This window comes from Sinohyriopsis cumingii, chromosome 6 (genome assembly GCF_028554795.1).
Source record: "Sinohyriopsis cumingii isolate HCF-2022 chromosome 6, ASM2855479v2, whole genome shotgun sequence".
Taxonomy (NCBI): Eukaryota; Metazoa; Mollusca; class Bivalvia; order Unionida; family Unionidae; genus Sinohyriopsis; species Sinohyriopsis cumingii.
In genome coordinates this window covers 122,269,590-122,341,678 of record NC_142966.1, presented here as the reverse complement: position 1 = coordinate 122,341,678, position 72,089 = coordinate 122,269,590, and the positions used below count along the sequence as shown (strand labels likewise).

Sequence of the window (72,089 nt, the reverse complement as noted above, 5' to 3'; positions counted from 1 at the left end):
ATTCTGTACATTGAAATGACTTTACATGCCAATTTATAGGAATATAATCAAACTTGTTTCTTATGATACATTTTGTGGTTTTGTACATGATCAGCTTTTCTGACTTCGATGTTTTTTGAGAGCCTTGATATTTTATAATCTAAAATGTTCTTTAATTCCATTCAGTAATGGTCATATGTGAACCTTGAAAAAAGTAATTTCATCCTGGAAAACCCCAGGAAATGACCTGGAAATTTATCTTTAAAAAAGCATGGGAACCATGTGTATATATTGTACAAAACAGATAAAAGGCCTCAAGGTAGATTAGTTCTGTTCTATAACTAATTGAGTTACTGTCTCTAAATAAAGTCATTATTAATATTATTATTATTAACTCCCATATCTCTTGCCTTGGATGTCATATAATTACACCATCTGTATATTTGTTTTCATGCACACTTACTATCACCTTGGTTAATAAAGTCCTGTTTAATTCATATCCATTATTAATTTGAAACCTTCTGAAATGTCTGAAAAACTACTGAAACTTCAGTAAAATACTATATAATGATCAAAATTTTAGTGAAATCTCACAAAAGTTTTAGTCGAATTTTTTGTGAAACCTCACAAATATTTCAGTGAATGTTTTGGTTGAAATAATTGTGAAATCTCACCAAACCTTTCAGTGAAATGAAAAAGACTTAAGTGATGCCATCATGGATTAGGTTTTATATGCAAGAAAGAAAATGAGGACAAGAAAAACCTAAATCATGTTTGATATTGTCTGTCAAAATAAAATTTATGATCCATTTTAAAATTATTGTGAATATTTATCACTGATTCCCAATAATGTCTAAGAATCATTAGGCAGTTTAATAGAAATCTGAAGCAGATTTTTTATGGTTTAGGAAGAAAGTGCTTAAAAAACCCATCTGAAATCCGCCTTAAGTATGCCTGGAAAATTTTGTATGGGATGGACAATTACCAAATTCCATATGAACTATTTACAAATTCCATATGGACCATTTACAAATTCCATATGGTAAATTTCCCAATTCCATATGGACCATTTACAAATACCATATGGTAAATTTCCCAATTCCATATGGACCATTTACAAATTCCATATGGTACACTTCCCAATTCCATTTGGACTATTCACAAATTCCATATAGACTATTGCCAAATTCCATATGGATTATTCACAACTTCCACATGAATTATTGCCAAATTCCATATGGAATTTTAATTTTATTCCTTATGGACAACCTACAGATCTCATGGACTAATTTGCATATTCCATGGGATTTTCCATATGGATTACATAAGGAATCCATAACATTTCCATATGGATACACTGAAATCCATAAAAGTGGTTCAGCTATAGAATAAAATTGTCCACATGGATATTTCTGTAAAAGTGCATATGGATTCCATATCCAATCCATATGTAAAATTTTGTATGGGTGAACCAACCTGCATGGTGGTCTTTTTTATCTTTTCAATGGAGTATGTTTATTGACTGTTTCTATTGAAAAGATCACTGTATCTGAAACAACATGAATATTGTCAATGATTTAAACTATTCCATTCAATCTGTTTCAGATATCTTAGGAACTGAGAGTCACCAAAGTGTGTGAAAAATCTATGGAGTTTTGGACATTTTTCTTTTAATTGCTATTGACTTTTTGTAAAATGTTACAAAGCGGTCACTTAAGCATTTTGTAGGAAAACTTAACATCCTAACATTTCTTGTACTTTAATATAAATATCATCTACATGTGTTTTAGTGGTAGATGTTACTTTAATGGGTCCATTTATTTGTTGCTCCACAACTAAAGAAGGAATAAATACCTGTTCAGTTCTTTCTTCTTTGGTAATTGAGATGGTTTCTGTTTGTATCACCTACAATGTAAAATTCTTTCTTCACTTGAAATTTTATCTTTTCCAAAGTATTTGCACCAAATGAGTATTTGATGATGGAAATGTATTTAAAAAACTTTGTCAGGTTTAAAGTTTTCTGAAGTAATCTTTAGCTTAATGCATAGATGTGACAGAACCAGGATTTCATACCAGTAAATTTTAAAATTTTGATCAGTAAATATAAACCAGTAGATATGTTTTATCCACATTTTACATGTTTTAAGAGGGATGAAAATGAAACAGGTGCATTTATTTGCCATAATATATATTATGTTCATACTATAATAAAATAACAAGTTTTGAATATGAATTCAATTTTGATTCTGATAGAAAAGTTTCTAAAAAGAATATATTAACTTTAATTATAATAATGAACCTGTGTACAAGTTTGGGATGATTTCCCATTAGATTGTTCAGTCTGGTGGTTTCTGTTGTGACATTGGGTATTGTGACAAATGTTATGTAGGAAGTATTGGGATAAGAAAAAACACATCACAAATGCCGATAATTCTGTGCAACTAGTATCGCACTTACTGTATGCTTCTTCAGGCACAAAATGTTCTTAAAGAAATGGATGATGTCTTTATATTTTAAAATAACAATTATGTCATTTACCTAATGTCATAAATAATATGCATCATCATAACAATTTTATATGTATAAGAGGACAAAAAAGATACACAAGTCTCTAATGGAACCTGAATCAGTAAAATAATAGAATAGAGACAAACAGTCATACATACAATTATATTTTTATAAAGGATATACAACATATCAATTTTTAATTATTAATATATAAAATTGTATAAAACGTTAATTAAAAGATTGATATGTTGTATATCCTTTGTAAAAATATAATTGTGTATATAACTGTTTGTCTCTATTTTATTATTTTACTGATGTAGGAATTAGTACAACATAAGAACCTTAATACTGCCATAATATTTATATAAGAAGAGAGAGTTGATCAATTGATTCATTCTTGTTTACTGTTGTCATGTTTACCCTGACCCAGAGTAGCCCAGTTTGAAACATGTATAATCAAGGTAATTCTGACGGGTCATTGTTTGATGTCGAACATTGCCGAAGGCTAGCACTAATCCATTACGTAAGATTGTTGTGGATAGAATAGAAGAACCGGACATCGGAGTTGCGAGGTGCCCGATAGCAAATTATCACCTAGGTGTCGAAATGTTTCCAAGATCAAAAGAAATTGCCTGAAGAAGTGGGAGTGTCCTAACTTCTTTCCCCTGCAAACAGACAGACAGGTTGAACTGGCCGCTAAGACGATTGGACAGGGGCACAGCGCCACCCAATCAGAATCGAGATGGGGGGAGACCTTGATTTGGGTAGAATGATATCCCTGCGTTTTCCGGCAAAAGTTAGTTCGCTGAGAGAAATTACCCAGAGAAGAGGTTAGCATAACTCTGAATAGCCATTCGTTATTGGCGGGAAAAACATAGAGCGGGAAATTCTAAGTACAGAAAACTTCAAAAGGTCAGTAGATATTTGTTCGGTCTTTGTGGAATGCGACTGCATTTTAATTGTAGGTCGTATGTATACTTTATTAGTACTAAAATCGTAGTACGAAGAATTACTTTGTTTTGTTAATATGTTTGCATATTTTGAAGAAATGAGTTGATATTTGTAAAGAATTATATAGCTTGCCAGCCGTCGTAAGAGTTAATATTGTAATTTACTATGTGGGTATTTTATAGTAGACTAACACATATGTTCATATGATTATAGATTTTGCCATTGTTGAATATTTGTAATGTACAGACATGCGTCTGATTTTGTCAGATTGTAGTACAATGAGATTAAATATATATGTGTATATACTGACGTGACGCAATGTATTGATGTCTGTATAACAATTCGCTGATACTGTGTTATTACGCCAACGTTTACCCTGCAAGAAGTGTGTGGGAATTTCGATGTGTATGCATGCGTGGCCGAAACAGTGACAGCTATCTGATGGTTAATTGTCGTTATAGTGTGAGGTGAGGTTCGATAAAACATTTGTTAACGCCTTGTGGTTTTTCACAGGAAGCTTTGAGGGACAGACCAGTTAAAGTTTGGTCCCGTTGTCTTGGATAGAGAGACAGAGGAATGGAGGGAAGAAGAGGGTGGAGTTGAAGTCTGGGAGCGGAATTGGAGGAGGAGATAATAGAGAGGGAAAGGAGAAGAAAGGAGAAGTTGAAGTCTGGAGCGAAGCTGGAGGAGATAGTAGAGAGGAAACAGAGACAAAGAAGGAGTTAGAGGAACGGAAAGAAGGAAGAATCAGCGGGAAGAAATAGATGAGTAGATGCAAGGACAGGGGGAAAATCGAACTCACACTGTAAATCACGGGATGAATTAGGCTGTCACTTGGTCGAGGGAAAGACGAATGATTGGAAGTTATCGTTTTTAAATTATCACATTTATTAAATTGTTATTGATTGAATTTCATCTTCGTGTTCTCTATAATTTAACCGTCGGCATTGCTGACTGGGGGCTCAGAGCTGTAAATCTACATCATCACTAATTTAACTTTCTAACCTAACGAGCCAGGGTGGAACTTTCAATTTAATTTAATTAAATTATATTGGGAGAACCCCACCCCAATACGACAGAACGCCACAGTGGGCGCTTCGTCCGGGATTTGAATTAGACATAAATATTATTTTACGACCTAAAGTTTATTTGTTAGGAAGTATTAGTGAACAGTGTGAGATATTTTCCATCCTATGTATTTTGAATTTTTATGATTTTCTCATCTTGTGTTTGTTATATTTGATATTTGCATGTTTGGTAGATCTTTAATTACTTGCAGTAATTGTGAAGCAAATATCGAGCAAATATCTTACCTGAACGAAATTAGTTGTTGTCGACAGGTAAGTATTTGGCTGGGAACTTGTAATATCTGTCCATTGTTAGTAAGGTCGAGACAAGGTATCACTTCCTATTAGTATAACAATATGGCTACAGAAAGGCAAATGATCAAGGAGTACCGTGCCATGGGTTCGGAAGATCTCGGCTACGAGGGAGATCGCCTGGCAGCATTTATTGAAGAAAGAATCAAGGAATGGAAGGCAGAAAAAGCAGCGGAGAAGGAGCTGGCCAAGATAGCAGCGGACCGAGAGCTGGCCAAGATAGCAGCGGACAGAGAGCTGGAGTTGGCCAAGATATCCGCGGACAGAGAAACCCAGAAAGAGCTGGAGCTGGCCCGGATAGCCGCCGAAAGAGAAACACAGAAAGAGTTGGTGCTGGCCAGGATATCAGCGGCCACAAAAGAACGAGAGCTTGCTCACACTCTCGAAATGGAGAAGGTCAGGTTAGCCGCTAGGGACATAGATCGGGACGACGCTAGCACAAGTTCTGGAGGGACTGGACGACCTTTCATCGACCACCGAATGGTCCAGATAAGCATGCCTCGGTTCAGCGATAAGGAGGAATCTATCGACGATTTTCTTGTTCAGTTTGAGAAACTCGCTCACGCTCATAAAATTCCTGAACAACATTGGGCGATTAATGTCTCAGCTTTTTTGCAAGGTGCAGCTCGTGAAGTCTACCACGGCTTAGCTGCAGACGATGCTGATGACTAGAATGCGCTCAAAAAGGCCCTTCTCTGCCATTATCGGCTGACCGCCGAAACATATCGTAAACTTTTTCGGGACTCGGCGAGAAAGGCAACGGAGACCCACTCTCAATTCCACACCCGTGTTCGAGGGTTATTTGAGAAGTGGATGAAGATGGCCGAAGTCGAACGATCGTACGACGGGCTACGCGAGGTTATACTCAAGGAACACGTCCTGAGTACTTACCGTCGCGAGTTGACAGTCTTTCTAGCAGAGAGAGAGCACCGGACGCTCGAAGAGATCGCTAGCATGGCGGAGCGATACGAGCAGGCACACTCGAAAAGTGGAGGTTCCGGGGGTGCGGACCGACCCCGACCCACTGAGTCGCGCCGTGTGGTTGAGGTAGAGCCGGCTGTCCGTAACCGTCAGGGCGACGAGAGGGTCGGAGGGGGATCTACAGGTAGGGATGCCAACCATAGACCTGGACAGGCCTCACCCACGAAAGCGGGACTTGCAGGTCGGCGAGGGCCGCCGACGTGTTACAACTGCAAGCGCCCGGGGCATATTGCCAGGGACTGTCCCAAGGGCAGGCAGACCCAGGTGAATGCCGTCGCTAGGAAGGAGCGCGAGCCGGAGGCAAGTTGTAACCCAGCCAATCTCGCGTCTGCTACTGTCAACGGAGAAGGTGCCACCATCTTGTATGACACTGGGTGTAGCGTCCCAGCCCTTGTCGACAAGAAGTACGTTAAGCCCGAGGATTACACAGGGGAGGTAATCGAAGTTCAGTACGCGAACAGCACGCGTGACTCATTGCCAGTGGCTGTCATTGACCTCGATTCACCGTACGTGAAGGGGGGAAATTGAAGCTGCATGCTTGGATGGTTTGTCGCATGACGTCATACTGGGATGTCGTTATGTGTTGCCACAACCGAACCCCGAAACCTGCACACCGATACCGGTGAGTGCTGTGGAAACCAGGTCCAAGAGTCGACAGACGAAAGCGAAGCCGATGGAAGTTACATCGACACCGGTGAGTAACATTCTTCCGGCCGAGCTGAGGAAGCTGCAACAGGAAGACGCAACTCTGGCGCAGTTGTACCAACACGCTGCAGCAGGGACGGAGAGAGAAACTCCGAATGGCGGGATGAAGTTCGCATACAAGAAGGGGATCTTGTATCGCTACGCCAGGAATGGTCACGAACACTTTAAGCAAGTCGTCGTACCAAAAGAGAAGCGAGGGGAAGTGTTGAAACTCGCGCACGAGAGTCTCATGGGTGGACACATGGGAATTGCCAAGACGCGTGACCGTCTTGTCAAAGGATTCTACTGGCCAGGGGTCCAGGGAGACGTCAAACGGTTCTGTCTCTCCTGTGACAAGTGTCAGAGAATGGCACCGAAAACGGATCATCGACCCGTCTCCTTGGGGAGTACACCCCTTATCGATGAACCGTTTAGACGCGTCGCGATGGACTTGATCGGACCGATAAAACCCGCGTCGTCGCACGGAAATCGGTATATCTTAACGGTCGTAGATTACGCTACACGCTATCCGGAGGCCGTTGCGCTGCGTAATATTGATTCGGAAACTGTCGCGGAAGCGCTGTTTGGGATTTGGTCAAGAGTTGGAGTGCCCGACGAGATCCTGACCGACCAAGGGACACAATTCATGAGTCGCGTGATGGCAGAGGTAAACCGACTGATGTCAATTAAGCACCTCACGACTACACCGTATCACCCTCAATGTAACGGACTGGTTGAACGGTTTAACGGGACCCTAAAGAACACGCTCAAGAAGCTGTGCGAAGGCCGCCCCAAGGATTGGGATCGGTATATTCCTGCCATGCATTTCGCCTACCGGGAAGTACCTCAAGCGAGTCTAGGGTTCTCTCCCTTTGAACTCCTGTACGGGAGGACCGTACGCGGCCCAATCGCCATACTGAGACAACTGTGGACGGACGATCACGCTGTGGAGGAGGTACGCACCACCTACCAATCCGTTGCGGACTTTCGCAACAAACTGGAGGAAGTTTGTTCCCTCGCACAGGAGAACCTCAAGCGAGCGAAGGCGCGTCAGGCGAAGAATTACAACAAGCGCGCAAAACCACGCCAGTTTGAAGTAGGGGACAAGGTGTTGTTACTGCTGCCCAAAGAACACAACAAGTTGCAAGTTTCCTGGAGGGGTCCATACGTTGTCACCGAGAAGGTCGGAGGTCAAACATATCGGATACGGCTACCAACGAAGGAGAAATTGTACCATGCCAATCTCCTTAAGAGATACCGGGAAAGAGAGACCGTCAGCGATTTTGTTATCGCCACGATGGTCACCGTGGACGCCGAAGGCGATACGGAAGGTGCCAACACTGTTCCGAGCTGTCCGTTAACGAGGGCTGAGACACCCTCGGACGTGGAGTGCGACCCCATGTTGACTGCGGTACAGCGGGGAGAGATTGATACGTTGCTGGCCGGGTATTCCGATGTGCTTACGGAAATACCTGGGAGAGCGTCGCTTGTCGAGTTCGGGTTAAAGCTGGTGGATAACCGGCCAGTCCAGCGTAAACCCTACCCCTTGCCCCACGCAAAACGACAAGTCGTAAGGGAGGAGATCGAGCAGATGATTGCTTTGGGAGTGATCGAACCCGCCGACTCTCCATACAGCTCTCCGGTAGTCCTAGTGCAGAAGAAGGACGGCACCCATCGGTTTTGTGTCGACTACCGGAAGCTAAATCAGGTGACAGAATTTCAAGTCGAAATGCTACCTGACCCGGAACATATTTTCGCTTCTGTCTCGAAAGCGAAATATTTCTCCAAGCTGGATTTGTCCAAGGGCTATTGGCAAATTCCGGTAAGGGAGGAGGATAGGGCAAAGCTAGCTTTTGCTACTCCCGACGGGACCTACCAATGGTTGGTCATGCCGTTCGGGGTACAGAACGCGCCCAGCGTCTTTACTAGGATGATGCGGAAGTTGTTGCAACCGTTGCGCGATAGGGGAGTCCACAACTTCATGGATGATCTCTTGTTAGCCACAGAGACGTGGGGTGAACACCTCACTCTGTTAGCTGACGTTTTGGAGCAGCTACGTCAGGCGGGATTGACAGCTCGCCCTTCCAAATGCCACCTAGGGTTCCGGACATTGGACTATTTGGGACATACCCTGAGCCAAGGTAGGCTGTCCCCAGAGAAGTCGAAGGTGGAGCAGCTGAGAAACGCCGCACGGCCCACCATGAAAACTGAGGTGAGGTTCATTTCTGGGATTGGCCGGGTATTATCGGAGGTATGTGGCCAATTTCAGCGCGATTGCGGGACCGTTGTCTGACCTAACCAAGAAACGTGCCCCGACTAAGGTTATTTGGACAGATGCGTGTGAGCATGCATTCCAAACGCTGAAGGATAGACTTACATCCGACGCAGTTGTCCGTCTACCGGATCTGGCAAAAGACTTCGTTCTTCGCACCGACGCATGTGACACGGGACTGGGAGCAGTACTACTACAGGAATACGATGAGACGCTTTTTCCTGTCGCGTACGGCAGTCGGAAGTTTCAGCTGCCGAGAAGAACTACTCCGTATCGGAGAGAGAATGCCTCGGAATCGTGTTCGGTATATCACGGTTCGAGCGGTACTTATACGGGCGGAAGTTCATATTGGAGACCGACCACCAACCACTCGCGTATCTCGCGCAGGCGAAATTGTCGAATGGACGATTGATGCGATGGTCGCTGTTCTTACAACAATACCAGATGCAGATCAGGTACGTGAAAGGAACTGAGAACGTAGGCGCCGATTTCATGAGCAGGAGCGCTGGAATGGTATAGATCGCTGTATATATATATATATATATATATATATATATATATATATATATATATATATATATATATATATATATATATATATATATATTCATGTTCGCACTCAGGGTGTAGTGTCGCGATAATTTTGTTCTTTATTTCGTGTATTAATGCCATTGCATTTGAAGTAATTTTAAGGGAATAAAATCCTGATTTTATTCTCAAGCGTGGGGGGGTGTCATGTTTACCCCGACCCAGAGTAGCCCAGTTTGAAACATGTATAATCAAGGTAATTCTGACGGGTCATTGTTTGATGTCGAACATTGCCGAAGGCTAGCACTAATCTGTTACGTAAGATTGTTGTGGCTAGAATAGAAGAACCGGACATCGGAGTTGCGAGGTGCCCGATAGCCAATTATCACCTAGGTGTCAAAATGTTTCCAAGATCAAAAGAAATTGCCTGAAGAAGTGGGAGTGTCCTAACTTCTTTCCCCTGCAAACAGACAGACAGGTTGAACTGGCCGCTAAGATGATTGGACAGGGGCACAGCACCACCCAATCAGAATCGAGATGGGGGAGACCTTGATTTGGGTAGAATGATATCCCTGCGTTTTCCGGCAAAAGTTAGTTCGCTGAGAGAAATTACCCAGAGAAGAGGTTAGCGTAACTCTGAATAGCCATTCGTTATTGGCGGGAAAATCTTAGAGCGGGAAATTCTAAGTACAGAAAACTTCAAAAGGTCAGTAGATATTTGTTCGGTCTTTGTGGAATGCGACTGCATTTTAATTGTAGGTCGTATGTATACTTTATTAGTACTAAAATCGTAGTACGAAGAATTACTTTGTTTTGTTAATATGTTTGCATATTTTGAAGAAATGAGTTGATATTTGTAAAGATTTATATAGCTTGCCAGCCGTCGTAAGAGTTAATATTGTAATTTACTATGTGGGTATTTTATAGTAGACTAACACATATGTTCATATGATTATAGATTTTGCCATTGTTGAATATTTGTAATGTACAGACATGCGTCTGATTTTGTCAGATTGTAGTATGATGAGATTAAATATATATGTGTATATACTGACGTGACGCAATGTATTGATGTCTGTATAACAATTCGCTGATACTGTGTTATTACGCCATTGTTTACCCTGCAAGAAGTGTGTGGGAATTTCGATGTGTATGCATGCGTGGCCGAAACAGTGACAGCTCTCTGATGGTTAATTGTCGTTATAGTGTGAGGTGAGGTTCGATAAAACATTTGTTAACGCCTTGTGGTTTTTCACAGGAAGCTTTGAGGGACAGACCAGTTAAAGTTTGGTCCCGTTGTCTCGGATAGAGAGACGGAGGAAAGGAGGGAAGCAGAGGGTGGAGTTGAAGTCTGGGAGCGGAATTGGAGGAGATAATAGAGAGGGAAAGGAGAAGAAAGGAGAAGTTGAAGTCTGGAGCAAAGCTGGAGGAGATAGTAGAGAGGAAACAGAGACAAAGAAGGAGTTAGAGGAATGGAAAGAAGGAAGAATCAGCGGGAAGAAATAGATGAGTAGATGCAAGGACGGGGGAAAATCGAACTCACACTGTAAATCACAGGATGAATTAGGCTGTCACTTGGTCGAGGGAAAGACGAGTGATTGGAAGTTATCATTTTTAAATTATCACATTTATTAAATTGTTATTGATTGAATTTCATCTTCGTGTTCTCTATAATTTAACCGCCGGCATTGCTGACTGGGGGCTCAGAGCTGTAAATCTACATCATCACTAATTTAACTTTCTAACCTAACGAGCCAGGGTGGAACTTTCAATTTAATTTAATTAAATTATATTGGGAGAACCCCACCCCAATACGACAGAACGTCACAACTGTGTTCTTGTTTTAATATCAGTTGCAGATATGTTTAATCTTGTGCTTAGATATAATTTGAGAGGAAATCAATTGTTTGGATTGTTCAGTGGAATTACAAAGTGCTCTTTGCTTCTCAACTAAAATATTGTTCAGAGATTATTGTGAATTTATTCAAAGGAGTCCTGGACAATGTCATTTTGATACATCAAGACTGTTGGCACTTCAGCATGAGGACCTGAAATTCATTTGGAGCACTCATTTCTTTTGGACTTTAACAACTTTTTAGAACTATTTTGGATTTAATTCATAATACTGTAAGTTCCTCTTCAAAATGTTAATTTAATAACTTAGAGAATTAAATAATATATATTTTACAAAACTTGTTGCTTTTGTCTCTTTCTGTTACCTAGTTTAAGACCATAGAGTGTAAAAAGGGCAGTGACAAGATGATCATGCTTAGCCTGCAGAGAAGTTCTAATTTCAGTTTTTCTGTTGCTGCATTTGTAATGTTGATGATTGCTCTTCAGTACATCTCCACATTATGTTCACCCAGATAAGTTCCTGACCTGTACTTAGAATGAGTTCCTGAGCCCCTCCTTGAGCGTTTTTTCTCTTTGTGTCTTAGATCAGAAATTTCTTGACAAGGTTCTCGACTGTAAATACATAAAAAAGAATAAAGAATAAAGATTGGCTGTTACAATTAAACAAGATAAAATAATCAGAATACTCTAATGTCTGCTGTAATAATTTTTTTATGGTTGATCTTTCCATTTCCCCTCATTCAAAGGTCAGTCGATTTTCATCGAGGGCTCAGAAGACATCATCTACCACCTTTGATTCCTTTATTACCTTAAACACGCTGCACTTGACCTTGAACGCTATGAATTACAATAATAAGGTAATCCATTAACCACTTGCTGACCATAAACATGTTAATGGTTCCTTAAAAATTTGTATTCTATTACACTGTGATGCATCATATGTGCTAGTTGTTGTACTGGTGAGTCATTTTCGGTCCTCAATATACTGATTCAGGCAGGTTTCTCTAATGCAGTGACAGAACATGTCCATTAGCAATACTGTATTTGGGGATTTTTATTACATTTTTCAGGAAAATTCTGTTAATTTTCAAAAGCGATTCCAGCTGTAAAACATTATGTGCAGTTGACAGTTTGAAATAAGTTATTTTTAGAATCACAAAGATGAATTGGATTCTATTTCATATGCTTCTAGGTCCTCTCCTTAAGCAACATGACCATTTTTAACACAGACAAGGAGCCAACCTCCTTTCCTATCTGCATATATGTAAGGGTTTCTCAAAGTCTCTGACATGAGAAATTTTCACACTGGTTATCTGTGAGTATTATTTCAGAGTCCAAATAAATGTATGTTCACAATGAGCAGTATACAATTACCATTACAGCAACTGCATAAACATTAGTTTTTCTTTCATTGCATTTGAATTCTGTTTCATTATGTTAGTTTTATTTCCGAGTCCTCTTATATTAATATGGCATACATGAAGTCCTTTTCCTGTGAAGCCAATAGTAACTGAAGAATTTGCATTTAAATCACTTTGATCCTTACTATGTCTTTGCACTATATAACCATCTTAGTGTGATATCATGGGCCTCAAAGGAGTGAATTTTACCATCTTGTGTGATATCATGGGCCTCAATGGAATACATGAACTTTACCAACTTAGTGTGATATCATGGGCCTCATGGGAGTATGTGAATGTTACCATCTTAGTGTGATATCATGGGCCTCAAAGCAGTGAATTTTACCATCTTTTGTGATATCATGGGCCTCAATGGAATACATGAACTTTACCAACTTAGTGTGATATCATGGACCTTAAGGGAGTATGTGAATGTTACCAGCTTAGTGTGATATCATGGACCTCAAGGGAGTACATGAATTTTATCAGTGTGATATCATGGACCTCAAGGGGGTACATGAATTTTACCAGCTATGTGGGATATCATGGGCCTCTAGGAAGTGCTTGAATTTTACCAGTTTAGTGCGATCTCATGGGCCACAAAGGAGTGCATGTATTTTACCAGCTTGGTGTGATATCTTGGACCTTAAGGGAGTACATGAATTTTGACAGCTTAGTGTGATATCATATGCCACAAAGGAGTACATAAATTTTAACAGCTTAGTGTGATATTGTGGGTCACAAGGGAGGAGTACAAGAATTTTAACAGCTTAATGTGATATGATAGGCATTGAGGGAGTACATAAATTGTTGCAGTTTAGTGTGATATCTTGGGCCTCAAGGGAGTACTTGAATTGTACATTCATGAGTAATTTTGATATTGTCAATTTTCATTCTTTTCACATAAACACTGAAGCTATTGACACATGACATGGGGATTATAACATTTCATTCATGTTAGGGTGGTTGTGGTGCAGTTATAGTAATAGTGGGAGGATTTTAGGAATTCACTGCCCCCTCCCTATTTATTAAATTGGTGCTGATGGCAAGAAAGCAGATTCTGGTATAGCTGCTCAACTGATTAGGAAAAGACCATTTGCTTTGAAGCCACTTATGTTGCTGTGTGAATGCATCTTGCCACTGTGATTATAATATCTGATATTGCAATTACACATGTACATCAATTGTTCCAAATTTAAATGAATGACTTTCTAGCTTTGCAGACTATAAGTATACAAGATTTATTATCCACCCAGGTGTTTCTTTTTGTTTAATGGAATGAACCCAGAACTGAAGATATTACCTCAATGCTTTCTTTAATTTTATTAAATGAGCCTTATTCTTATACATTAAAAAAGGCATAACTTTTAACAGATGATGAATTTAATATTGACCCACAAATGTGATTCAATAATTAAATATGAAGACAAAATTAAAAATTATAATTAACATATTTTTGAAACAAATGAAAACAAATTGTTGAGGACAAAAGTGGGTTTTTCACTGCAAAAAGAAAAACATTTAGAATAGAAAATATAATTGCAACAATACAAAAGGCTGTGAACTACATAAACAAAGTATCTGTGTTTGGAAACTATTTAAAAAGGTCCTTCATTTTATCTACATTACTTGGTTTGCATCTAAATGTGGCCACACATATTTGTTGTGGACCAGTTTTTCAGCTTACAACCTCTCATATTTGGCCTTTCTCAGAATGTTAGTAGTATTGAAGTTTTCATGCAATAGCTTGAAAATAAATGTAGTGGAGTTATGCTTTAAGTTCCCAACCTTTTTGTGGCCATCAAAGACTGCTACTGCATCTTGTTTGTATGGACTTAAAGGCTCCAGCTCCAGTCTGTATGCAGCACCAACTGCCAGCTGTTTAGTGAGCATGCCTACAACTGTCAAGTTTCTTATCACCTGTTGGAGATAGTCCTAATTTGTTACTAATCTGAAATCATTATGTATGAATTGATACTAAAATATAAAACAAATCCTGATTTACCAATTATGAAGATTATCATACAATGAAATTTAACATTATTTTCAGTTTTGTTTTAAGTACATTTGAAGTAAACCATTTGCTTTAATTTTCATAAACTTGATACAAAAGTTCATGACCTTATGTGTTCTATTCATGAAAATTATCATGGTAACATCTCACTCTTGCATGCAGATAATGTGCACTGTCTCAGCTGTCATCCTTTGTTGAGAGAGATATATTAACAATCCTTTTCTGACTTGGCAAGACTGAAACTGTTTTGAGTGCTTTTTTTCTGCTCTGTGCAAGTTTGATTGCATAATAAATGTTTTACTTGTTTGTTTTACACAGGTACATTAATACATACAGAGAACACAGATTGTGCATTCAAATGACGTAGGACAGTTGAAAGGCTTGTCCATCTCAAATGAGAACCCAACTGGTAAACATTCCTCATGCATCCACTTCTGGCAGACCTTACAGCAGACCCTCACCTGCTTGATTTCCTCAGCATCCTCCTCACTGAATACATTCAAGCAGCGAGGGCATTCAACATCATATTCATTACTTTTTTCCAATATCACATAATTTCGTCATTTGGGAATTGTCTTATCTTTGAATGATCTCTTGGTGTTTTTCTGAAATGTTTTTTCATCATTTCCTTTTTCTTTCATCTCACAATTCTTTCTTTTTTACTTCTTTTTGTCTTGTACAGACAGCTTTACAATTTTAGGTGGCTTATGATCCAAAGGCATACCTGTTTCATCGACATTAAAGATACGCTCTGGGGCATGTGTTAGCAAGTATTTAGCAAGAATATATGACAGAGGATTTAAGTCGTTCTTGACCACTGTTGGATTCAAACATATTGCCCTATACCTTAGTAATGACTGGGGGCTGCTCATCTGCACTTTTTGCCATCTTTTAGTAAATCCCAACCACCAGTCATCACCAGGTCTACCATTTATAAATATATTTGGAATATATCCTTTCTCAACTATATCACTGACTAAACTTGTGATCTATTGTTTGCTTCTTACAAACCCATTTTGGGTTGTACCCCTGATAAATTCTACCATTTTCCTTTCTTCCTGCAAAGGCAGCATTGTTTTGGGACCTGGCCTTATAGATGTTACAGAGGCTAAATGGCCAATTATCTTATCACCCAATGTCGTTTGGGGACAATAATATGTTCTGCCACCTTCCTAACAGATATATGAATGTCTTTTGCCATTTCTAAGTTGTAGAATTTGATGCCCTCCTGGACATCATCCCATCAACTCACTTTTTCTTTTGTTGTTTTACCCATTTTTTCACAGAAACATTTATTCAAGTATAGCAGATAACAAGCTGTAGAATATAACTTATAAATTTACTTGAAAAGCAAGTCAAAATATTAGGATGTTGCAAGTTGGAAAATGTCTCTCGTGATTGTTATTGTCTGTATAAAAATTGCATCATGGGGTTTGAAAAATGTGTAAATGACCACTTTAACAAAAAGGTTCACAGTTATATTGCAGATATCAGTACTGCCAGAAAGGTAACTACTCTTTGCTTTCCAAAACACAAGTGCAAGAAAAAATATTATTCATTTAAGTTTTAAGACAAGATAATCTTTTTTCTAAAAATAACTAGTCCATGATATCAAGCCTGGAATTGTTTTTAACTATTCAGTACTTCATAATGATGTGTATTACTGTTATCTAAACAGTACTGATGAAATGATGAAAGCTAATGATGAGACAGCTGAAACATTTTTACATAAAGTATTCAGATAGTAGTAATAATAATAATAATAATGAACAAACAAACAAGATGGTGAGCATTAATGTAGAGTATACCCAAACCAAAATCGCAAGCTTTCTTTTAAGGTTGCGGCAAGCTTGCTGAAAGCTTGTTGTGTAAGTTTGTGGCAAGCTTAGATTTGAAACCATGGCAAGCTTGCCCAATTGCAAGCTTGTGTAAGCTTCCCTATTACTACCTTGCACAAGGTAGTAATAGGGAAGCTTGTGCAAGCTTGTAATTGGCAAGGTTTCATTTGGCAAGCTTGCGCGAGCTTGTTATGTAATCTTGCAGCAAGCTCAGATTTGAAACCGTGCAAACTTTTACCAAAATTACAGGCTTGTGCAAGCTTACCAATTACAGGCTTGCACAAGCTTAATAATTACAAGCTTGCAAACAAAGTTGACCTAGCTCGCTGCATCAGAAGAACTGGTATGGCATCAATTAAATTATTGTATACATGGTCAGGGGCCATCCATTTAGTATGTATGCAAAATTCTGGCAAAGCTTGACCCCTCCCCATACACGTGCATACTTTTTATACCCCCCCCCCCGCAAATGTATGCTTGCCCCCCACCCCCGATTCTATAGAACATCCTATATTTAATCCATGCAGAAATGATCAAGGATTAATAATTCTAACATGTTTAATAAAACAGATAGTCCACCAACGTTGAATGTCTGGCTGCATCAAAGAAATAAGCTGCATAACTTTAAAAAGTTTGTCTAGTGTCCGCTAAAAATTCAAACTCCAGCTGAACCCAGTCAAACAGGTTACATATTGGACAAATTATTATTGAGGTTTCATTCCCCTAATTTCCTATGCATATGTACGTTATCGGTAACCTCCCCCCACCAATGTATGAATTTGGGTTACCCCCCCTTCATGCGTACATACTAGATGGGCGGCCGCTTACATACCTCAATTTTTTTCTAGTTCTCGATGTGTGAAAAGTATGTGATATCAAATATTAAAATGAAAATGTTAATTGATGAACATTAATTAGCATGATATCTTACAGTCACAACGAAAGAAAGAATGAAGTCATCAAAACATTAAAAAATATTTAATCAGATAAAAATAAGAATGAGATCTGTGTGAGGAAACTCTTTATAATTTTGTTCTGTATGGCTTTGGAAATGTTCTACTTATATACTTCCATGTAGAAATCCATTTGGGGAAGGATGGTGTCAAACGGTTAGGTTCCCTCTCTCATCTGTCAAAATGATAAACTCTTAGGTGAAAACAAGAATGTTTGCCATTTGAATTACACTGATCCACCTCTTTTAAGCAAAATCATCTACATAAAATTCTGCATCCTCCTCTGCTTCTGGTTTTGATTCAGGTATCATCCACTGAAATGGATTACAGCAACATGTACTATGCAACCAGGAAAAAAACAACAGTATTTGCCTCTTTGGCAAAAGCATTTTCATTTTTAGTTCAACATTCCAAAATCACTTATCAAGTCAAAGAAATATCAGTAAGTGTAATTCAAGATCATCCTTTAACACATTAACCCCTGGAGGTTTTTGTCATTTTGATCTGAATTTTGAGTAGGAAACACATTTTGATAGCTATTTCTGAATACATCCTTAAACACCAACTTCTAGGTGATCTTTCAATAACATACTGCCTTGTTGTGTTAGAAACATCGTTTTTCATTGGCTATTTGGCTCGCGTATGAGCAGAAGGGTAAAAGTTCGATTTAAAATTTTTTTTTTTGCTTAACTCATTCAGCCCCAGACCCGTTATCAGTATCACTGCTGCTATGCCCCAGCAGCGGTAAGCTGTGTCTAGCTGCGTGTGCCCCAGAGTTTTTACCTGTTTGAAAAATTTTGTAAACATCGTACACATGCATTCACTCTTACCTTAATTTCTCTGCTTATATCCAATTAAAATCCAAGAAAGTTTCACCATTTATTGCAAATGAATTTGTCTACACAGTGATGTATTATTTTTCCCTATTTGTCCAAGTCTTTCACGACTTATTTATACAGAATTTTCAAAATTATGTGCAACATTTATCCGCAAGAACTCGATCATCATCGCTGTCAGCATCCTCATCTTCGGACGATTCAGTCTCAGAAACTTCTATGTCCGAATCGAAATCTCACAAAATATCCAACTGCCGAACATATCTTTCATCAGCTTGCTCAGTATTTTCAAAATCAAACCCGAGAAACTCCTCATTTTTGCTCTCATCAAAAATCACTCTTACGTCCGCCATCATTTACGATTTTTCATGACCACAACACGTGTAGTTAAACCGCTTTCAAAACAGGAGCCCTTAGCTTCTGAACAATTCAAATTTCCGCAAATGAAAGTAAAATCATTTCTGATTGGTTTAATAGTTGTTAGTTCTTGGAATAAACCCATTTCTAACCAATCAGAGACGTTGAATCTAACACACATTCATCACGCTTGGAGACGGGATCGGCCATTGAATGCAGTAAAAAAATCACGACTACAGGCGGGATCGGCCATTGAATGCAGAAACCGGATCACGCCTACAGACGGGATCGGGGCTTAAAGGGTTAATGGAACCATTATTTTCATATCAAGACCACTCTTTATTCAAATTCCCATCTTATCCTACTTTTTGCAAAGGTTCATCTGTCTGTTTGCAGTTCATACCAGTCTGCCTTAGATCTGAGACCAAAAAGTCTAAAATCTGGACACAAAATCAGATTCCGACCACAGGCGAATTTTGGGTAGAAAAAAAAATGAGGTTTTTCCCTCTGTATTTTGTAGTACAACTAGAAATGTCCAGATTATTTGGTATCATTGTATAGCTACATCTACCTTTCTATAATACCACCCACTTTAGTGTATCGTACATGACCTTGACACTAAGGGGCTCAGCAGCAGGCTACTACCTCCTGCCACTTAAACTCATCACCAGGGGTTAATGTGTTAATGAGTTCCTAAAATTTAGTTTTACCATCCATTTTGAAAGGGCTATAACACATGCCAAACTTCAGAGCTTTAAACAAACAGAAGATCTGATGAAAGTGACTAGGTACCTTAAGACATTTTGAAATAAAATAACTGCCATCTTCTTGGGGGATGAAAAGGATTAAATGTAACAACCTCTGAACAATTGTTGAATTTGATATGTGAGAAGAAACAATAGACCCTATGAATAATGGAAATGAGATTCACAAGCATGTGTTTAATTGTATAATCTCTTAGTTTGGCAAGCGCAGCAATAAATAATAATGATCTGCAAACTTTTTATGTAAATCATTGGGTGAAGCAACATTACAAAGTCATCTTTTGACGTATTTAAATCACAAAAGTGAAACAGAACACTACCGCCAATCTAGTCTTGAAAACTGGCAAAATACAACACACTCTTGAGTTTACTCATCAACATGATAACTCCATGATTTCAAATTTTCTCTTGGGCTATAGGATTGGCTACTGCACATATATCGGTTCTGCGGGCAACGAAATTTTTCTGAATTAATGAGCTAAATTGTGACAGTTCAACCTTGAAAATTGTTCCTAATTTTTTAGTGTGAGGCTATAATGGTTGTTTGATGCTCTTGCAACTCAAAATATGTTGTGTGTATATTTAGCATTCATAAACCAGTCTGCTGACCTTAAACAGGGGGAAAGTAACTGCCTTTAATGACTTGATACCGAATTAAGTCTCTGTTGCAGAAAACCACATTTCATCTTGCATGCTTTTATTTGATTTCTTTTTAAACAAGCAAAATTCACAAAGCTCAATTCTTTATAGAATGTTGGCAGAATGCATCTATCTCTCAAAGAAAAACAAAACTTGTATATATTTTTACATTTTTATTTAGTATGTAAATAACTGACATTTATTTTTTTCTCCTGGTAGCAGATTGTCATTGAAACAAATATATGACAATTCTTTCAAAAACTTAATGCCAGAAGTTAATATTACAAGATTTACTGAAACTATATTTGATGATGCATACATTGTCGGTAAATAGCATTTACAAGTACTTGACATCAGATATCTTGCTGTATTAAGTTATTCTTCTGTAAATAACATTGCAATCAGCAATTACTATTTATTTTACATGATTTTACTAAATGGAATTCTTTATCCAGTCTTTCATTCCCTGACAAAATGACTGCATAGCTAATTGAGTGTACAATCACTTAAAGAATTTCCTTGGTGCAAAAAAACTCAATTGTTTCTCTAACATGTATAATATTTGTAAAAATTTGAAAATGAGAAAAAAGACATTTGTAGAAAAAGTAGTATTTCATACTTTGCCTTGGTCAAGAAATAATTCAGTTTATTTTGAAATATATTAATAATTTTCATAGCTAATTTAAACATAGAGAAATGTTGGAATAATATATTTTATTTATGTATCAACTAAGTACAAGTAATTCAAGTTCTTAGCATTTTACAATGGTGAAAATGTATATTATTTAACTCAAGTGCATTATCACATGCTATAAATAAAAACTAGATTACTGGTAACATCTTTCAATTTAACAGTGTACTTTCTTAAAGCTTGTTTTAATCTTGCTGTTTTGATGAAATTTTGGGAAGTATAAACTGAGCTGCTTCAGTGAATACCATATATTGATTAAATTTTTCAATAGGTATTCATCTGTAATAATCAATTAAATGACCTGATGTTGTGACTACAGCATACACAGCAAATGTTACAAATGGTAGACATGCTGTTGCATTAAACAGATGAGCATAGACTGAACTGCATAGCTGCTTTAATCCTGCAATTAAATTAATGATATGCTTCTAGATTCATTCGCTTAGTTGTTAAAGTAATAGTTACAGATGTGAAGAATTTATAGATCCAATGCTTAGAGATTATGTTCTGGTGACCTTTGAATTAGCCAATAAAAATATAGCTTTCAGAAATCTGAAAGTGAATCAAATTGTTCAGCACACATTGATGCTCTTCAGCCATACCACTCAGTCTCCCAAATGTGAAGATATATGACTTCATCTCATTGGCTGATAAAATTAGCGATTATGGTACAAACAAAGGTCACCAAAACATGACCCCTAAGCAGTCGCTGTCAAATATTCATGTAGGAACATGGAGATATCATTTTAATCAGATTGCGCGTGAACTGTGCTTCAGTACACATATATACAGGTCTGTAGCATGAATAGTTAAACATGCATATCATTTGAGGGGCCCTGAGTGGCCGAGTGGTCTAAAGTGTTCTCCGTTATGGATCACTGCCATCTCACCTCTGTCTGTGTGGGTTCGAGTCTCGGATTCAGCCAATGTGGGTATGTGAGAAAGCTTGCCAGTAGCTTCTCATGGGTCAGTGGTTCTTTCCGGGATTTTCCCTGGTTCTTCCTCCACCATTAATACTGGCCGCCATGTATAGCCTATTGTGTGCTGAAAAACGGCGTTAAACAACAACAACAACAACAGCATATCATTTGTTATCCTTTTGGCATAATCATTGTTTCAGGTGTTGGTTTGGTTTGCTGCTTTGCAGTAAAGCAACACAAGTTGGTTGTTTTGTGCCAAGGCAGTTGGATTAACATGGCTTGTACAATGATACGCTACAGTATCTAAACCAGGCTGGTCCATTGGTATGTTTTGAATCTGCACCCATTCTGTCAAGAGTTCAAAACAAGCTAAAACTAACAAAAGTAACTCCCATACACAAAAATGGAGATTTTTCTGATATGAATAACACTATAGACCTATATCAGTTTTCTCATCACTTTCAAAGATATTAGAAAGACATGTTTGTGATGAATTTAGAAATTACCAGGAATCATTGAATTTACTACATTCACAACAATCAAGCTTCCATGAAGGACACTCATGCCAGACTACACTAGCTAAAATGGTGGATGATCAGTCAACAGCAATAATCTAAGGTAACCTTGTAGGCACATTGTTTCTTGACCTTACCGAAGCTTGACCTTGTAAATCACAAGATCCTGAGGGAAAAGCTCAGCATATATTAAGTTAACAATGAAATTTGTTTGAAACCTATCTTGAAAGCAGAAATCAACAAGATTCTATTTTAAATAAACTTTCAGATGAGAGTCTGGTAAATTCAGGTGTTCCACAAGGATCAGTTCTTAGATTATTACTCTTTCTTATGTACATCAATGATTTACCATATCACATTGAACTATCCACCATGAACATTTTAGTAGATGACAACATCGTTCAACATTAGATCAACAGGCCATGAGATTTGCAGGAAATAAAAATTAGATAAAAATAAATAACTAACATGAAGGTAAATGCAGCCAAATACAAGCCATGATCATAAAATTATTTCAAAGTAGTGATAAAAGAAATGGGTATACAACAGTCTGAAACAAACAAACTACTTGGTAACATGACAGACAAAATCTTGTGCTTGAAAATGCAGGTTCATAAGGTAGTTAAAAAAGCTAACTCTCTGCTTTATTTCTTGTACAGAATAAAATCTTATCTCCCTCAGGAACAGAGAAAGATATTCTACAATGCATATATCATGCACACCTAGAATACTGTTGTTCTATCTATGTTAACAGTGGTACAGAAAATAAGGAAAGATTACTGAAATTTTAAAAAGAGCATCTAAAGTTATTCTTGATGCTGATTTAGATACAGCATCAACAAATATTTCTAAAAAAAACAGAAATGGCTTCCATTTCAGCTGAGAACTCAGTTTTAAACAGGGGTACTAGTCTGTTAACCTTAACTGGCATGGCTACTGATTATCTTAAATGTAACTTAAATTTGTTGACAATGTACATATATATGAACTAAGATCCATCTCAAGCAACAATAGTAGTATAGTGGGGCTGTATAGCAACACTGGAAATCCTAGTCAAAAAGGTTGTGGGGCTGTATGGCGACAACATTGATAGCAACAAGGGAAAATCCAGTCAAAAAGGTTGCAGGGCTGTATGGCGACAAGGGGAATTGAACATGGGGAATATTGGGTCTATATAGTGACATGGGAAAGTGGGGTTGTTGTATAGGGACAATAGGAATGGAACAGGTGAAGTGATGTCACAGTACTGAAGATTGGTAACAATGTAGCAAGGGGCTGGCCTCAATCAGGACCAAAGAGCAGGAAAAAAAAACCTAGAAAATTTGGCAGGATATAGATTTGTATAACTCATACAACATACAAACATAAATACTATACAACTGACTAAAAAAAATTTTAGGCAAGAAAGTCAATCTTTTCGAGGCATATGAGTGGCCCTGAAAAGAGCCTTTGGCATCTTCTATTTTCTCCAGTTCTTCCACCATTTCCTCACTTTCTCAATAATTCCTATCTTCTCTTCCTTCTCTGGCATCCAGTCAGGATGTCCCATAGATCTAAATTTCACTGGCACCCTCAGCCAGTTAATAATTATTCAGTCTTTCAAACTCCTATTTTTTCTTTCTGTTGTCTTTTTCCTTTCTCTCTTTTGCCCAGTTATCTTTAATCTTTTTCACCTCCTCTTTCATTACCTTTCTCATCATTTCTTCAGCTTTCTTTAGTTGGTCTAGACCCGACTTTACAAATGACCACTCTGTCAAATTCAATATTTCTTGTAAAAGGCACCTGAATTTGATGACATTATCAAGTGCCTCCTTCAAGGTTCCCACTCTCACTTACGGAGGTTGAATGAAGCCACTTAATTTCTCCACTTCCTTGTCTATCATGCCATGTACCAGATCCCTGGCTACTTTCAGACTGGTCACAAAGGCTAGGCTACCTTGAAACTTCTGGGGGCCCCAAGTGGCTGAGTGGTCTAAAGCGCTCTTCGTTATGGATCACTGCCATCTCACCTCTGTCTGCGTGTGTTCAAGTCTCAGATTCGGCTAATGTGGATATGTGAGAAAGCTTGCCAGTAGCTTCCTGTGGGTCAGTGGTTCTTTTTGGGGTTTTCCTGGGTTCTTCCTCCACCATTAATACTGGCCGCCATGTATAGCCTATCATGTGCTGAAAAATGGCATTAAACCCTACAACAACAACAACAACCTTGAAACTTCCATTCATCTGCAAGCCTTTCCACCATGTAGGCTCCATCCATCATCCAGTACCAACTGTCTTTCAAGTTGTTAAATAAATTCATTGCCATCTTTGTTTATTCAATGTTGAATGGTGCGAACAATGAATGCTTTGACTTTATATGTGTCAAGCACAGATGTGAAGGAAGACATCGCTTACAATAACTTCACATATTATCTACTATCCACATAGAAGGGAAAGTTTAAAAACCACAATATCTACTATCCACACATGGGAAGAAGACGAAAAATCTATTATATACTATCCACAGATCCCAAAATATACTATCCACTCACGGGAAGGAGAAAAAAACAAACCCAAATATACTATCCACACACAGGAAGAAGAAAAAACAAACCCAAATATACTATCCACACACGGGAAGAAGAAAAAACAAATCTATATATTCTATCCACATATGAGAAGAAGAAAAAACAATCACAAATATACTATCCACACACAGGAAAGAGAAAAAAAACAAACCCCATACTATCAAAAACCTAATATCCTCTATCTGCACACGGGAAGGAGAAAAAAAATCCAAATATATTATCCACACATGGGAAGAAGAATAAACAATCACAAATATGCTATCCACACATGAGAAGGAGAAAAATCCCCAACCTAAATATACTATCAACACACAGGAAGAAGAAAAAACAATCATAAATAAACTATCCACACACAGGAAGGAGAAAAAAAAATAACCCAAAATATACTGTAAAAAACCTAATATCTACTATCCACACATGAAAAGGAGAAAAAGCTCACAAGATCTACTATCCACACAAACGTATGCGAATGCTTATAAGCCCCAAAATCTACTATCCACACAAACTTACACGAGCTCACACACACACATTCTTGTATTTGGTGGATATTGAGGACTCACGTATGGAACTGCATACTGAGGACATTTGTTCTGGCGATGTTAGAGCGAGAACAAATACAGTTTGAAGAAGCAGCAAATTAATAGCAAATGGTGTTGTATCAAGGAGGGAACTGTATTATCACTTCTAAGGAATATGAAATTTAGCAATGCAAGCAAGGACACACATATTTACACAAACAGTCTGTATAATGCATGCAAACTAAGGATGCACACTATTTGACAAAATAATGGAGACTGTGGACATTGGTTCATTTTGACCAACAAGGACATGTTTGCTCAGGTGGCCCAGTGGCTAGAGCGTCTGCCTCAGAAGCCAGAGGTTGAGGGTTCAAACCAAGGCCGAGTCATAATAAAGATATGAAATTGGTACTAACATCTGCCTTGCTAGGCGCTCAGCATTTAGAGGTTAGTGTTGGGACTATAGTTGGCCTGGTGTCAGAATAATGTGACTGTGTGGGACATCATGCTACATGTCTGCGGTATAATGCCCAAATGCTCAGCATCACTATAAACTGCCACACTGCAGACATCGTAGTAATATGACTGAACGATTGGTAAAACTATGTTAAAATCAAATCCAAATCACATACTAGTATCAAGTAACTGTAACCTCAATAAGGGTTTTGTCTATAACTGTTCGTTAAGGCAATTACATTATTATTTGACTATATATCTTGTTGTTATTGACTGACTGATGAATTTATTGATTGACTGATTGTCCTGCAATTATACTTTTGAATAACATAACACACTTCGGACTAATCAACCGCTCTGGAGATCATATTGTAATAAATTTGGAGTATGCACATTTCGTTATAGCACCATGTTTTAAGGAATACTTAGATTTGTGTGATTACTTGTTTGATTAATGGAACTTAGTGCAAGGAAAATATTCCTTAGCCCAAAATAATTAGCCAGTTAGTAGGAGCAAACGTAACGGTATGAAGTGTTAGTGAGTTTCCATGATGCCATGTTTGACTTTTAGTGAATTCAGGTCAAAACCGCATTAGTGTCCCTGGAGTAATATAGTCCATATTAAAACCTAAAGGTGTACATTGGTGGTCTGACTGCAATGGCAGTATTTACGGTAGGAGACCAGTAAAATGCACAAAGGAATAAACAAGAAGGGACTCGGCAGATACCGTTTATGTCGCCATGGTGGTGAATGTGATGCAGCTGTACTGGTGAAACATGCCTTGAAACCATGAATTGACTGGTTGGCACAGTAAAAATAGTTCCCTGTGTTAGGGAATAGTTGTATAGTTTCTACAGCATGAATTGCTGATGGTACAGAAAGTTGATGAAGAGAAACAATGCAGAAGTGAATTGTATAGATATTTGGTAAGTTTTGAGATCTGCAGATCTTGCATTGATTAGAGAAAAATTTATGTATAGAATGGACCCGTTGGGCTTTCTAATTTACAACTGAAGTTGTACAGAAGTCATTGGAAATTTGGGGTAAACTTATGACTTCTACCGGAATCGTGCCAGGGTTTGACACCTTTCAGTCAAGCAAATACCCCTGGCTTGTAACAATACTATTTGGCTGGATTTTAGCATTTATGTCAGGAAACTCGCCTTATCAGCAATGACCATTCACTTTTTGACAAAATAGTTGTATAGTTTCTTTGACAAAATATTTGTATAGTTTCTTCTCTCTCTCTCTCTCTCTCTCTCTCTCTCTCTCTCTCTCTCTCTCTTGGGCATGTACAGATGTAATGTTGAAAATAAGAACAAAATTTTTGTTGGGTCCTTTGATTTTGTTTCGTCAGGCACTGAATCTCACATTGTGGTTGTGTTCTTTATTGTAATCAAATCGGTATCATCAAACTTGCCTGCCGTGTCAGGTTTCTATACCATGCAAGCATCCAGATGGTTGTTCTTGGCATTTTTTCCATATGTTAAGATATTTTCCCAGTATGCTTGGTAAGGGTTAGTGTCCATGCTGCTATTGACCAGTTTGTTATTCAAGTACAAATCCACTCCACTGAACAAGGAATGCATGAAATTGTTGAGGGGGGCTACTTTATTTTCGTCCTTTATATCGGGACCGTCCATTGATGTGTAGATCACTTTCACTTTCAAGTACAAGTAACTGCTATTCAGATCAATGTAATCTTCCGGCTGTCCTTTGATTTCAAACTAGATGGGAGCTGATCCTGAGTCCTTGACAGAGGAGATGGATGAAATTCAATCCATTAGGATTCTTGCATCATCATCATGGTGGGTGGCATGGCAAACAGATCTAGTTCCGACTTGGAACAGGTGCAAGACTTTTGGTACATCATTTATTCTCTCTGTAATTTTTTAATAATCACAAATGTCTATGTCTCAAGCAGTTCTTCTTTTCTTAGTCTTTCTAGCTTTATGAGTGTGAAGTCCTCTAGAAGGGTGTCTTCAACGTCTCTTTCTGTCTTGTCCTTGTTGTGGAATCAGCAAAGCGGGAATGCCTGAGTCAGCAGCATCCAGGGCATTTATAGGAGTCTCTTGCTGACCCAGACTGTCTTTGTCTGTTTGAAGCAAGACATTTTTGCCTGTTCTCAGGAAAGCTTCTTTGTAGTTTTGTTTATTTTGGAGAAATTCTTTGCCGTGCATCAATGCAACATCTTTCAAAGCATGCAATCCCATGTCACCATTGGTTTCAACAGTGGGGCCACTGAACAAAAGGCCAATTTCAAGATATCTCCTAAATGATGTCCTTGCTGTCAAGCAACTCCTTGGTACACTGGATACATGACTTACAACTTGTTAGAGAATTGTTTCACCATGACTTTTCCTTTGGAGAATGGAATATTTTGTCCCAGATCTCCTTTTATATTAACGTTGACAGTGTCAAAATATGACTTAGTGACTTACTGATGGGTAAATAGTGAGGATGTACAAATTCGCAGTGAATATGATAGGTAATTCCACCTTCCTAGTCATTGGCCATGGTAGAATCTACTTTGAAAGGAATGAAGGTACGGAGCTGTGTCCCACCAGGTTGTACTCCACCACATCAGAGTATACAAAGATCAAACTGAGTCCTTCATTCAGTTCTACAGGGGATCCAGAAGCCCTGTAAAAAATCCATATTACTTTTGATCGTTGGGCTCAGATTCTGTGCTTCCATCTGTTGATGTCCACCCAAAATTTCAAACAAACTACCATTAAACCTGATGGACAATTAAACATGTCAGTATCCTGAAATTTTATCTCTAGGCGATGAGCCACTTTATGGTACTCAATCTTAACACTTTTTTTGGCTCTGTTCAGGGCTTTGCCAAATGCTACCTCGAACCTATCAGCAATTGTGTCCACCAAATGTTCACTGCTAAAATAATATACTGACAGAATTTTTGACGTGTAGATGTTGAATGATGGATTGCTTGCTGACTTTGTGTCACCTGACACCTGATTTTATTCATCTCTTCTCACAATTGGATGTTAAGGATTTCGACCTGGACAGTGTTTTGCTTTTCAGTGATGTTTTTGATTTGTGTAGGGTAAATAATTTCCACCAAAGCCATTTCACAATGGGCTTCATGATGTAATTAGATGGCCTGAGGTAATTTGGCCATGTAACAACACAAAGTGTTATTGGGAAACACCTTCATGGAACTGTCACTTAAGTAAAATTGGTTGTTGTTGTTCATAATTCCAGACTTCTGCTGCTGTCCAAGGGGTCACTGAAAGTCATAGGTGTGTCTAAAAGAGGATTGCTTTGGTGGTTGTTATTGGAGTGGTGATTGACACTAGATGCAAGATTCCCATTGTTCCTGTTCAAGGAGTATTTCAGGGAAGGATTGGAAGGAAGGTAACCAATGCAACTGCTGAATAAAATGGTCCACAATTGTTTGTCTCCTTGTTGCAAACTCAAATTGGCAATGGCTGCACCAGTGACACAATATACTACAAATATTTGGCAGTAAAAGACGATTTGCATTTTAGGTACTCGTTCTCCACGCCACATCCACATGGGTTGCTTTTGTAGATCTTGCAGAGAAGAAGTAGGTAAAGGAGTGGTCACTGCGGTTGAGACTAGAAGGGCAAGATGGTCACTTCATTTTATAGTCATTGACTTTGCAAAGCATCAATCCAATAATCAAAACTGAGAGGATATCCTTTCCAACACACTTTGACTTCTTTGACGCAGTGTTTTCCCACTTTACGGCTTATTCATTCAAGAATGCTTTTGATGTCGTACACATCATCTTCATTTTTGGTCACGTGTTGTAACTTGCACAAGTAAAACGTTCTTTTTAACACTTCCCCCATTCATGTCTTCCAATTTATAGACAGCAGGATGATGGCCATGCACTCGTCCAGTGATAGGAAACAAGTTGCTGGTCCAGTTGGATATGTAACTTTTGTAGAAAGTGCATTTGGTTTTGCCAGTGCGCAACCAATCTCCTGCTGCCAACACTTCACTTTTCTTGGCAACAGCCACCATCGCGGATGTACCAAACAGGCACTCAAAAACTGTTACTTCCTTGTCGGGAGTCACTTCTTGAGGGGGCACGTCTGATGCTTTGATGGTAAGATTTGTTGTACACTTGGACCAGGTGAGGTAAGATGTTTATGTACTTGAGAGTGTGTTGATGCGTAAAATATTTCCACATGCGTTCTTTCAAGGTGAGCTGAAAATGTTCCACGATGCTGACTGTGGTTTTGGGATCCTCATTATTGAAAAAATGAATGTCACGTTTCTTTAATTCTTTTTGGAAAGCTTGGTTCAGAAATTTGTGCCTTTGTCAGTTTGTCATTGAAGAGGGTTACAACCGCTTTGTTTTAACACCAGTTTGAGGGCGCACACTAAATCACTGCTCAATTTGGAAGTCAATGGCATGACGCAGGCAAATTTAGAAAAGACATAGATGACACAAAGCAAAATATTGTAGCCACGATTGTAGGTGGCCAAATTGGCTAAATTGGCTTGCCATTGATGATCGGTGCCCTCCACTTGTATGCGACTTCTGGAAAGGTTTCGTCGAATGGGTTTGTGTAAAGTGTATGTGGAATGGGAGCTGCTGATGGTGCTTGAAAGGCCTCTTGCACCTCTTCTTCCTCAGGCATTTGTGGGGCTGGGGGTAGTGGTGGTGGTGGTGATGGTGATGAACTTTTCATCAAGGTCTTAAAATCTTTCAGAGTGGGTAGAGCTGTCTCATCTAAAGCTTTCTGGTGAAAGAATTGCTGTTGTTACAAGAGTTGACTGTACATTTGCAATTTTTCTGTTTCGGACAAATCATTGCGATCCATCAACAATGGCAATTCCTGTTGTAACTAGGACATCTTGGTCAGATGAAGATTGGGAGGCAAATGTGGGTCCATTGTTCTTGCCAATGATGGTATTCCATCGATCGTTTGTAAGGCACTAAAGCCAGTTTTCGTCCTTCCATCAGATTTCAATGGTCACATCTGAGATTTTTAGACTCCAGAGGTCCCTTTTATCTTCTTGGTCCCTTTTTATCTTGCTCCCATGAGTCCTCCCAGCATTGTTCCCAATACTCCTTTCAGCAAGGGTCCAAACAACAGGAGCAAAATTCCTCCATGTTGTATCAACATCTTCTTTTGATGAATGGGTATTTTCTTTTGAACCATTTGGCAAAGAATGTGACATTGTTTGGCTAAACATTCTTTCTGGTTTTTAGACAAAGATATTGTGCCCTTTAAGACATCCAAATAACATTCGCACACAATAACGATGACATCTTTGGAGGCTGTTTGAATGAGCTTTTGTCCCTTGGGTGGAGAAGCTTTGGATAGGATGGACAACAGGTCCTTATGTTTGACTAAATGAGGAGGTTTCTTAAATGACATGGTAAGCCACTTCAGTGACTAGGGTCCCACTAAAGGCAGGTAGTGACAATCCGGAGACCATCAAGCATGTTCCAGGTAAGCCAAATCTTGTTCTTCCCACTGGTGTAGTGACACAATTAAAGCACTTGACTTTATCCTCTTCACCCATGTAGATAAACCCAACTCAGTCTAATTCTTTGGCGGTAGGTCCTCTCAGATATTTAGGCCATTTTCCTTGGAAGGTTTGGAATCAACTTTCAAAGTTGCAGTATTCAGGCAAACGTACAGGGAACAATTATTTGTCTTTCACAGGTTCATTTTGATGAGGGTAAGGTGAAATCTGCAGGAGTTTGCTCATTTTTGGATGACATCCGAAGGGTGGTAGCTGCATGGTGTCATGTGGAGAATGACATCCACCATGAAAACCAGTAAAGAGTCCATGATAACAGGTGGCATCACTTTTGCATCTGCCAGTATTGACACCAACAGCATCACTTTCAATGGTTGGTATTGTAGTAGTTATAGCAAAATTCCCAGAAGATACAGAAGAACAATATTCACACATGCATTACAAAAAAACAATTATCACACATGGAGTATATCAGAACAACATGCACACGGCATTACAGAAGAACAACATTCACACTTGCATTACAGAAGAACAACATTCACATGGGCATTACAGAAAAACAACATTCACACTTGCAGTACAGAATAACAACGTTCACACATGTGATACAGAAGAACAGCATTCACACATGTGATACAGAAGAACAACATTCACACAGCATTACAGAAGAGCAACATTCATACATGCATTACAGAAGAACAACATTCACACTTGCAGTACAGAATAACAACATTCACACATGTGATACAGAAGAACAACATTCACACATGCTTTACAAAAAAACAATTATCACACATGCAGTAAAGAATAACAACATTCACACATGCAATACAGAATAACAACATTCACACATGCAATACAGAAGAATAACATTCACACATGCAATATAGAATAATATTCACACATGCAGTACAGAAGAATAACATTCACACATGCAGCACAGAAGAACAACATTCACACATGTGATATAGAAAAATAACATTCACACATGCAATACAGAAGAACAATATTCACACATGCATTACAGAAGAACAACATTCACACATGCATTACAGAAGAACAACATTCACACATGTGATACAGAAGAATAACATTCACACTTGTAATACAGAAGAACAACATTCACACATGTGATACTTTAGAACAACATTCACACATGTGATACAGAAGAACAACATTCATACATGTGATACAGAAGAATAACATTCACACTTGCAATACAGAAGAACAACATTCACACTTGTAATACAGAAGAACAACATTCACACATGTGATACAGAAGAATAATATTCACACTTGCAGTAGAGAAGAACAACATTCACACATGTGATACAGAACAACAAGATTCATACATGTGATACAGAAGAATAACATTCACACTTGCAATACAGAAGAACAACATTCATACATGTGATACAGAAGAATAACATTCACACTTGCAACACAGAAGAACAACATTCACACATGTGATACAGAAGAATAACATGCACACATGTAATACAGAAGAACAACATTCACACATGTGATACAGAAGAATGACATTCACACATGCAATACAGAAGAACAAGATTCACACATGCAATACAGAAGAATAACATTCACACTTGCAACACAGAAGAACAACATTCACACATGTGATACAGAAGAATAACATGCACACATGTAATACAGAAGAACAACATTCACACATGTGATACAGAAGAATGACATTCACACATGCAATACAGAAGAACAAGATTCACACATGCAATACAGAAGAACAATATTCACATGTGATACAGAAGAACCACATTCACACTTGCAGTACAGAACAACAACATTCACACATGTGATCCAGAAGAATAACATTCACATGCAATACAGAAGAACAACATTCACACATGTGATACAGAAGAACGACATTCACACATGCAGTACAGAAGAACAATATTCACACATGCAATACAGAAGAACAATATTCACACATGTGATACAGAAGAACAACATTTACACATGTGATACAGTAGAAAAACATTCACACTTTCAGTACAGAAGAACAATATTCACACATGCAATACAGAAGAACAACATTCACACATGCAGTACAGAAGAACAACATTCACACATGCAGTACAGAAGAACAACATTGACACTTGCATTACAGAAGAACAACATTCACGCATGTGGTACAGAAGAACAACATTCACACATGTGATACAGAAGAATGACATTCACACATGCAGTACAGAAGAACAACATTCACACATGTGATACAGAAGAACAACATTTACACATGTGATACAGTAGAAAAACATTCACACTTTCAGTACAGAAGAACAATATTCACACATGCAATACAGAAGAACAACATTCACACATGCAGTACAGAAGAACAACATTCACACATGCAGTACAGAAGAACAACATTGACACTTGCATTACAGAAGAACAACATTCATGCATGTGATACAGAAGAACAACATTCACACATGTGATACAGAAGAACAACATTCACACATGCAATACAGAAGAACAATACTCACACATGCAATACAGAAGAACAACATTCACACATGCAGTACAGAAGAACAACATTCACACTTGCGTTACAGAAGAACAACATTCACACATGCAGTACAGAAGAACAACATTCACACATGTGATACAGAAGAACAACATTCACACATGCAGTACAGAAGAACAACATTCACACATGCAGTACAGAAGAACAACATTCACACTTGCATTACAGAAGAACAACATTCACACTTGCATTACAGAAGAACAACATTCACACATGTGATTCAGAAGAACAACATTCACACATGTGATACAGAAGAATGACATTCACACATGCAGTACAGAAGAACAACATTCACACATGTGATACAGAAGAACAACATTCACACATGTGATACAGAAGAATGACATTCAGACATGCAGTACAGAAGAACAATATTCACACATGCAATACAGAAGAACAATATTCACACATGCAATACAGAAGAACAATATTCACACATGTGATACAGAAGAACAACATTTACACATGTGATACAGTAGAAAAACATTCACACTTTCAGTACAGAAGAACAATATTCACACATGCAATACAGAAGAACAACATTCACACATGCAGTACAGAAGAACAACATTCACACATGCAGTACAGAAGAACAACATTGACACTTGCATTACAGAAGAACAACATTCACGCATGTGATACAGAAGAACAACATTCACACATGTGATACAGAAGAACAACATTCACACATGCAATACAGAAGAACAATATTCACACATGCAATACAGAAGAACAACATTCACACATGCAGTATAGAAGAACAACATTCACACTTGCGTTACAGAAGAACAACATTCACACATGCAGTACAGAAGAACAACAATCACACATGTGATACAGAAGAACAACATTCACATGCAGTACAGAAGAACAACATTTACTCATGCAGTACAGAAGAACAACATTCACACTTGCATTACAGAAGAACAACATTCACACATGCAGTACAGAAGAACAACATTCACACATGTGATACAGAAGAACAACATTCACACATGCAGTACAGAAGAACAATATTCATACTTGCATTACAGAAGAACAACATTCACTCATGCATTACAGAAAAACAACATTTACACATGCAATACAGAAAACAACATTCATACGTGTTATACAGAAGACACATCAGGTCAGGACAAGTCAGGATATTTCTAAAATTTGGTCAGAGTTTTTGAGGTCATCAACTAAATTGTTAGCTTGCATTTGGAGAAAAGAAAGGTAATTTTTGAGCAATTAATTTAGTATTAAAATGTACACATCATCTCATCAGATTAGTCCATTCTTAATAACTTTCATTCACAAACCTTATATGTTCCACTAGAATTTTTAGTATTTGTTAGGATATCATTGCAATTATTAAATTTTTGTAAGATGTGATTGATGATGGTTGGAGTATTAATAGTCACCATGTTTAATGACATAGATGATGCTCTTGAATTTGCATCTGCCAAAATAACGATATCAACTGTTGTGGGTCTTAGGTCAAACTTTTATCATTGTTTCAAGATCAACAATTTGGCTGTGCCATAATCAAATGGGTGTATATAGGCAAATAAATCTACTAAAAGTACTATTTAAGGCTGAGAACTTTATGTCTTCATTCTAAAGCTTGTTCAAAAGTGTCAGAGTAATCAAACAGAATATGCCATCTGGTAGAAAATAGTTTTTTCTGGACATCTGATTGGTGATATCTATACATTCTTTGGGCTTCTGTTAGTAAAGGTTTTGATTTGACTGAATCAATGACAGATCTATGGTGTTAAATGCTTAGGATTGAATAAAATGTACCATTTTGTTTGAGATCAAATAAAGTGTACCATTTTACTTGAGATTTAACTAAATGCACCATTTGTTACTTGACCAATGATCAAGATGCATCTTTTTCCAGCATTTTTATTTTTGAGCATAGATTGTTGATCATGTCATCAGTGTTGTAGTAGTGACACCAATACTGTTGTATGTATTTGGTGGCTTCATAGTTTAGTAATGAATTTTTGTGCTTTGGAAACCCCAAGGTTAAACAAGCAAATTTATAAAGTGTTATTGTAAAGTTGTATATTTTTATATATATTTTTTAAATGTTGGAACACTGAAATATGAATCTCTTAATGGATATCATAAAATCATTATGTTTATAAGACCTCTGGGCAGTTGTGTATGTGGCATGTTATTCAGATGCATTCATCTCAACTGACGCCCTTAATTTGATTCCAAAAATAACTTGGTCATGTGACCCAAACTGTATAAGTTTGGCACGTTGTCAAACCAGTCAAAGTTATTTCAGCACTGACCACTGCTAATGACTTGTATATATCAGAGTAGATGTCAGAGGAAAGGAAGGTATTTCTACATGTAAATTTGGTTGCACAAAATTTTCCTAAAGCTCGCTTGTTCTCAAACATGGTTATAAACAGCATTGTCTTTTTTTCATCTGGTTTTATCTATCATTTTTGTTTTCTTTTTTTAAGGGTTTTGAAAGTTTTTTAACTGAACAATGTTTCACTTATTGTATAATTGTCCTTTGGGCCTTGGGCCTTGGTCTATCTGTGAAAAAAATTGCTTCCTCAAAGAAAAGAGAGAGAAAGGTTGATGTTCTTTCATTGTTTGACTCCAGTCATGGAGAATTTATTAATTTTGAACCCAATAACATTCTGCTGAGAACAAAACCAAAAGAAAAATTGAGCTGGTGACTTCTTCAGTGAAAAGTATGTCAAAAATTATGATGGCCTAAATATTCTGGTTAAACTGGAAATGAAGAAAATTTTTATTGATCTGGATAAAATGTTGCAGGGCAATATTCAAAAACTCAATGTTGTGTTAAGGTGTTATCTATATGCTGCTCAATTTTATTGCTATTCCATTTGAAAATAAACAGAATGTTGGCACTAAGCCTAACAAGACAGATAAATTGGATGAAAGTGAACCCACCATGTGTGTGTTATCTGGTGAATATGATCAGTACAATGATGGTGTTGGCAGCTTTCATAACAAGTAATTGGCTGGACCTTTGTTTGACTTGCAGTCTGCTGACATCGAGTTTTGTAATGGATCTAATATCATGTGGGAATAGCCAATTTAAAGGTTCCAAAAGAGGGGTGAGAATGTTAACCCATCAGTAGTTGACCCAACAAGCCAATGTGTTTTTAATGATATAGTTGATTGGTACAATGTACCACAGAATTGTGAACAATTTTGTCCTCTTAGAGTAAGTGGGGAAATTTTAAGCAAATTAGCTAGGTTCATATGAATTCAGACAGGAGGTTTTGCATCTCAGTGGTTATGATGAATAAATTTGTAGTGCACATTTAATTTGGTCATACAATAGCTTTGATACTAAAAGTAGTGTTAAAATTAGACAAGCTCTCATTGTTATTTAATGGATGTAATTTAAAGGATGCAGCTAATGAAAATATGGCAGCCGTTTGTGTTACTTGGAGTAATTACTGGAGCATGATGGTCCCTTGAGGAGATGCAATATTAGTATTGTAAAGCTACTGTGATTTTTTTTTGTTTTTGTTGAAGTCATTCATATGAAGCAGGTATTTAAATATCAGCATAAAATTACTGCAATAGCACATGTTAATAAAACTGTCCCATCATGACTTATACATGTCAGGATCCAAAAATAGACCACACTCTAATCTAAGCAAAGGCCCAGGTTACCAAGGGACCCCCAAAAATAAATGATGTTATCTCTACTGGATATCGAGAAAACTGGTGTGTGTGTGAAGTACAATTGGGCTGTTTTTGAATGAATACTTGTTTTACCATGATTATCAATAAAGTGCTTTTTGTAATGAAAACAGACCAGGAAATAAATGTGGGTGTTGATAAATGTGATGAAAAAAATACATTATGGCAAGAAATTGGTTTTTTATTTCAGTGCCCTTAAAATGCGTAAGATATATGTTGATGAATTCAGCTATTTAAGAATATGGGGTTACTTCCCTTTTAATGTTTCCTAAATCATTGCCTGTTCCTCATACAAAATATTGTACAATGTAATCAATTATTATTTTTAATTTGAAAGACATTATCTTGACATTTGTAATATATATTTTTGTGTGATTTATGATTCTCTTGTTAAAAATGTGTTGTACTGAAGTTATTTTATTTTTAAACTTTCAGTATTCATTAGACTAGTTATTTAGTTCCTTTCCAAAGGGATTTGTTACATATTGATTAATATAGTTTTATGAACTGTCTATATATATATATATATATATATATATATATATATAATTGGAGGTCAGCTGCCATTACTTAGTAAGTTGTGCTAATGCCCTGTTACAGTAACTTCATGTCTACTTTGTTGTTAGATGATGACAGCTGTCATTTTATCATCAATTTTATACATGTCATTAACCAATCAGATGCTGACACTGTTCATTTAAAGAGTTTAATTTGTTAACTATTGAACATAGATGACAAATATGGCAAAATATAATTTATTTTGGAGAATTTAATGTCATGAAAGGGAAAAAAAAAACATTTCCCTGGAATTTCTGAGCTTTATTATAATAAACAATTGGTACATTAATGTTTACATTTTTATAGTTCTGAGGATATATTCTGTTTGAATGGTGCTTGGGTCAAGGTAAGTTTTAAATCAGTGTAAATCAGAGGATAAAATTGGTGGTACTTCGATGGGTATGAGTTTAGAAGTGAGAGATGACTTTGAAAGTAAGATTAATAAAGATTCTGTAATGTCTCTGCATGGAAAGGAGACAAATTTACACAAGTGAGTTATTCTGCTGCCCCTGTATCCTCAATAAAGTTTTGTTTGCATTATAAATGGAATATATTGGAAAGAGTTGATATTTTATGACGTACAAGGTGAAAAGAATGCTGTTTTCATTGGTCATTGCCAGAGATTATAAGCAATCATAGGACATGTGACAGTATGCTCTTGTTAGTCCAATTAATAACATGTACTTTGTAAAAACCTTTTTCATTTGCATATTAACTGGTCACTGGACAGAAAGGTAATACATCCACCAACTGTTGTATCAATCCTTCATCATGAGAATGGGTTGTAATGCACTTGGTTTGACTTCTTTGTTTGAGATGTATGTAATATTGTATTCCTTGAAGAAATATTTGAAAGTTCGCAGAAGAAAATGAGTGTGTGTGTGTGTGTGTGTGTCTTGGTATACTAGCAAGGACCTGAGTTTGAATGCACACCATCTTGAGGACTGGACTACATTGTGAGGACTTGGACACCAGTCCTCAAAATGTTTTGTCAGCAAATGGTTGAGAATGATCATAAGAGATGAATTACACGTTATTGTGAAAGTCCTCACAAAGTCGTTAATGTCTGACAGACACTTACACTCAGTGTGTATTGTTGACACAATTTGTGAATCTCCTTGGGCTGTAGACTGGTGTGCAAATGCTTAGCCAATCAGAAGGAATGTGACTTCTGATTGTTTGTCATCCAATGAGAACATCACCTCTGTGCACTGTCACTGTAAATTTTGAATACCTATAAATACAACTCATTAAATAATTACTACTATTATTAGTGATTTTTAAAGGAAATAATGTTGTAAAATGGTAAACTGGTGATGCCAGCAGAAAGTGCATTATTTTAAGCCCGGTACGGTTGATATAGTGCGGTATTTGTGGCACGTGATTTGGTGTGTATATGGATTTCTCTGCTTCGAGACTTAATGCACCTAACTTTTGGAAGATGGCAAGACTTACTGGATCAAAGTGGTAAGAAAGAAATAGATTCTTTATGAAATTGTTTATTATATTCGTCCAAAAGAGCTGTTCATTTTTTCATTAGTTATCATCTGTGACAATTTGCTTGTATCCGGTTCCACCCACAGGGGCTCATATCATTACTTAAAATTGACCTGTCATACATGTACTATATAATGCATGTACTATATAATAACTAAGGTCTTGATTATTATATTCCCACCCGGCTGTAGAATGTCCATCATATTCCATGAAAAACGATGGAAAATGCTGGAAAATTCTAGCATGGAAAACGCTGGAGTATTTGGACTAATATTCCAGCCTCTGTCCAGGGTAGGCTGGAAAACCCTGAACAATTCTTGCATGGAAAACGCTGGACAATTCTAGCATGGAAAACGCTGGAGTATTTGGACTAATATTCCAGCCTATGTCCAGGGTAGGCTGGAAAACCCTGGACAATTCTAGCATGGAAAACGATGGAAAACCCTGGACAATTCTAGCATGGAAAAAGCTGGAGCATTTGGACTAATATTCCAGTCTTTATCCAGGGTAGGCTGAAAAACACTGGACAACACTAAAATTTAGCTGAAAATTGTTGAAATATTTTATGAAAACGAGATTTTTAACAGTGATGCAACCCTGAACAATTCTTGCATGGAAAACGCTGGACAATTCTAGCATGGAAAACGCTGGAGTATTTGGACTATTATTCCAGGCTATGTCCAGGGTAGGCTGGAAAACCCTGGACAATTCTAGCATGGAAAACGCTGGAAAATTCTAGTATGGAAAACGCTGGAGTATTTGGACTAATATTCCAGCCTATGTCCAGGGTAGGCTGGAAAACCCTGGACAATCCTAGCATGGAAAACGCTGGAAAATTCTAGCATGGAAAACGCTGGAGTATTTGGACTAATATTCCAGCCTATGTCCAGGGTAGGCTGGAAAACCCTGGACAATTCTAGCATGGAAAACGCTGGAAAATTCTAGCATGGAAAACGCTGGAGTATTTGGACTAATATTCCAGCCTCTGTCCAGGGTAGGCTGGAAAACCCTGGACAATTCTTGCATGGAAAACGCTGGAAAATTCTAGCATGGAAAACGCTGGAGTATTTGGACTAATATTCCAGCCTATGTCCAGGGTAGGCTGGAAAACCCTGGACAATTCTAGCATGGAAAACGATGGAAAACCCTGGACAATTCTAGCATGGAAAAAGCTGGAGCATTTGGACTAATATTCCAGTCTTTATCCAGGGTAGGCTGAAAAACACTGGACAACACTAAAATTTAGCTGAAAATTGTTGAAATATTTTATGAAAATGAGATTTTTAACAGTGATGCAACTTTTATTTGATGATAATTTCAAGAAGAACATGATCCAAATTACCCCAACCAACTCCTTGTATTGACTGTGATGTTTAGTAACTTTTAAACAAGGAAACAAAATTAAAAACTATACTTGTCACTGGTAGCTTAATAGTATTCAGTAGACAACATGGCTTAAGTTGTCATAAATATCGCTACACTTCTACTGGTGTGTCATAAAATCCAGATTACTGGCTCCTTAACATCATCCGAGTTTCTAAAAATATGTTCTCTTACTCTAGTTATAGTCTGAATTTATTCTGAAGCAACCTTAACAACAAAATAACAAAAATTCACGTTAATTTCTATCTCAGTTTTAATTAAAAAAATTTAAAATATTTTTTTTTTTACACGTGTTGTTTCATAGTTCATTCACCACATTTCTTATTTTTCTGTTGTCACCACTGGAGTCTGTGGAAGTGATGGTACTCTTGATGGTTTAACCAAATCGCAAAGCCTCTGTCTCACCATCACCTCCCCAATGTTGTACTTCTCCTTCATGATTTCTGAAATACAAATCATTGTATATTAATGAATAGAATCAAGCAAGATTTCAAATTTATTTCAATCCCATATATATATATATATAGAGAGAGAGAGGGGAGTGAGAGAATGAGAGTTATGCCTGAAACATTTCATGCAATTACAGTACTTTTACAATCCCTGAGGTTGGTAATTGTAATGAGGCACTTGGCTTGATGACTCTAAAAACCTGTGGTTTCCATCACAAATTAAACTGGCTACCTAACTGCTCCTGTGGCCTAAGTCTAAGTGGTTAGAGCGCCTGCTACGGGTGTGAGAGGTCACAGGTTTGAACCCTTAACCGAGTCATACCAAAGACTTATTAAAAGAATGGTACTATTAGTTGCCTTGCCTGGTGCTCAGCATTAACCCTTTACCTCAGGCAAGCGTCTTTTGATGCCTCTACTCCATTCACAAGGAAGCGCCTTTTGACGCCTGCTGTAAACATCAGCCATTTTAAGCCGGTTGTCATAGTGCCACCTTCGGGGAAAACCCCCATTTAGATACTACATTCATTTCTGTGAATGACAATTACATCAGATCACGTGGTCACTGTTTATGCCCTGGTCGATATCTGCTATTTAAAGTAACTGGGTCATAATCTCCACTCTCCAAAATGGAGGTTGCGGATTTCATTCAGTACTTACGAAGTTTTCACGATTAGAATCAGAACTACGAAAGATTCAATAACTTAGGTAAAGGCTCTGATATTGATGCAGGCAGCAATTAGTTTTCATAAATTATCAAATTCAGATGATTTAGTGATGTAGATGCAGACGACAAATTGTAAATTTCAAGTATGAGAAATGGCAGCTATGATTGGTCACGCAGCCTCACTGACATGACGGTAAATGAGTCCTCTCAAGATTTGAAAGCACGTAAAAAATTCTTCAGTGAAAAATAATTACGCAGCTATAACAATCAGACTTTTAATCTTAAATTTTTCCACACATAATAGATGTGAACCAAAAATGTAAAATGGTTACAATTGCTGTTTAACATAAAATACACTACATTGCTTAACAGTTAACAGGCAGGCCTATGCGTATGGAGTCGAATAGGTAACAGGTGCTCTATTTATAGCATGCTGCACTTTGTAATTATGCTCTATAAGGTAAACGGTTAAGAGGTTAGTGTTAGGACTGGTCAACCTGGTGTCAAGATAATGTGAATGGGTGGGAGACATTATGCTACATGTCTGTGGCATGATATCTCAGTGCTAGACATCACTATAAATTGCCACACTGCAGACATCGTAGCGATGTGACTAAACATTTGTTAAAGCTATGTTACTAAACATCTGAATCACGCACACACAAACTGGCTACCATATACATGCAGTTGTGATTATACCATTTAAACTGAAAGTAGATTTACATTGTCCATTTGATTAATGCCTGTCTACACTATTGTTTCAAGTAGTAGTTGTGTATACGTTTAGATTTCATAATAATGTTCCAGCCTTAGTTCATAAAAAAATTTTGTTACAATTTGGCATATATTTTGTCATAGGTTAACAAAGTTTAAAACGCATGGTTAATAATTTAAAATATACCATAAATTATTTGAATTCTGGACTGGTCATGGAGAGGTGGCCTTGTGTGTACTTATTATTGGCTCTTGCCCCAGTTAGTGTCTTGCCAATATATTCACCAGAGCTGTACAGCATTCTGAATATTTATTTATCAGCTTTGTTAAAATCCAAAATTTGACATATTTCTGCCTCATGCTGGGTGTGAAAAAAAATTTAATCCAAATTTTCACCATGATGATTCATATGCACTAAGTTTCTGATATATTTACTTATCTACATACACAACTCCAGGTTACAGCTAATGTTCTAGACATTTGAATTTGAAACAAATGTGGTATTACCTCTCGCTTGCTTAATTCAAATTAAAAGATCGAAGAATTTCAATGAAGCTGTCGCCATCAAGTTGTTTACATAACTGTGCCTTGCCACTTTTTTTCTGAAATTAAAGGACACAAACTAAACAAGTATTTTTGGTGAGGAAAATTGATAATCATTTCCAACAGTTTACAACTGTACATTCTTATTAATTATACAATAAGTTACTATTAAATATTACTGAAATGGCTGAATATAAATTGGATAGACAGAAACAAGCCATAATCTGAATTGAAGATTAATTGGAAAAGAGATCTACTGGAATATTTCTGAGTCGCAGTCTGAAATTAATTAAAACAAATATAACTTATTGCTACAAATAGCACACTGTCTGGAAAATAATAACGAAAATGTAAAAAATACAAATACCAGTCAGATTATTAATAATATCAAGGGTGAATAAAATTTAAAGTGAAATTTACAATTTGGAAATGTATATTCGCAAGGCCGGCACGTACTAACTTTTTTGAAAGACAGACACGAGATGACTGGTCATTGTGCATTAGGATAAGTAAAAAATATTGCCAATTATGTAAACAAAGCTTAAAACATAACACATACCTTTCAATATCCTTACTATTTTGACGTCTAATTTATGTCTTCAAACAGCATAAAAAAAAGAAATTGTTCCATAGGATATATTTCGTAATAGCTTTCCGTAAATTTACGTCACGCTAAGTCTTTCGCAGCTAAGGTATTTGGCGGCCGTGCAAATAATTCTGCTACAATTGGACTGAGTAATGACTTACCTGCTATTTTCGCAATAATACACTCATGGTATCCCTTGAATCCACGACGAACCGCCATCACTTTCTCTCCCGTGCGATATTCCTTCATTTCTTTTCGTGGCGAGTGTACATCAGCCATACAGATTATGCCTCCCTGAATGGGACGATCATTCACCCATATAACCAGGGATATTTCTGGTTCAGTGGTCATCTTAAAATCCAGGGATATTTTATATTTTACAATTTCAATGACACTCCAATCGAAAATTGCGCCCAAATTCTAGACTGGTTATCCAAAGCGTTTTACGGTGCCGAATTTGGAACCAAAATTTACAGAAACGTTTTTTTTTCTTTTTTTTCTTTTTACAGAAAATTTGGTTCTAACGCATGAAATCGAAATATGTCGGCTTTTTCAATGTAGTAATTGGTTAAAAAAAATAAGTTCATAATTTTATATCCCATCATAGTCAGCTTCATCAGCCATCATCATACGGAACAACCTCGGCTATTTCTGCGTGACAAAAACGTGACTCCGATACGTAAAGGCGAATACTTGACAGAAAAATCAGACATTTTGTTCTCTTTTGATTTATGATTTATCTAAAGAGTTAATATCTATACATCGGATACCAACGCCGTGATTTGGATATGTTGGGGAATGATTGGTTTACAGTAAAGTGGTTTTAGAAGACAAAGTTTACGACCAAGAGGCAATATCGTGTCGAGGTGTGGAACACAAATGGAAAGACAACACAAACTGGACACCCAAACATTATAGGTGAGTATGAAATAAACGGAGTCTCGGCTTTATCTCGTTTGCCCAAGTATAAACTGACTATATGATTAACCGCCCAACACTATATATGTATGACTGGTAATTAAATTGTAAGCAAGTATTTCAATAAATGTGAAAAGATATACAAGGTCAAAAACAAGTTTCCTTTTGCACCAGTTTTAAAATTAGAGTAGGTACTTTTGTTTTTCAATATATATGTATATATAACTTTCAAAGCAACCTAATTTGTGGAATTTTATTTTAACAGCCATAACCTTGTAATTGTCAGTCTTGGAAATGTTAACTCCAGTGATACATGTAAGCCCAAACAGGGACTGCTCTGGTATTATGATAAAGTTGTGAATTTCTTGAGTATTTGTAGATCTAGTCCAAAAAGGTCTTTAGGTTACTGCTAAATTTTCAGACTGCTACATATATAAGTAAAATCATAACTTAAGTAACTTAAGTCCTGGAAAAAGAAATTTTGAAAAATTTCACATTAATCTTAGCAAGATTAAAATGTACACAAGTTTTACCATGAGGATGATTTTTGAACGATATGTTGATGTTTTAATCAGTCTGACTGTACTGAGTCTGTAAACGTTTTAATGCTGTTTGTGTATTACAGGTACTGGTGTTCAGGACAAAATATATAAGCAGTTTGAAGTTAATTCCACAAAGTCCATTCCTAAAAGCACCATGTACTGGAGGAAGAGAAAACAATGGTAATTCCAGGAGTAATAGAGAGTTTTTTTACATTTTAAATAATGTCTGCAGCTGTCTCCCACAGCAATGTTTATTTGTGTGAAGATAAGCATTATTCTTTATACATTTGTTCTTACCTAGTACATTCACAGCTTAACATGGCTCATATCTTAAACACAGTTTCATTACCATATCAATAATTTAAGGAATAAACAAATTTCACTATACAATACTAAGTGGAATTTTCAGAGTTCAACAAATTCTGAGTATATGGTGAAATCATTCAGTATTTACAGACAGAATATTCAATGTGCGTGTTTGAACAGAACATTCACTCTGTATGGGTTATCCAACACACCATACACAATATATGCACAATGTACACCATATTTAACCAAATCAGCCAATTACAGAAATTCCAGGAAATATCTGATCAGTATTGATTCTTGCAGAACAAGATTAATAATTTATTGTTATGCATTGTCATACTTCAGTTTTTAATCATTTAAAATGTTAAATATAATTTTTACTTTCATTTTTCTTATAATGCCCTAAAACGTTATGAAACTTGAGTTGTTTTTCTGAAAACATCACATACATTTATGAAGTGTATGTTGTATCACATGTACTTTGTATGATTGAGTATATTATTGTGTATCAATTACTTGTCATTAACATGCATTCATTGTGTATCATGTTTGCATTACCTATGTTTAAATGATGCATGCATTAACATTGGATTTGTCAAACTAAACTACTGTAACAGTGTAATATTAACTGTACATATTCAATTCCCACAACAAAACAATAATGTTTGAATGTTAAGATTTTAATATGAATTATACATGTTCACTAAAATTTGTATTTCTCATTACAGTGTTGTTGATCTAGGTGAATCCAGTTCTGTTGGTCTTGGATATTATGAAATTGGTGACTGTACGTAATACTAATCTTCAAATATAATGAGAATATCAACAGATGAACCAACTAGATATGGTGACAGTGACATGAGTTTTTCATCTGACTCAGAAGAAAGTATAGAGTTTTAATCAAGTTCAGACGATGAACAGTATCATCAGGTGAATGAAGCAACTCAGTCTTACCCATCCCATGTCACAGATCCCCCGCTTTATGTCATAGCCCCATAACAAGATATATATTGTAGTGAAATCACAAAGTCTGAACATGTTATTGTCCTTGGGGCTTTGCCAACAAGACATAATTTGTCAGATGCTAAATATGTGACTTTTTGGACTTAATTCAGTTGCATCTTCCTTCAGCAAACACAGGATTGACAATTGTCAAAGATTTGAAGGAAAAATGTGAATTCAGTAAGGAGTATCTCAAATAGAATTTTTATTGTGAAATCTGCAAAAAACTGTACTCCGATAAAGAAGAAATGTGTGAAACTGGGGGCTGTCCAGGTGTACATAACTAATAATTATGAGCAAACATCTCCTTGGAATGAAGTTGGCTCTGACAAGAAAGAAGACTTCCTTTCATCATCAAAAATAGGATCAAGTGTCTTTGAGAACCTATTATTGTTGTTGAAATTGGAAATGCCATTTATGGTACTGTTCTCCCCAATCATCATGAAAAGGACTAAAATGGCTCTCACCATTGCACAGCAGAATTTCATACTTATACACTGTAGTGTCAAGCTCAAGTGGTGAACAGATTTGGACATATTTATGATTTTATATGCACCAGATATTTTCTGGTCAGGATTTAACTATTTTTTCAGGATATCTCTTCATACATGTATAGTTTGTGTTACACCAACATTTTTGTATAGTGATGTTCTTTTGATAATGAACATTTATTTACATATGTGGTACATACAATAAATGATGTACTACTTCAGCACTTGTAGTTTGTTTTCTTAAAGCAGGGGTCAGGTGTGTGTGTGTGTGTATGGTTTAGTTTGTTTATTTGACTTGTGTCCTCTATTTCTCAGTGTATATTTATCATAGGTTTGAAATAATAGTTCAGTTTCAAGTTCAAAAATCTGTGTTACAGCGCAGTTTAGTCATGATTGCTCTTTCTTTAGGTAATTCAAAATAATTCTTTGTACCAATCTTGAAAATTGACTAAGTTCTTTTCCAGGGTTTTCCATGCTGAAATTTATCCCAAAAATTCTAAGTCCAAACTGTCCATCCTTTTCCAGGGTTTTCCATGCTGAAATTTATCCAAAAATTTCTAAGTCTAAACTGTCCATGCTTTTCCAGGGTTTTCCATGCTGAAAAAAATTCAGAGTCCAAAATGTCCATCATTTTCCAGGGTTTTCCATGCTGAAAAAAATCAAAGTCCAAAATGTCCATCGTTTTCCAGGGTTTTCCATGCTGAAAAATTTCAAAGTCCAAAATGTCCAGCATTTTCCAGGCATGTCCAGCATTTTCCATGCACAATGTCCAGGGTTTCCATGCTAAATTCTGCAGAATATTTCATTTTTCCATCGTTTTCCAGGGTTTTCCATGTTTTTCCATCGTATTCCATCCTTTTCCAGAGTATACGATGGAAAAAGTACAGCCGGGCATGTCAAAACAGTTCACATTGATGTTGGAAAATGAAGAACTGGTTCCCTCTTTCTCTCTCTCTCCATTTCCTTTTCAACTTGATTGTCGAGAGAGAATATGAACTTAATAGTACAAGAAGAATATTGTGCTTTTTCTTGGTTTTTTATTCCAAAAAACACCGAGAAAAAAAAGTCAGATAAACAAGGCAAGGAAAGGAAAATGGAATACCCCCGTGTCAGTACCTGATACCCTTGAAAAGTAAATGGTTCGTCCCTTTCAAACTAGTACAGTTCTCACTCTTGATGACACAATATATCCCCCAACAGAAAATAAGGCTCTGTACATGACAGACTCGTTGATAAACAAACTTGGTTACTATAGTCTGAATCCTGACTTGGTATCTCACAAGCAGGAGTGTTCCAAAATCACATTCTAATGAACTAGTCAGCTACAAGTAAGACCTAGTGATTCTCAGGACTATGCCGGTTGGAGGTCCTTATCTCATCACTGCTTTTGTAGCCGGATTGGTCTGAATATTAAGGGATGAAAACATACACTGACACTCTTTTACTTATTTCTGCCCTTCCTATCATTACTCTTCTGCCTGTCCTATCACTTCCGTCTTTACTTTATCTTTGACCACACACCATCTGTTGCTTAATAGCCAAGCCTAAGTATGACTGTCAGCATATTTATAGATAGATAGAGCTCCCCGTTTGCTTGTACCCCGTCAATAGCAAATCTTTAATGTGATAAAAAGTGCACAGAATTTAGTCATTTCATTCATTGAATTTCTAACCTGACTGTGACCCGAGAGGCAATAACACTAGCATCCTCCGCACCTTTCAAGCTTATGGTCTTTCCATACTATCACGACAGCATATTGTATATACTATGGGTGAGTATCCTTTCCTCAGACAGGATAGTGATGTAGTTCATCCTATTCAGTAACTGCCAGATAATGCCGTAAATTACCATAATGTTGAGAGTTTAGTTTTATATCTCTTTCCGCTCATGAATATGAAAATTATACCGCTTGTTAAATCACGGGAAAGGCAAATTTGTATTTGTCATTTTTTGTGTGTGTGCTTGATTTGACATTGTAAATATCAGAAGCAGACAACATAGTATTTTCCTTCTATGTACATACATGTGTAGTCCTGCATTTACCACTTCACTGAAAATTGACTTGTCCAGGAACCAGAATGACTGACAAGTATGGTTGTCTGTTAAACTGAAAACTTCATTTGAAATGAAATGCTCAGATGATAACTGTGTTAGGGACACCCTTGGCATAATCAGTTTGAAATTGTAAATCAATAAATGAACTGATTAAGTTCTGAGAATCTCTGATCTCATTTGTGCCTTTTGCTTTTTAAATTGGGGGAGGGTTACAAACAAATGGGGAAGTGTAGTTAGACTATAGTTTGAGCTCGATTTAGTGGAACTTGCTGTTGTTATTGAATGGGATGACCATGTCAGCAAGTGATATGTGAGAGCACTTTCACATCAACATGTATATTCCTGCAGAAAATTAATTCTAAAATTTGGAAAACTCTGCAAATGGCTATTTATACTTCTCCACTTCCACACTAAGCCCTAATGAACTTTATTCAGCTTAGGACTATCCCATACATATATACAGTAGTCAGCAGCATTGCCATTGCTTACATCAATGTACAGTGTTGACAACAGCTTTCTTGGGCAAATACGTCTGTTGTAATATTTGTTTCACTGATGTTCTAGGTGATATCTGACCATAACAAAATCTTGGTGATGTCATCCATAAATATATGGCTCCCAAACTACCCGAGTTAAGATTTGTCAAACTTCGCACCTTCACACAAGTCTACCACTCCCTGTGCCACTGTTGTAATATATGCTCCATTAAAAAACAGTGTTTTAAATTAACAACAGTAGTACATTAAAAACTCAAATAAGACAAAAAACTCACTTTAACATTCCTAAAGGTTTTGTTATATTTATAATTTTGATTGGGGAGAGATTTTGTTTCAAAAACAAAAATAATAAAATTTGGGGAAAATCATGATGGCATTATAATAAAATTGCTTACTTATTACCAAACAAAATCAGATTTAGCTTGTGACCCATTTTTAAAAAAAATAAATGGGCAATGGGCGTATGCATCCATCATTATTCATTCCTCGAGAAGTGCAGATAATCATAGACAAAAGACAAAGTTACAGGAGAAGATTTTGATTTCAATTTATTATCATTCTTACCATTATTATGATTATCTTCATAGGAACTAAAGTATATAGGTCAGATTGAGTTAAATATCAAGATTCTTTCAGAGGATTGTTGGAAATTGAGTTATAAAGTAAAATAGCTTTTATCATCAGATTTAAGATCATAGTACTTTCATACATATCAAATGTTGTTTTTGGCAAGCTATCTCAAGTACCCACGTTAGCCAAGCCTGAGACTCAAACCCACACAGACAGAGGTGAGGTGGCAGTGATCAGGAACGCTGAGTGCTTTAGACACTGGCCACTTGGGGCCCCTAAAACAAATATAAAGGACACTGATACAGCTATGAAATGTATTATAAAGGTATTTACGGTAACAAAGAACCACCTAAGAAAATTGGTTACAACAGCTCCTCATGGAACTTGGGATTTCATTACAGTACTCTGAACAGTGTTACTGATGTAAATGTCCACTGTCTGTCAGATTGCCAACACATGTTTAGTAGCTGACTGTTTTAGGCAGAGGTTGGTTTGCCTCATTGAAATAGTTTTCTAGGACTTTGATGAGAACTTAATTAGTGTAATAGATTTTTTTATGGCAAGTAACTTTTTGTCATTGAGAGATTCATTCTCATGAGAACTGGGAGTTGTGTGTGATTTGGATTTTTAATGCAGCTTTAACAGTCATATTGCTAGAACTGGGAGTTTATGACTTGACTCAAAACAGTGCATCATTAAAATGAGGTAGGATGAAACTGTTATTGTATCTGATGTTTTTAAACCATGATTTCTTGTGTATAAAGCACATTAATATAGCTGCAATATCGAAACTTATACAGCATAGTGTTAGGAATGCTTTAAATTACAACCTTTGAGAAGACATATAGTAAAATGCCCTTGAGATTTTGGAATTAATTTTCAAATGAATCTTTAGTTTGGAAATCTGTTGAGAACCCTGCCTCTGTGTGTAAGGAGGGCATACCTTGTCAAAACACTTTGTTTCTATCTTGAGATTCCTTATCAATGCTTTCTACAGAATCAAATGAATAGTGCATAGTTTTTATTACATATGCGGTATTTAATGTGTTTTTATGATAGCTTTATTTGAATCTTAAATGGTGTTTATGAATTAAATAGTTGTCCCATTGAAGGCCCCATTAAATGGTCAGTAAAGAATTGAATTTTAAAAGCAATGGCTGCATTACTGTCTCCAAAATTAGAAATTAATGCTTCAATGATTGACTAATATAGTATTAAGGTTGCTAAATGAGTAACATAACACTGTTACCCTAGTCTTACTGTGTAAGCTTTCACCCCTGATAAGTATAGTGGGATTAGGGCTGGTAATTGTCTTACTTCCTGAGCAAACCGTGCCAGTGGCCAAGTGTCTGCCTCAGATGAGGGAGATTGTGGGTTCACACCCCGGCCGGGTCATACAAAAGACATAAAAATGGTACTAGCAGCTGCCTCGATTAGCACCCAGCATTAAGAGGTTAGTGCTAGAACTGGTTGGCCAGGTGTCAGGATATTGTGACTGCAGGGTCGGTCTTAGTCTGATGGGACCGATTTTAAGTTCAGTATCATAAAAAATTTAAGTTCGACATCCTATAAAACTTGTTTTAAAGATTATTTTTAAATACCTTGTTCCCAAGGGGTCATGTGCATAAATCCAGAGGGGACCCACCAAAATGTTCCAAATCGGGCCCCACATTTGTTAAGGCCAATGCTGACACTGTGACTGAGTGGGGCAAGATGCTACATGTCTGTAGCTTAATGCCTATTGCTAGACATCACAATAAACTTTCTCACTGCAGACATCATTGCGATATGACTTAAAATATTTTAAAGCTACATAAAAAAATTCAAATCACACACATTTCCTAAATAATATCTGCTGCATACATGTTCCGTTGTCTAATTGCTTCGGTCATACTGAAATTACCATTACACCTTTTAACTTCTGGAAATATATCCAAATAGAATCAACTAGTTTAGTTTTGTTAAATATTTGGACCACCAAGAGTTATTAACCACTTCGTTAAAAGAAAATTTACACTTAGTTCACACATATTAGGCATATTTCTGCTTCCATAACTCTTCAGTCTAATGAAATGATGGTCAACACATTTTGAAGAAAAAAGTGCCTGATTTTATCTGTATATACTTTTGTAAGGAGAAAGGCATCAGAGTAAATTTTGTATGATTAACACAGTTAGAAACAAATCTGAGCACTTTTATTGGACTGTATGAGAGAGATTCTTGAAAACTTGTCCTTGTTGTTGACTGCTGATAGGTTATGCTATAGATCAGTGATTGTTCAGGCAGTACATGGATAATCCACTAGTAATAATAATAATAATAATAATGAGGACTTTGTATGGCGCCTAATCTTTAGAAGCTCTAAACGCTTTACTACATTAGACAACACCTATAACATAAAAAACATATATAAGGATATGATTACAAAAATCAAACACCATGAAGTTAGAAAACATAAAAAACATGTTGAAAATATTTAAGGTAGGAACATTATTAGGTCTTTAAGTTTGTTCTTGCAGTCGAAATAAGTGAGTTTTAAGCGCACTCTTGAATGGGATTACTTTGTCTTTGGGTCTAAGTTCAATAGGCAATTCATTCCATGTTGCTGGGCCCTGGTATGCAAAAGAACGTTGTCCATATGACTTCGTTTTCATAGTGGGAATAATGAGTATATGATTTTCAGAAGAGGAGCGTAAGTATCTTGCTGGTGTGTACACATGGGTGAGGTTGGATAGGTATGTTGGACTGGAGTCCGTCATTGAAACATAGAACAGAGAACAAATTTTGTGTTTGATTCTGGATCGAATGGATAGCCAGTGTAGGGTACAGAGCAGTGGGGAGGTGTGCTCTGATCATGGTACTCTAAGTATGATCTGAGCAGCTTCAGACAGAATTGAGTTACAATAGTCCAGTCTTGAAAGTACTAATGAACACACAAGTGTTTTAGTGGCATCAACTGAAAGATATTTGCGAATGGAGCTGATGCATCTCAGCTCAAGATATGCAGCCTTACATATGTTCATGACATGTTGGTGCATTGTGAAAGTACTGTCCAGAGTAACACCTAGGTTTCATACTGGCTGTGTGAATTTAATATTGGTGTTGCTGATATTTATTGTTTGAGATAAAGGATGTGAATGAGAAAGTCTTTATGTTGTGATCAGAATGGCCTCAGTATTATCATCATTCATCTGCAGCGTGTTACATGTCATCTATGATTTCACATCAGAAATCACCTCTCTACACCTTGGATGGTAGCATCAACTTCAGTTGGGTGGCTAGATTTGTATATTTGGGTGTCATCAGCATACAGTTGGTGATTGAGACACTGGATGATGATCTATGACACTTGAGAGTGGCTGAGTGTATAGAATGAAGAGAACAGGTCCAAGAACAGACCCCTGTGGAACACCACAAGATAGATTAACTGGGCTGGAGTGTATTCCATTTGCAGACACAATTTGTGTCCTGTTGACCAAGTAGGACTTGAACCACAGTAAGGCTGTATCATGAATGCCAAATACATGCTGGAGACAGTGAAGTAATATATCATCAGGGGTGATGCCCTACATGGTATGACTGATTGGTACCCTAGTAGCAGCTTCTTATAATGCTTCTAACGTCTGTTGCATAGCAAAAACGTGAATGGGTTGTTGATGCAGCCAAATACTGATTATCCTGATTCCTTGGAAGATATGAACATAATGGGCTTGATAAATGCTCCTATAAATACTGAAATGATGTAAAGCACAAAGTTTAGGTATAAATGACATTCAGCTTGAATAAATGGCATTCCAGTTAATTGGTTTAAATATAATCACTTTGATTTTAATGACTCATGTTACATATTGATAATTTTTTCTTCCTATTGCAATCCAATATTTCTCATTATTGTTAAAAATAACTGGAAGGATGATGTTGTCAATGTGCTATCCAAAGTCTGTCTGATTGTTCTGCAGTTTTGTTTTATATTTCCTTTTGCTGACATTTAACCCAGATATGTATCATAAATAGACAGTGTCATGCACAGCAAAACATTTTCTGTCTGATGTGTTTTGCATATCCGATATGTAGTTTTTTTTAGCTTCTTGAAATATGATGATGAAACTACATGCAAATATACATAATAGCTCACCATTTTCACATATTTGATAGGTACCAATTTTAAAGGTCAGATTATAGCAAGATATAAGATATATGCTCTTAACTGATTTGGCTCCAATCCTGTCTGTAGGCTAGATGAGGCTGTACCCTATATCCGAGCTCTGCAGCATCAAGGTCATTTAAGATACACCATCGTGGGTGGTATTACAAAAAAGCAGACAGATATAGCTCTAAAATGATACCAAATAATCTGGAAGTTCTAGTTGCACTACAAAATACAGAGGGAAAAGCCTCATATTTTGGACCTCAGATCTAAGGCAGACCAGTCTGAACTGCACACAGACAGGTGAACCTTTGCAGAAACTAGGATAAGGTGGGCATTTGGAATAAAGAGCGGTCTCCATATGAAAATGATGGGTCCATTAAGCAAAAAAAAATAAAAGAACTCCAACTTTTACCCTTCTGCTCATGTGCAAGAAAAATAACCAATGGAAAATGATGTTTCCAATACAACTAGGTATTAGTCTCATGGAAAATCTGTTGAAAGTTGATGTATTATGATGTATTCAGAAATAGCCCCCCAAATGTCTTTCCTACAAGCATTTCAGGCGAAACGACAAAAACCTCTGGGGCTGAATGAGTTAATGGGAGAATTTTGGTGACATCACCAAATCTAAATATTACTTATTTATTTCATCATTTGTGCATCAGTATTGCACATAAGTTACAAAACGAGCCATTCTTTGACAATTTCTAAGAAATTTCCATAAACTTGAATAACAGATTCAGCCCCAATCCCATCTGTAGGTGTGATGAGGCTGTAGCCTATTTCTGAGCTCTGCAGCATCAAGGTCATTTAAGATACACCAACATGGGTGGTGTTACAAAAACAGACAGATATAGCTCTAAAATGATACCAAATAATCTGGAAGTTCTAGTTGCACTACAAAATAAAGAGGGATAAACCTCATTTTTTGGACCCGTTTTTTTTTCACCCAAAATTTGCTTGTGGTCAGAATGCAATTTTGTGTCCGGATTTTAGACCTTTTGGCCTCAGATCTAAGGCAGACCAGTCTGAACTGCACACAGACAGGCGAACCTTTGCAAAAACTAGGATAAGGTGGGCATTTGGAATAAAAAGCGGTCTCCATATAAAAATTATGGGTCCATTAAGCAAAAAAAAATAATAAAAATTTCCAACTTTTACCCTTCTACTCATGCGCAAGCAAAAAAACAAATGGAAAATGACATTTCTAATACAACTAGGCATTAGTCTCATGGAAAATCTGTTGAAGGCCAATGTATTATGATGTATTCAGAAAGAACCCCCCAAATGTCTTTCCTACGTGCATTTCAGGCAAAAACTACAAAAACCTCTGGGGCCAAATGAGTTAAGATAAGTAACAGAAAAGAGTGAAAAGCAATTAGCTTTGTAAAATTCAACAAATAATTTATTTCCCAAGAATGAAAAGTGAAAATGTAATTAAAAGGAACTTATGGTATTATGAATTTAATCCCAAATAATCCTAGAATTACAGACACAAGTCCTAATCATTTAAAACCTGAATAAGTTAAATCCAAAACTGAGGTTCTTGCTGTGTCTGTAGTAGCTTGTAGAGTGTTCATGTTCCAACAGTCTTTTGTTGAATCACATTAATATAATTCCAGGTTTGAATTCACTATGTATTCCAGTGGCTGTCTCTATCCAAGATTTTTGTCACAGCACTTTTGTATTTCCAGAAAAAATAATCACTTGAATTCAATAATTTGAAGAAAAAGATTCCAGCCCGGAATAAACACAACTTATAATTCAACTTGAAAGTGCTAGATCTTAATGCATGACTGAAAAATCCTCTCAATTACAAGTTTACTTAGTACTCTACTTGACCTCATGTCACTATTAGCATTTTCTAAAACAAAACCTAATACCTAATTGACAGTAACCTTCTAGAATGCTCCTGATGCTTACAAAATTTAAATGTTAATTATTATTAGAAAGCAGAACCTGGACTATGTGAATTAAACTAAGGGAATTTAACAACCTAGACCCAGACCCAAACAAACATATTTACTTCTTCTGTTAATAATGATCCTGATATTAAGCCTATACACATAGAGAATATTTTAGCTATGTATTATTTGTTTACAAAATAAAATTTAGAAAATATCAGTTCAGGTCAAGCAGAAGATGAACTCAATTTTGGACATAGTCAAGTCCAACATGCAATGTTACATTACAATAGCATGTAATGAAATACAAAATTTATTAAAAAAAACTAACAAGCATTGCAAATTAAATTTACATAACAGCAGAATTTTGTGAAGATAATATATTAAACTTCTTGCCCCTGGAGTTTAGCACTTGAAATAAATTAATGTGCAGTGCTTTAAAAAAACCCAGATGTGATCAGAAGAACCACTAAGGTTGTGAATTCCTTTCTTAATAGTTACCACAAACAACTAATTGCAAGAACCGGTGATAATCTGTATTGGAAGACGAGCTCATGTATTAAGGATATGCACTTAGTAACATTTATAAGTTGAAATTACTTGATTATAACATGTCATTTAAATGTATCATACTAGATTGCTTGGACCTTTTATTCTATCAAAATAATTATATTTCAGAACATTATAGCACCATCAGAAATATATTTATTACATACTACAAGCTTTCACATGAAAATAAAGAAATCACTGTTAATGCTAACATCTGTACTTTCAAGATTGTTTAACAGAAATTGGTGATGACTGTATCTCACAATATTAAACTCAGTTCATCTTATGTCGAAACTAATTGTTCCAGTATATCTAAATCATATTAGGTAATGCTGCATTATTCCATTTTTGATTTGATATTTTGCTGGAGATGTTAACAGTTAAACTTGTTTACTTTTTTACTGGCTACAACTCATAAAGGTTATGGCTGTGATACTGAGGTTAAAACTTTTACACTTACCGTGCTTGTACATGATATTCACTGGTAGCTGTTGCTGTTAAAACAAATTAATAGTATGTTACAATAATATATTTGTCAGTGTGTACTCAAGACCCTAATGTTAATGTTTCCTATTGTCAGTATTGGTTTATTTACATTGCTTAGAGTTGTTCCATTTAAACATACGTGGTACCCAGGGAAGGCAGTGTTATAAAACTATATGCCATGGTACTTTGATTTCACAGAGTTCATATTACAATGATAAGAAATTTCGAAATTGTATCTTTGGGTGAGTAATGACTTTAAAAGTGCCTTCCCTGGGTTCCATGTATGTTTTAATGGAACAGCTCTTACATGGTAAACAGTTCAACAATTCCTATTTCAAATGGTATCAATGTTTAGGGAATGTACGATCTGAAAGTAAAAGGGAATATTTTGTTTTAGGTAAAAACTGCAAATCAAGTATGAAAACAAAAGGGAAGAAAATGACTAGAATACCATGTTCTATGGAGGAGAAGGCAGCTGTAGAAAGACAACTGGGACAATTTATAAGAACTGATTCACTACCAGGAAAAGCAACATGTGAAGAGGCAAAGAAGAAGGAAGCTACTATGGCAAGGTGTCCATGGAGCCAGATTAATGGGACATTGCATACCTTAAATGCAAGTCTAATACAATTCTATTGCTCCAACCTAAGTTTGTCTGAATATTCTGAAGGCAAAAAGTATTAAACATCTTTCAGATGAATCTGTTTATGCAACTGTTCTGTTTGTCAGATGTTTAAAATGTTAATCGATGAGATTATGTCACATCCATATTCTTGACGTGTATTATGCACCTGTTTTAAGTGTGTTCAAAGGTATGCTGCCCACGTCTCATTTGTGTCAGTTTTGGTCTTAGGGATAACTTAAACTTTGTTTGCTTCTTTCTCTGAATAAGTAAAGATGAAATTGTTTGAATTACTCAAATACATTTACACTTTACAAAGGAAATTGTCTTGCTTCTTGGTGTTCCTTCCAAAAACAAATTGACAGTGTGACGTTTCATCAAGTTTGGAAGGAACTACCTTATCTGATTATAATAGAGGTTGTCCATGCAGACAGTAATGATAAATAAGATGATGTTTTCATGTAACAATGCAGCAGTATTGCATATGTCTTCCTGTGATGCCATTTTTAGATGGAAGTTGATGTCCTTTCATTCATCTGTCAACACCCTTTGATTACCCTCAATGGTACAGTTTTTACTTTCTTTCACTTTACTACCATTGTAAACAAGAATTTGAATGTTGTTCACGAGTGGGCTCAATATGCAGGCTGTGACCAGCTTCTTGTATTTATTCAATAATGACATATTGACTGAAATGACTTTACTTGGGTTACATCTTTTATATTAAACATTTACTGTATGCAGTGAAATATGTGTCATATTTATACATGCTTATCTGGCTCAATTAAATTATAATGCAATTTAACCATTTAATCATTTTTTTTTCTTCTCAGCTTCCTACTGTTATTTATTTTTAATTCTTTGGTTTCAAACATTATTGGGTAGGTGGCCATAGCAGCTCAGTAGGTGGATCACTGCGTTTCGTAATCCAATGGTCACGAGTTCACTACACTGGAGAGGAAAAACAAAGCCTGACTTTACATCCTGAATAAGAACAATCTGACCAGACTATTTCTCAGATACTGGCAATGTACCTGATAATAATAGACTCTGAGAAGCTCCTGTGTCCCTTAATATTTATATCTGAATAGGTTTGGTAGAATTGCCCACATGTGCTATAGAACCTTTCAACATAAATGGCTTGTAATTCTCAATAATAAAATCAGACTGATTTGTTTGATCCAACAAATTTATTGCTTTCAGTGTAGGACTGTGACCATGGTCTCTTAAAATAGGAACCATTGGAAAATCTGTCTTTATTATGTTGCTTATTTTTCAATCTTTAGCAGTCAGAAATAGCATGCACTATCTTGTTGCAATAGAGGTCTATCCACTTTCCATTTTGAAATTCCTAACCTTTGTTGACATATATCAGGTACCATCTCATCACCCCTCAAGACACATTCCATAACCACATCATAATAAATACTTTGTTGCAATGACAATGAAGTGCTATTTTATTAGTTTTGCCAATAAGTACACTTTGTACAAATATATTTCAATGCTCTCTTGGCCATATTGATCTACTTCCTCTTCTCTAACAATTGATACTAACCTATTATTTATGATAGCATCAAAACACAAGCGTGCATGTAAAGGGAGGGTCGCTTTTCACTTTTCAGTCCTAATTTTTTAATCTAAATTGCATTTCCCCTTTTTCATTTTCTCTCTGTATTTTCATCTCTTCTTTTTTATTTCCATTTGCCTATAGACCACTCCGTTGGCCTAGTGGCTAGAGCATCAGTCCTGGATGGGGGAGGTTGCTGGTTCGAACCAAAGACACAAAAATGGTACAGCTTCCACACTAGGTGCTCAGCATTAAGAGTTTAATGTTGGCACTTGTTATCCTGGTGTTAGGATAATGTGTCTTGGTGGGAAAGCAGCATGATACCCCAGTTCTAGGCATCACTATACACTGCCACACTGCAGACATTGTAGTGATATGACTGAAAAATTGTTAAAGCTATGATAAATATCCAAATTGCACACACATACACACACACACACACACACACACACTCCATTTACATATTTTCTCTATCTCTCTTTCTTCTTTCTGAAATTGCGGTTGTCTTTCTCTTCTTCAAATGAATTCCAGTAGTGATGCAAACAAATTCCAAGATTGAACTTGATATGTCAATAGCCTCGAATGTGCTAATGTGCCAACAGTCTTCATGTATCGGGGTGATATAATCCAAAACATCTTAAATCAATTCAGTACATTTCCAAAATAGTGATTTAGTCTAAGAAGTAAGAATGAGTACCTTGAAATTCCAGTGAATAATGTCAAGAAATGAGTCCTCTCAAATATTAACTGAAATGCATCCTAAATTGAATTTTCAAAAACTGATGTTAAGACATCCAATAAAGATGTTCTGTTCCTTCTCCCATTGTAAAAAAAAAAAAACAACATTTAATAACAAGATTTAAAAACAGGATGAAGGTTTTTTTGAGAATATTTTAAGTTTTAAACAAGGTCAGGTCTCTTATTAAAACTTCAGTTAAGAACATGTAATGCAGCAAGTACACTTGGAATTCCCAAGAGGAACACCAGGGTCCTAAATTCAAACTCAAGTAAACGTTTATCTCAAGTAATATTGATCTTAATATATAATCTAAAATCATATATAAATATTAGTTATGTATTATATTGTTTACACAAAAATAAGGGTTTTGTCAGGTAGGTATTAAACTCAATTACTGACCAAGGTCAATATCACAATTTAGATATACGTAACAAATAATCATAAAGGCCAACAAATACAAATTAAATATACAGCACAAGTGTTGTTAAATGTTTTTAAAGTTGCATTTTTATATGTCAGCAGTATCTAGAGTCTTGGCTACTACCCACATTTGTATTGAGAGAAAAAATCCTTGCATTGTACCAACTGTATAATACATACAAGGACAAACCACCACCAATTTTGCTTTTATTGCAAAATACCGCTGTAACAATGGATCTTTTGAGAACAGTGAAAAGGAACCTGACGTTTACAGCATTATGGGGTTCCCCTGCTACCATTGGTCTAAAAATGTATTTCAAACTGAATTGAGTATGTCTTTAGTCAAGGAGAGCTGAGAAAGTGAACGGAAATTTACAACTGTACAGAACTCCGCTCCCATCCTTAGTCCAAAAATGATTGGTGCATAATTTAGAACAATGAGGAGGGGAATCCCTAGATTTTGTCATATTCTTCTCAGGTAATACCTTGTTTCCATGGTGGTATTTTACAATAAAATTCAATGAAATTATTCAGATATTCACATGCATGATCACTTAAAAGTGAACTATGCTCATTGGATTTATCATATAAAAATGTGAAGATAACACATTGTAAAGAAGCATTGTCTACTGATACAACTCAACCTTGAGGATTGCCATGAAAGTTCACCACACGTAGTCTAATTGGTTCTAAATGAAAATGATGCCACTGTTGAATGTTTAATTCAACATGGCCAACACAGCATCCATCTTGACAATATTGTTCTCACTACTTCTGAGCGGATAGTCGCACCAATATGAGGTTCTCACCAAGAGACTTCTTGTAATGTCTTGGTCCTAAATTAAAATGGTGCCGATCTGATGTTAAGCATGGCCACCATGGTAGGCATCTTGAAAATCGTTTTTCTACCCCATAATAGAAAGTTATATAGCCATCGGGTGTTCATGGAAAAACGTATGATGTTTAGTCTGTTCTAAACAAAAATGATGTTGATCTGATATCTAATATGGACACAACAGTGTTGCTTTGGTCCTATTAGTTTGATCTTCTTGGAGGAGAGATCATGAACTTGTTGCGATATGTGATCTGAAACTGTTTTAATGCAATATATTACATGTAAACAATTGAATATTGATAATGTCAGATGTTCAAAAGGTAGGAATAAAAAATAAGTGAATTTGATTTTATGCTCTCCCCATCACCTATCTCATACAATTGTTGAAGTTGTAAATCTCGTCATCAGTTACTAGCACAAGTCATCAGTTTGATACAGAATATAATAAACACTTGTATTATTGTTATTAGGACTTTCAGAATCTACTTGCCTGATGCCAGGAATAAGTTTATATTAGTCTTGGGCATTATCCCGTGGGAAATACAAAAATACTGAGAGGTCATGTACAGTTAGTAATTCTTTATGATTTGCAATTTTCATATTTTGCGATCTCCCCAAAGTACATATGTCATCACCTTTTTGTATGATTACATATATCGCAATCTTCTTTTACATAATGGTCCAATGGTCCATAGTTTCTATAATCAGTCTATCCCTGTCAAAGTGTATAATTTCCAGTTTGTAATCCATGACATAACATGAATATTTGAAGCAAGTTTTGACAACAGGTAGTATATATTTATATTCTATTTTGTCAGTTACAGAGATATATATATATATATGTATTAAAAATAACATGGCTTTTATAGTGTTGATATAAAGCAATTTGATATACCAATACTGTTGGTATATCAATTTGTGATCCGCCCATGTAGCATGAATATATAAACATTCTTGCAATGGTGCCGTTGCCTCTGTCCACTTATTAATCACTAGTGACGTATGAAAATAATGATACAAATATTAATAATCCCCATTTTCTAAATGAGTACACAATTTAATTGCAATCCTTTCTGCTTCCCATACTCAGGAACCTGGAGAGAGGGAAATAAAGAATTTGGGATGCATGAAAACATTGAAATTAAACTTAAACCAAGTAACATACAAGTATATGGTTCATTGTAATAGCATGTGGGCACTTGCCTTGGGATTTATATAATCAAAGATAAAAAGTTACAAACCCTGTTGACATTATATGGTAAATTTCTTGGTTACGTGGTACTCATACATGTACTATGATGTGTGTTTGTGATCTGAATTTTTAACGTAGCCGTAGCAAGTTTTCAGTCATATCCTACGATATCTGTAGAGTGGCAGTTTATAGTGATGTTATTGCACTGGGAACCATGCCACAGACATGTAGCATGATGTCCCCCGCCAGTCATATTATCCTGACACTAGGCCGACCATTCCTAACACTAACCTCTTAATGATGAGTGCCTAACGAGGCAGCAGTACCATTTTTATAAGTCTTTGGTATGATTCGGCCGGGGATCAAACCTGCGACCTCCTGCATCTGATGTGGACTCACTAACCACAAGTCCACCCGAGCGGTCCATACTGTTGTGTATCTAATGTTTAGTTGTTGTTTTTTAAACCTTATATAATGTTCTAAAATCAATTATTATTAATTAAATATGAAAATGTCCACCCACCCCCCCTCTCTCTCCCTCTCTTTCTCTCTCTCTCTCCTCTCTCTCTCTCTCTCTCTCTCTGGACCATATTAGCAAGATACAGGCAAAAATCTATGAAAAGACTAGCTAACAGGAGGATTTAAATTTGTGTCATCCCAAGATGCCTCTGGACTTATGAATGATGGTAAAAGTTAATTCAAGCCAACCAAAGGGAGAGAGAGAGACTGAGAGAGAGAGAGTGTTTATGGTCGTTAGTACTGTTATTAAAGCAGAATAATTATTTAGATCAACTGTAAATATATTGAAATATTTTAATTACCTCTTGTTTGTTCATCTTTTCGCTTGGTTTCTATTCCACACTAATTTCCATACACTGGTCCATGAAAGGGTGATCGTTCATGTCAATGATTGAGCTAATCATATGTTTGTAGTTCTCTACTTTCTTCATTAATACCATCTTTCAATTTTAAATCATAAATGTGTCTTATGATTTTATCAAGGTAAAAAGTAGAAACTCAAAAAGAAAACAATCAGCATATAAAATTGCAAAGGTGATTTTAAATAGCAACAAAAGGCACATACTACATATTGTACGGATTCAAGTAGTTCATTCGCTCGGTCAATACACAGTTGCCTGTAGTCAATCTTAAACTTCATTCAGAGTGCAAACACATGTATCTGCATGCGATATAAATATAATATATGTTCAGTATGTACACTGTATCAATTATAAACCACTCGTATACATTTTTCATTAAAAGGATGTTTGGCAAACCTTTTTCTTTTAATGAAAAATGTGTACATCTCGTGGTACACAGACTTCAAGCCCTAACACAACCATGGAAAGATTGCGGGCTGCATTATATGGCAAGATTCCTGACCCTAAACAATCTTCTTCTCAAAGATTATTTTAATACATGTCGCCTATTTTATAGTAATTAGGTAATACTTGTACATGTTAAAAATGAGATTTATTTTACAGGCATGCTTAATAAAGCACGTATCCATAATTATTATAGCCATTTCTAATTCATTAAATGCCTAATCAAACAGCCTAAACACTATCAACCCAATTGGTGTTTTATCATCTATTGTATGATTGTTTACATGATAATTACAGTAGGCTGATAACTCTTTATTGTTTGAAAAAGAGGTAAACAAATTAAAATACGTGTACGTAACTCCTTTTCAAAAGTCAGCTCATCAGAGAGAGCTTAAATGCATGTCGCCCGACTTCATGGTGACTAGATGATTATTGTTAAGCAAATGGATAAGTCAGTGTTCTCAAATTATTTAGTTTTAAGAACAAAATATTATTCCATAAAGTCTAGCTTTCATTACTGTATATGTTTATCTGGTAGCATATCTAGGCATAGTAAAGTGAATTTAATAATGGTTCCAAAAGCAAATCAGATGAACCCTTTAGAATTTCTTTTTTTAATGTTTCAGCTCAATGTATTTTACCTACCCCCCCCCCCCCCCGGGGCCCCGAGTGGCCGAGTGGTCTAAAGCGCTCTTCGTTACGGATCACTGCCATCTCACCTCTGTCTGCGGCGGTTCGAGTCTAAGATTCAGCCAATGTGGGCATGTGAGAAAGCTTGCCAGTAGCTTCTCGTGGGTCGGTGGTTCTTTCTGGGGTTTTCCGGGTTCTTCCTCCACCATTAATATTGGCCGCCATGTATAGCCTATCGTGCTGAAAAATGGCGTTAAACCCCACAACAACAACAACCTACCCCCCCTTCTATCTATACTCTTAATTCTAAATATTTCAAAACCATAATATATTATCTATGTATATACACATGCATATATATATATATATATATATATATATATATATATATATATATATATATATATATATATATACATATACATTCTAACCCTTCCTTTCCTTCTCACATACATATTTATCTTCATTTATTATTTACTCGCTTCTTTTTGATAACTTTAATTATGGGCATATGATTTTAAGGCATAAACAAAATAAAAATTAACTGTAAAATGAATGGAACGCAATTTCCTTAACTTTCCTTTTTATTCTGCCTAATATTTAAACTTTAGTTGTGATATATTGTCATCTAATGAGTCAAGCACAGATTTCCCAAAGGCAACTTCAGTTGCAGTGAATTTGCAATGGGCAAACGGATTTATGACATTTATGTTGCTTTGGTGTCAACCTACATTTTTTGAAATCACATTCTTTATTGTAATAGATGAATTGACAATTTAGATATGTTTTATATTCTTAAATTTTTATTTTTCACTATCTAGACTTGATGCATATTTTTGCTATAATGCTATTTAACATTTACCAACTGGATGGTAATTTTTGGATGTGTCAATAAAAGAGGTACAAAGTTGCAAAATGGCCTGAGGGTTTGTTTTTGGCAAAATAACTTAAACTTATATTTTAATAAGATTTGAACATTTGTGTATCTGTCTGTATATAGTTTTAATTGCAGATAAATTAATTCCTAAGCTTTTAAATAAATATCTTCTCATGTTTTATGCAGGACAGGTTCAAAAAAAGTATTCAGGTTCTCAGGTTGATGGTAGTCTTTCATTGTGTGCAATTAGTCCTCATAATGACGTCCTCACAATGATGGTAAAGTAAGAGTAGTCCTCATAATGTATAAAGAAGTATACGGCAAAAATGAAGTGATACAGATATTGCCTGGCTTACAGTTAAGCTTACTTTCAAATTTCTAACATACTTTCATTCCTTCTCATGGTCCTCGAAATGTAGTCATATGTCAAGGTCCTCACAAGTATATGAATGTGTGTGTGTGTGTGTGTGTGTGTCTGTGTGTCTATGTGTGTGTGTGTGTGTGTGTGTGAGAGAGAGAGATTTGGAATTTTAAAGTAGCTTTAACAATTTTTCATTCATATTGCTATGATGTTGGCAGTGTGGCAGTTAATAGTGATGTCTAGCATTGGGGCATCATGCCACAGACATGTAGCATGATGTCCAACCCATTCACATTATCCTGACACCAGGCTGACCAGTCCTAACACTAACCTCTTAATGCTGAGCACCTAGCGAGGCAGCTATTCATGCCATTATTATATGTCTTTGGTATGATTTGGCTGGTGTTCAAACTCACGATGTCCCACATGTGAAGTGGATGCTCCAACCGCTAGGCCACCAGAGCATTCTCAAAAGAAAAAAGAAAATTTGGGTGATAGAGATGAACTAGGGTATACAAAATTATCTTTTCATGTGGGTGCCTTGATCATTAGTTTGGGAGTTATTCTATAAAATTATATCGAACAGAAATGCATTTGGATAGATAAATGCAAAGAAATATTTTGGATAGCAGGGTCTTACTGGATTTAATAAGAAATCTTTATAAATAATAATATGAAAAAATTCCAGAAGAGGCTTTATTCACTGTTTTCAAATGCAGAAAATAATATATTGGCAGTTTGCCTGACATTGGACTGCTTTCTTCTGTTTACTAATTATGTTCTTGCTCTAGTAAATAAAATGGAATCTTAGCCTACCCACACATTATAAGTGGGTTCACATGTTATCAGGGCACGAGTTATTGAGGAAGTGGCATATTATGGGCAGTATGAATTTCTTGGTCTTGGATAACATTTCAAAATAAATATAGGAATGGTGTTTAAAACAAATATGTGAAAGTTTCTGGTCCAGATTATTGATTGTTTCTTAGTTTCAGAGGTTGGTGACACCCAAGTCACTATAGTACAGTTTCATTCCATTGCTTAATTCCTCAGGGTGGGACAGGTACAAATAAATTGCCTGATCAACATGGTCATCTCAGTCAACATATTTATATGGCAAAATTGTTTTTGTTTCTGCCACCAGGGAGTATTAATGATGTAATTTAAATCACTTTCTTTGCAAGTGTATAAGGACCTTATTACTTAGTTTGAAGAAGAATTTGGGGTATGGGCAAGAGAGCCAGGGCTCTATCACCAGTTTGAAAACTCCCTTCCTTTGTATCTTTGTCCTAGCATAATTTCATATTTGACTGACTAGAGTGCAGATTAATTGTAACTTCACAAGCATTTGACAACTTGTATTTAAAATGTGAAAGATGGTAAAGAAGATTAATTTCTGTATCTTCATTTGAAAGAAGGTTCTCTTCTAACAACTTAGTGGTCTATGGACAGTATGTCCAGAAACTAGTTCAGAGAGACTAAATCCTAAAGGTCTTGAAATGATTCCATAATAGCAAAACAACAGTAAATTAAAACTTTTGTCCCAATCTTTTCCAGTGCCAGAACAATTTGACTGAATCATACTTTTAAAATTTGAGGAATTCCCTTGGCCTTCAGGGTAATAAGCAGAATACTTGTATTCCTTAATGTCTAATTCATGCATAACTTGCTGGAAAATTGTGTAAAAAAACTTTATCAAAGATCTTGCTATGGTTTTATTTGTAATATTCTTCATAGGTTTAATATTCCTCAAAGGAATTGTCTCTGGGAATCTTGTGGATATACACATTATGGTCAACAAGTATTGGTTGCCTGACATTGTCTTGGAAAAAGGACTGACACTGTCTACCATTATTCTGCTAAATGGTTTTGTCAAATGCAGGAATAGGTTGTTGATGAATCATAGGTATCTTCTGATTGGGTTTTCCTACCATTTGACAAGTGTGACAAGATCTGCAGTATTTACAAACATGACTGTTAATTTTTGGCCAGTAAAAGGGTTTCAGGATCTTCTGACAATTCTTTGTTGACCCCTAAATGACCAGCCAAAAGAGTTGTCATGGTCTAGAGCAGGGGTCTCAAGCATGAGGCCTGCCTATCCATATTCTTTGGCCTGCAAAATGAATGGCATTACAAGGTGTCATGAGTTATAACAAAGGTGGTGTGGCCCTTGGGCCATCAAAAATGCCTTCATGCAGCCCTCAGGGCGGTTTGAGTTTGTGACCCCTGGCCTAGAGTAAGGATCTCCTGTCTGTATGACTTAGGAACATCAATTTGATAGCTCACTGACCACTTGTCACCTGCAGGTACCTTAGGTGGTTTCCATTTTCACATAAGGACCTCACATTTGATATAACAACAAATAGGTACTGAGATTGTTGTAGCTCAGCTAATAGCCCTCAGAAACAAATCAGAGAATTCACAATCTGAGTGATTATCATTTGTCACCCTGATTACAGAATGGGTTTCAAAAAGATCAGAGTGATTAATACCTTTTGATTGATCCATACCAGGAGCAAAAGTGACCAATCAAAAGTCTGACCAATATATATGTCTGCTAAAGGAGTACTTTCCTGATCAACATCATATTCAAGAGCTTTGCTCTAGTAACTGCACAAGCTGGGGATAAATCAGGGATTTCATATTCACTAGGATTGACTTCTTGGATGGCTTGTTAGTTGCAAGTGGATTAACCACAGTCTTATCTCCAGCAAGGTCATTGCTCAGTAATGAATGAATAATCTCTGATAACATCAAAACCTGAATTTTGTGTGTAAAGTGGGGAATTTCACTTTCCAGCTTTTAATCTAAATTTAAATTCCCTTTCTTTTCCCTTACTTTTTTGTCACTGCATCTGTATTTCTTCCTTCTCTTTTTATTTGTGCATTGCATTTGCATTAGCCTATCTTCTCTTTTTCTTGCTCTCTCTTTATTTTCTCTGCGGTCAAATTTGTCTTCATTCTGCAATTGCATTGGTCTGTCATTTGCTCTTTCACCAATTCCATTTGCATTTGTTTCTCTTTCCTCTTTCTGCAACTGTATTTGCCTGCTTCTCTCTCTCTCTCTCTCTCTCTCTCTCTCTCTCTCTCTCTATCTCTCTATCTCATGCTCTCTCCCTCTCTCTCTCTCTCTCTGAAGCTCAAGCTTTCTTAACTCTATTTGCATCTTGTGTTTTAATTTCAATTCCATTACTTAAATGTCCAAGCTAGGTAGAGTCTTACAAATCAAACCGAAAGCACTTAGATCCAAAAAATTATTTTCCATCAAATAGTGGACCAAAATGTTTTTTAATTTTATTTCTTGCTCTGTTAAAGAGGCCTTTGCCTCAGAATCATATTGCTTGGCAAGCTGGAGCAATTCATCCTTTGTCAAATACTCAAAGCCTTCTCCATATAGGATTTAAAATATAGTTCTCCACTTTAGATGAGAGTGTGAATGCTTGTTGGTTTCACTATTGACATGTCAGAAATGTTCTGAAAGCAAATTTAAATTTTGAGACACGTCTTTCTGAAATATTTTAAAGAAATATCTATCCATTAGATGAGCTCCCAATTTTCTTTTACGATTCTATGGTCTTAAACAAAAGAATATAACAGAATTAATAATTAAAAGATTTTGTAAGTCAACACATAATTTATTTCTCTAGAATAAAAAGTGAAAATTAAATCCTAAATAGTCCAAAACATTATTTTAAGATCCCAGAATTAAAGTTCTAATTGAATTTCAGTGGTGTCCAGTCACATCCAACACTGAATGTGTTTATGTTCATTTAGTAGACTCTGATTTTGAGATGTGCCAACAGTCTTTTGATGAATCACAATAATATTATCCAAAATGTCCTTGTCTGAATTTACTGTAATTCCATTAATATTCCAGTTTAAGAATATTATAGATGAGCACTTTGTATTTCCAGTGAATAATATTTTGAATAATTCCACCCAAACGAAATACTGAACACAGCATAAAGACTGATTCTGCTTAAACATATTAAAGCAAAAATGAATAATGTTTCAAAGTGGAGCCAGGATGTTGTTGTTGCTGTTGTTGTAGGGTTTAACACCATTTTTCAGCACGCAATAGGCTATACATGGTGGCCAGTATTAATGGTGGAGGAAGAAACCGGGAAATCCCCGGAAAGAACCACCGACCCTCAAGAAGCTACTGGCAAGCTTTCTCACATATCCACATTGGCCGAATCCGAGACTCGAACCCACGCAGACAGAGGTGAGATGGCAGTGATCAGTAACGGTGAGCGCTTTAGACCACTCGGCCACTCGGGGCCCCGGAGCCAGGATGTAGGTCAAAAGATCATTTCTAGAAATGTCTAAATTACACAGATACAATCTGTTACTAAAATGTGTTTAAAATCAGGAACAACAGATTATTCCATGGGGAATAGCAATGTCCTAGACCCAGACCCAAATAAATATGTTTACTTTTATTGATAATGTACCTAATATTTAACCTACATTCATAGGAAAATATTTACTATGTATTATATGTTTACCAAGATAAAGTTATTGGTCAGGTAGGCAGTGATTTTATTTTGAAAGTCCAAGTCCATATAATACAATTATTCATATCATATAATCATAGAGAAAACACTAACAAATAAAAATTAAGTATATATTACAAAAGGATCAAAGGTTGCCCATAATATCATGTGAGACTTCCATTAAATTGACCACCTTGTAATAAATGAGACCATTTCAAATTTTCAGCAACTTTTTCAAAATAAGGAAAATATTTGTCGAAATCTTTTCTCTAAAAGGAGGCACTTACCTAATATTCTTTGCAATGTTGAAACTTAAATTTGTATTTGAAGCAGGAATGTGATTTTCACTTGCCAGCTCTATTTCTTTTATTCTACATTGATATTCCCTCTCATCCTTCTCACTTTGCATCTGAATCTGTCTCTCTTTCTTTTCTTTCACAAATTGTAACTACATTTGTTTTTCTTGTAACTGCATTTGCCTTCCTTATCCAACTGCATTTGTTTTTCTTTCTCTCTTTCCTCTCTCTCTCTCTCTCTCTTACCTATTTCTCAGATTGTAACTGCATATGTTTTTCTTGTAACTGCATGTCTCTTTCTCTCTTTTTCTTCAGCTTGTAAATGCATTTGTTTTTTTCTTTCTCCAATTGCAACTGCAACTGCATTTGTTTTTCTTCCTTATCTTTCTGAAGTTCCAGCTTCCTCAACTCCAATTCCATCTTGTATTTTAATTCTAATTCCTTCATTTTTATGTTAGAGTCTGATACAGACTTATTGATTGAAACCAAAGCACTTTTTATCCAAAACATTCTTTTCTACCAAGTACAGGACCACAATATTTTTTTTTATTTCTTACATTGTTAAGAAAGCCTTTACCTCGGAAAGAACATATTTTATGGCAAGTTGATTAATTGGTCCTGGGTAAGACTTGAAAAAAAAGTTTTCTACTTTTGATGACATTTTAGAAAGAACTTGCCAATTTCACTAAAGATTTCAAAAATATGGGGAATTCAAATTTCAAAGAACAAAGTTTTCTGAAATATTTTTGCCAAAATTCAAATATACATGGACGAGGACCCTATTCTTATGTTACTTGTTGAGGCTCTAATAAACAGTAACAAAAGAAAGAGTGAAAATGACAAGTTTTGAAAAATTTAGCAAATAATTTATTGCCCTGGAAAAACACTGAAAAAAGAAAAAAAGATAAGAATTTATGGTTTTAAGAATCAAATCCAAAAATAATCCAAGAATAATCCATGAATTAAATTTTAGACGTCTAATTAAGTCCTAGTAATGAAATGTTCTAATGAATTCAAGTTTGAGTCCTGACAAAAATTCCAAAATAGAAGGCAATGACATAAACTGTAGTCACTATGGTGCTATAGTGTCTACAATTCTTTGTTATTCCACAGACAATAATATTCCGGTGTTTGAATTTCTGAATAAAATTTAATTAAATGTCTTTGTCCAAGAATTCTGTATGAGCACTCAACTATTTCCAGGAAAAAGATTTAATTTTTTAGAATCCAAATAATCTGAATAAAAATTAAAATATAACTCCAAACTGGTCACAATAAAATGAACACCTTACATCACAGTAGCAGCCCGACTGAGATTATTTCTCTATAGACAAAGGTTATACAGACAAATGATGCATAAAACGGATACCTCTATGAGGATTATGTGATCACATTCCAGAATGGTTTAGAAGGTATCTACATGTCTAAGGTCACATATTCCAGAACAACCTTGATTTCAATATTGTCATTCACACATTAAAAATGAATTTAAAAAAAAGAAGTTGCTTACT

At 36.3% G+C, this 72,089-nt stretch overlaps 1 protein-coding gene and 2 long non-coding RNA genes across 4 annotated transcripts; 2 read left to right on the top strand and 1 right to left on the bottom strand.

Moving 5' to 3' along the window:
* The first annotated feature begins 18,751 nt into the window (after window positions 1-18,751).
* On the top strand, window positions 18,752-58,583 carry LOC149797863 (uncharacterized). The gene is made up of 3 exons (XM_089960491.1): window positions 18,752-18,836; window positions 31,278-31,468; window positions 57,617-58,583. The coding sequence occupies exons 2-3, from the start codon at window positions 31,363-31,365 to the stop codon at window positions 57,901-57,903; spliced, it is 393 nt and encodes a 130-aa protein (XP_089816617.1). The 5' UTR covers window positions 18,752-18,836; window positions 31,278-31,362; the 3' UTR covers window positions 57,904-58,583.
* LOC149797865 (uncharacterized) lies at window positions 41,059-44,096 on the bottom strand. Of its 2 annotated transcripts, XR_016421892.1 has the most exons (3): window positions 43,907-44,096; window positions 43,124-43,218; window positions 41,059-41,232 (listed from the first exon to the last, which is right to left on the bottom strand). It is a non-coding gene; the product is annotated as an uncharacterized LOC149797865 (long non-coding RNA). The 2 variants fall into 2 exon arrangements; XR_016421893.1 differs by lacking the exon at window positions 41,059-41,232 and having other exon boundaries at window positions 42,941-43,218.
* LOC149797864 (uncharacterized) lies at window positions 44,525-47,228 on the top strand. Its single transcript, XR_016421894.1, has 3 exons — window positions 44,525-44,663; window positions 45,289-45,385; window positions 46,243-47,228. It is a non-coding gene; the product is annotated as an uncharacterized LOC149797864 (long non-coding RNA).
* Window positions 58,584-72,089: the final 13,506 nt, after the last annotated feature.

Excerpts from the sequence above, each read along its gene's own strand:
- LOC149797863 (XM_089960491.1), top strand. The coding sequence starts at position 31,363 with ATGTGGAGAATGACATCCACCATGAAAACCAGTAAAGAGTCCATGATA. Across the intron at positions 31,469-57,616 it reads CAACAGCATCACTTTCAATG|GTAAAAACTGCAAATCAAGT; the intron begins GTTGGTATTGTA and ends ATTTTGTTTTAG.